Source organism: Eptatretus burgeri, chromosome 6, assembly GCF_056783735.1.
Source record: "Eptatretus burgeri isolate ZD-2024b chromosome 6, Ebu_testis_v1, whole genome shotgun sequence".
Lineage (NCBI taxonomy): Eukaryota > Metazoa > Chordata > Myxini > Myxiniformes > Myxinidae > Eptatretus > Eptatretus burgeri.
Genome location: NC_140966.1, coordinates 92,792,815 through 92,864,903, shown reverse-complemented (window position 1 = coordinate 92,864,903; position 72,089 = coordinate 92,792,815). Strand labels below are relative to the sequence as shown.

The following is a 72,089-nucleotide window of genomic DNA, read 5'->3' as shown; positions in this document are numbered from 1 at the left end:
ACACTCCCCTAAGTTAATACTTGGTGGAAGCACTTTTGACAGCAATTACAGGTATAATTCTGTTGGGATAGGTCTCTCCCAACTTTGCGCACCTTGATTGGCCAATATTTTCCCACTCTTCTGCACAAAACTGTTCAAGCTCAGTCAAGTTGCGTGGGGAGCGTTGATGGACAGCAAACTTCAAGTCATGCCACAGATTTTCGATTGGATTTAGGTCGGGGTTCTGACTGGATCACTCAAGGATATTTATCTTTTGGCTCCTTAGCCACTCCAGTGTAGCTTTGGTTGTGTGCTTCGGGTTGTTGTCATGCTGAAAGGTGAACATCCGACCCAATTTCAACTTTCTTGCAGAGGGCAGCAGGTTTTCCTCTCGGATTTTTCTGTATTTTGCTCCATCTATTTTTGCTTCTACACTGACAAGTGCCCCAGTCTCTGCTGATGAGAAACATCCCCATAACATGATGCTGCCACCACCATGCTCCACAGTAGGGATGGTGTTCTTTTGGTGATGTGATGTGTTGGGTTTGCGCCTAACGTAACGTTTTGCATTTTGGCCAAAAAGTTCCATCTCCGTTTCGTCGATTCACAAAACTTTTTGCCACATGGCTTCAGAATCTCTCAGTAGTGTTTTTTTGCATACCTCAAACGGGACTTAAGGTGGGGTTTTTTGTGTAATGGCTTCCTTATTGACACCCTACCGGACAGGTCAGACATGTGGATTGTGGAGTGCATGGGATATTGTTGTCACATGCACACAGTGACCAGTCTTTGACATAAAGGCACGTAGCTCTTTCAAAGTTGCCATTGTCCTCTGATGGCCTCTCTGATCAGTCTCCTCTTTACTTGGTCATACATTTTGGAGGGACAGCCTGATCTAGGCAGGGTCTTGGTGGTCCCATATGCTTTCCACTCCTTCAGGATTGTCTTGATTGTGCTCCAATGGATATTCAAGGCCTTTGAAATATTTTTATACCCATCCCCTGATCTGTGCCTTTCCACAACTTTATCCCAGAGGTCTTTTGAAAGCTCCTTGGTGCTCATGGTTGAGCCTTTGTTGTGAAATGCACAACCCAGCAGAAGAACCCCACAGAAACAGATGATTTTATTCTGAAATAATCATAATCACTACAATTTAACACTGGTAGAGGCCAATTAACTTGGTGTGTAATTTTGAAGGTGATTCGTTGCACCTGAGCTAATTTACAATTTATATTGTGAGGGGGGGGGGACAATTATCCAACCAAGATATTCTACTTTTGTATTTTTCATTAACTTTCTGAAATTTGTAGAATTTGTTTTTCATTTCGAAGTTGTGGGTTACGATATGTAAATAAAGGTGGAAAAAGTGTCATTTAATGCAATTTAATTGCAGTCTTGAAGGCAACAAAAGGTGAACATTTTGAAAAGGGGGATGTGGACTTTCTTGAGGCATTGTGTTTGGTGGCCCTCTTCTACTCCGAGGTATTTACATGATACTTTATCTTCTAACTTCTGTGTTGTGAAAACAAAGTGTTGGCTCAGTTAACAAATTCATACAAGGAAATCAGGGGGATATGGGGGTGGGGGGGATGTGGGGTACTATAATTTTTAATACATATTTTGTATACATAATATATAGATAACATTAAGTTGGATTACATGCACAAATTATCAGTTGCAATGAAACCTTTCCAAATCGATGTTACACGTCACATTGTAGGCTGGTGGATGTTGGGATAGCTCATTTGATTGCATGCTCACCTCTGACCTCTCCAGTCCTAAATTTGTTCTTCTCTGGAGTCGAACCTGAACAAAAATAGCCATCCTGATTCGGTGCCAGCAGGAGGCGCTGCATCATAAATCACTCGTTCTCTTGGTGTGGATGGGAAGCCAGCAGCTGTCCTGTTTGAATTTGCCATTGTGGACGTTAAAGGGAGCCAGAGTTGCTTCTGAAAAGGGTTAGCCATCGTTTGTTATTGCCCCGGCTAAATTTCTTGTCTTCAGATTAAATGGATGTAAATTAGGTTATGATGACAATGGGATTAGTCATTTGCACATTGATCATAAATAAATTTTTAAATCACACTTGATATCATTTGAGAAGTGTCTTGTGTGTTTGTTTGTTTTTTGACTTCTATGCACCCCCTAAATCACTGGATGGAATGAGTTGAAAACTGGTGGGTTGTACTTGGGGTGTGTGCAATAGTCAAGCATCACAAAAACACAACAGGGTACATTCTAAATATGAGAGTGAAGATGTAAGTTAAAGACAGTCATTCTTATCCCCATGCTTTTTGAAAAAAAAGTGTTTTCTGTGCGAGTAAAAGGATGAGATATTGTAAATGGACTCCGTCTGTCCACCTGCCTGCCTGTCCACCTGTCTGTGTCTGTCCACCTACCTGTCTGTCTGTCTGTCTGTCCCACCTGCCTGTCTGTCTGTCCACATGCCTATCTGCCTGCCAATCTATCTGTCTGTTCACCTGCCTGTCTGTGTCTGTGCTTGTCCACCTGCCTGTGTCTGTCACTGTCGGTCTGTCTGTCTGTTTGTCCACTCATCACACAATCTCCTCCTAAACGGGTGCGCCCAAATTCACAAAAAACTTGGTAATTATGATCACCACATGGCTGTAGTATCGTTTTTGGCCTGGCCTGCTGAGGCTCTGAGGTGGGGTCAAAAGATCAAATAACAAAAATACAATGATGGGCATATCTTAAAGCATTTTAAAAATTAAACTTTGGAAATGCAATTAACACTGTGGGACACATGAAATATGTGATGATTTTTTGGATTTTACCCACAGTTCATGCCCCAGGGAGTGGGGACTTCCAAGTCCTCAAGAGAGCACATTCATGCAGCAGGAGCCGGTGGTGTGTCCTGATCGGGAGGTGCAGCGGACAGTTGCTGCAAGCACGAAGAGGTATGCAGACAGCACACAAGGGCGTGGTACAAATGGAGAGATTGGGCTTTGTAAAGGGACTCTACACGGGGGTATGTGCATACCTGCATGGGTTTTTTTTTACCGGTTTTATGGGCCCGTGGACTGAACTTGCACCCAGGCCCGTAATACTTGGGGAGCAGATGTGCTGCGGTGCCACAGCCACATGGGACATGCCGTGCAGTGCAATTGAGTGTTCCGGTGAGACTCTGTGCACTTGCGCAGGTTAAAGGATGAGTACGTCGCCAGTGTGCATCTGTCCATCAACATGGGTGCTTCCATTCCAGTTCAGAAAGACCTCATAATTTATGCAAAACTTGGAAAGACCTAATTGAGGCCATACCTAACTCTGGAACCCCCCTCCCCCCACCAACACATCTCGTTTTTTCATTTTCTATTTCTAACAATTATATCACTACATCTATAAATCTCTACATCTCTACATCTCTACATCTCTGCATCTCTACATCTCGACATCTCGACATCTCGACATCTCGACGTCTCGACGTCTACATCGTCTATCGTCTACATCTCTATATATCTCTCTCTTTTTTGCTCTCTCTCTCTCTCTCTCTCTCTCTCTCTCTCTCTCTCTCTCTCTCTCTCTCTCTCTCTCTCTCTCGCTCTCTCACTCTCTCTCTCGCTCTCCCTGCTGGCTGTTGGCGGGTCGAGTGCAGTGTCATGGCGGCTGTGTTGTCTTGGTGAGCTGTGATCTGCCCTGTTTTTTTCGCCTTTCAATTCCCTTTCACCTCGTTTTTTCACCTTCTTTCCTTCGTTTCCTTATACGCATCGTTATTTGTGCCCCCACCCTCCCCTCTTCACTAGACCTCGCTATCCGGCCTTCCCTCGTGCCGCCGTCACCCCACCCCACCCCGCCCATCTCTCCTTGTTATTTCGCGGTTTGCCCTTCGGTTCATCTCTACCCCTCCCCTTCCCTCCCCACCCCCCTGTTTTCTCCTCACATACCTTTTCCCAGAGATAGAGAGAGAAAGAGCCCACACCTTCTTTGTGGATAGCTTTTAGTTGGCACCCCATCCCGGCCCTTCAACTGATCGTTTTTTTCTTCACTGTAGCTGTGTTTATCCCTTGAAAACCTGTCTCGGCTCGTATTTAATTACTGCACGAGAGCAATCACCCCTCCTCCCCCTTCCTAAATGTGACTTCGTATTCCCGTTATGCGGCATTTGAAGCATTAACACGAAAACATGGCGTCGTCTGTGTCCCGCCAGGCGACGTCAGCGTCGAGGATCTTGTTTTTGCTACAGGAAACATAGTCGGTACTGACAAAGTTCGTGCAGCCTCGCGAATGAACAAACGTGTGGTTATCTTCGTGTCTGAGACAGAACTGGTTCAAAAAATTGTATCGATCTAATTATCAACAGATGATGGACATTTCTCGCTCGTCTCCCCTCTGGACACTCTGGCCGTGAAGGTCATTATCTCAAATGCTCCTCCTTTCCTGAAGAATCAGACGCTGATCTCCGAACTATCTCGTTATGGTTCTGTGGTTTCTCAAATCACTATGTTACCTTTATGTAGCCAGGATGATCAGACGAAGCATGTGATGTCTTTTCAGAGACAAGCTTATGTGGTACTTCCTCCCTCTAACGCTGAAAGAACCTTGAACATTGTTTTAAAACTCATAATTGATAATCATGATTACCAAGTATACGTCACCACCGACATCCTGAAATGTTTCGAATGTGGTAATTTTGGACACTTGAAACGATCTTGCCCAAAGGCGACCTCGTCAAACGATGAAACAAACCTCGTCAACAAGAATACGTCTACTTTTTATTCCTCGACTGTGAAGGAAGCGAATCCCGTGTCCGGTAATAACGCCCAGTCCTCCCAGTCCTTCCAGTCCTCCCAGTCCTCCCAGGCCTCCCAGTCCGATAGTCCAAACAGCGAAACAAATGTTTGGGATGGTTTCACCATCGTTTCATCAAGAAAGCAAAAGACCTTACCTGATGGTCGTTTAACCCAGAAGAAAGCAGCATTTACAAATGAGGAATCTGTCGGTTAGGCCTGTCACATTTGCTCTACGGCGAGGATACGGCGGCCGTACGCCCTCTGAATTGACAGAAATGTGCGGCGGCCGCAGAGTTTCTGCGGTGGCCTCAGGGTGGCCCTACGCCATTTGGCTATATTTTACAGGTCGCCGTGGAATTATAACGCGGAGTTATAACTTTTTTCACTTCTACATTCGCCGAAGCAATTCGAGAAGCCGAAAAAAAAAACTGGTAAAAAATAACAATATATGAACCCACTCGTTACCGTCTGTCTGGCCGCACGTTCGCCTTAGGGCCCCCCCCCTGTGGTCCCACTGTGGTCCCCCTGTGGTCACCTTGCGTCTGCCTTGAAAATTATATGGCCGCCGCAGGAACGCCCGAAGGTCACCGTGCGACATCAAATCAAAGACCGTACGGCCCCCCACGTTTTCGGTCTCCACAATTTATAAATACGCCGTGCGGCTCCTCGAAAAAAAACAAAAAACAAATGTGACTGCTACATTGTGTGACCGTGGAAATACTGCGGCCGCCGTATAATTGATAGTGGCTGTAGATTTTGTAGACCCCACGGCTGCCGTGGCAAATGTGACTTAGGCTTAATGTTCCTGCAGTTGTGACTGACGCCACTCGACAATGCTTACCCGGAATGGACCCGGACCCCGGTACCTACGGCCAACAAGTTTACCCTATTTGCCTCTGAGGACATAGACGTTTCCCTTATAGAGACCGCTTTACCTGTTATCGCAGTAAATGAAATTGTTTCACTCGTTAAAAACTCTCCTATTGGAAAGTCCATTGACGGTGATGCACAGAACACTTAATTAGTGATGAACCTGCTGTTACTTTAGTAAATGGTAACCCTGAATCCTTGTCAGCAGGAAATAGCAAAGCAAATGTGAACCCTGTTACTGCTCCCATTTCATCACGTTGTGAAGCTGGAAACGCAGGAATTGTTAAAATTGATGTTTTACAAGACCCCCCCCCCCCCCCCGCAAAGTATTATGGACCTCCACACCATTGGACGTCGATACCACTGTCACTGTCGAGGGAAGCGATATGGCTGCATCCGCTGATGGTGTTTCCGTTTCATCAACTCCCCCGATTATTTCCATTACTTCACCATGAGGTGTTCCCACAATGGAAGAGCACATAGACGTGGTAACTAGTACAGATCCGTGTATCAATACTGACGACAGTATCAATATGCAGGACGGTACAAGCTTGTGTGACTCGGAAACTAAAACCGACGCTGACGAATCTGACCTGGAGGAAGCAAACAGGAACAGTCAGGTGGAAACGGTGGAGAAGCTGCTCAGTCAAGGTCCTACCCCCTCTGAACAAATAAGACTCTTCTTACAAAATACATACAGGAAACGCAATATAAACCTGACGGAATACTTTCCAGAGCTACCGTCCTTCCTTGAGTGCGCCCAGGATTTCGTATGTAAGCCTGACTTATTCGGTTTCCACCAGACACACTGTCACCGCTTAAAAAAATTGACCTCCAAGGCAAAAAGGGATCCTAATCAATTATCCCACTTCTGATCTTATTCTTAGAGGCTATTATTTTCCTCATGGCCATTTTCAAGATTGGAACAATAAATGTTAATGGTGGTGGGAGTCCACACCGCAAGATCCAAATTAAACAGCTCGTAGAGGTCAACGGTCTTGACATAGCTTTGTTACAAGAGACCCATGGTGTCCGATCTGTTCAGGCTCAGTGGCGACTATTTATGGGCAAGGAATGTTTCTTCAGTAACAACTCCTCGTCGAAGGCAGGCATCATGTTTGTCTTAGGGAAACATTTCCATCCATCCTGCCTTAAATTTATGAGTATTATTGATGGACACCTTGCCTCCGTGACCTTCTCTATCAATCAGGTCAAGTTCACAATTCTCAATGTGTTCGCTCCAAGCAAAAATAATGAGTGGATCTCCTTTTTTGCTAAACTGAGAAAATTCCTGCAAACACTGCATTTGCAGACTTGCCGAATTATTGGTGGCGATTTTAACTGTACTGTTCATGCTTCATGTGAACGGGCCGGAACCCCAACCATGTACCGCAAAACTTTTTGCAAACATCGTTGCGAAATATAATCTTCATGATATTTGGCGCGTACAACACCCTTCTGATCGGTCTTATACATGGTGTCGTTGTTTACACAACCACATCTCACTTGCGAGGCTTGATCGCATCTATGTAAATTCTCATTTATTACATGGAGTTTATAAATCCGATATCGTGCCTTCTGGTTTCTCCGACCATTCCCGAGCTCGAGTCTTTATTCAACTCTCTAAACCATGTCCAGGGAGCTCTCACTGGAAATTCAATAACAGTTTACTGGAAAACCTCAACTTCATTCAGGCCTTTGAATCCTTCTGGATGGCTCTCCGAGAACAGAAGTTAAGCTGTTCCGTTAACCCGTTGATATGGTGGGATTTAGTAAAAACCCAAATTAAAGGGTTCTGTCAACAGTATCGTTTTTTCTCAACAAAGGCTGACCATGAAGTAAAGAAAATATTTCAGTTAGAGATTTTACAACTCCAACGGGTCATCGGACAAAATAATAGTAACAAACAAAAAAGCTTAACTGTGAAACAACCGAGAGGAATGCACGTGGTGCCTTAGTTTGGATGAGGGTGCGACACCTGAATGAGGCAGACGTACCAACCAAGTACTTCTTTTCCTTAGAGAAACGTCTTCCCAGTAAACAGCTTTCTCAGCTGCGATTAGCAAATTCATCCATTACCTTTACACAATCAGAAATCAAACTTTTCACGAAGGAATACTTTTCGAAAATATATTCAATGGAACAAATAAATCCTGTGAGTGTTGCCTCGATCTCCGTAGGCATGCCAGTGTTGTGTGAAGATGGGCATTCCCAACTGGAAAGACCCATTACTTTGGATGAACTTGGCACTGCCCTGCATGGCCTTGCCATTGGGAAAGCACCTGGATTGGATGGACTTGCAACCAAATTTTACAAGAAGTTTTGCCACTTATTGGGTCCAGAACTCATTAACACCTTGAACGTAAGTTACCAGCTTGGAGAGCTAACTCAGAGTTGCCGACGAGCTCTTATTACCCTCATCCCAAAAAAGGGAGACATGCTGAGTATTGAAAATTGGCGTCCTATCTCCCTGTTATGTACGGACTATAAGATATTTTCAAAAGCCCTGGCATCGCGACTTACTCCTTATTTATCCTCGTTGTTGAAAGAAGACCAATGTTACTGTGTCCCAAAACGTTCCATCTATGACAACATCTCCCTTGTGAGAGACATCATTGAACTATGCAAGGAAAACCCTAAAGATTTAGGACTTCTTCTCCTTAATCAGGAGAAAGCCTTTGACCGTGTTAACCATCGGTACCTTTTCGAAGTACTTGAGCGGTTTGGACTTGGTTCAACATTCATCTCTTATATTAAGTTACTATACAATAATATTTATAGTGTGCTTGAGATAAACAATGAACTTGTTGCACCTTTGGCTGTTAACAGAGGAATTAGACAAGGTTGCCCTCTTTCTGGGTTGCTTTATGCTCTCTCCATCGAACCTCTACTGGTTTCTTTGCGCTGTAGACTAACAGGGGTTAGTTTGTCCCAGCTTGAACGGCCCATCAAGGTACTGGCATACGCCGATGACGTATGTGTATTCGTACAAGATATCAATGACATTAACGTCGTTCGTTATTGTTTATCCTTATTTGAAAAGACTTCTTCAACCAAAGTTAATTGGAACAAAACGAGCGCCCTTTGGCTCGGTCCGCTGTGCTACTTGGCACTAAGACTTCCTGCTCCACTGTCATGGGCCAATGATGGTGTGAAATACCTTGGAGTATTCTTAGGTAATAATACCATAGTAGCAAAGAATTGGGCTGATCTGCTAGAGTTTGTTGAGGGTAAACTGCAAAAATGGAAAAGTCTGATCACACAACTGTCATATCGTGGAAGGGTCTTGGTCATCAAGACACTGGTGGCCTCTACCTTATGGCACAGGTTCTTCGTGCTGCATCCTCCAGTGGTGTTGCTTCAACAGCTCCAGAAGTACTTCGTGTCCTTTTTCTGGGATGGAAAACACTGGCTGCGACCTGGGGTCCTCAGTTTACCACTGACCAATGGAGGACAAGGCATGGTTGACAAAAAGAGCCGGTTAATGGCCTTTCGACTCTCGGTTGCTCTTCACATGCTATACACCCGACCTTCTCCACCATGGGTCAACGTCGCTCGTCACCTTTTACAACAGGCTGGGAGGCTAGGCTATGACCACTCTCTTTTCCTGATGGACCTTTCCAAAATAGACACAACCCCCCTCTCTGGTTTCTATCAAAGCATGCTAAATGTGTGGCAAGCTCTGACAATAACAAGAGCTACAGATTCTTACACGAAACAGATGTTTCTGGAAGAACCTTTGTTCTACAACTCATTCTTCCATGATATGCCTGCTGATAGGTGTTTTATTCAACGCTTTACTGACAAGGGCGTTAAATCTGTCGCAGATCTTCTCAGCCCAAACGGCAGCTGGATCGGAGCTGATGCATTGGCAAGCCTGGTCGGTGTGCGATCCTCTCGAATCGTGGCACGCATATTAGGTAGTGTGCTTTGGACATACACACAGCTTGCACCTGCTTGGGAGCAGGACCAGCAAAGCAATGAACAAAATGCACATCGAATACCTTCTCTCTCTACCTTTCCTGAACTCGTATGTGCTTTTTCTCTTGCCAGCCCTCTTCCTTGTCCCCCTTTTAACGTAGGCTTCAATGGCCTTCCCAAACAAAAAGACCTTTATTTGGGTTGTGTAAAATTTCTTTCGCAACGGCAAATAACACAGTAGAGGGTTCAACAGAGAGACCTCTTACCTTGTTCTCCCTCTTATTTTCTTAACTGGAAAGGTTTTTATCACCCTCCTGTACCACCACGACATGGCGACCTCCAATGGAGACTTGTACACTGGATCCTTCCTTAAAATTACTTGTTACACCGTTTTTCAAATCTGCTTGTCGATGAATGTCCTTTTTGTAAGAAATCTGTAAACCTTTTTCACATCTATGTTGAATGCCAACGGTTGGCACCTTTATTTATTTTACTTCGGAATTGTTTTGTGAGGTTTGGTTTGATTTTTAACACTTGTGTGTTCATCTACGGATTGGATATCCCACACAAAAATTCCAATGCTGTGTTTGCCAATTTCCTGCTTGCTCAGGCAAAGATGGCAGTATATGTCAAGGAAAAGAAAACTTGATGGTGTTGGAGTGAATGATGAAGATGCTTTGTTTTTGTTCAAAAATCTTGTAATAAGTTGTGTTAAATTGGATTTTGCTTTCTTTTCAGTAACTGGAAGATAACCACAGTTCGAATCAAAATGGTGCATGAAAGAAGTTATTTGCAAAGTCCGATGGAATGTTTATCCTTTTGTGAAATGTTTTGTATATAATCCACCCGATTCATCCTTTCCTTTCTTCAGAAATTGTTTCTTGGTTTTCTAGTTTTCTTTCTTTCTCTGAAATGAAAATGTCACTCCCATTTGGGGGCTTTCTTTTCGCTCTTTGTAATAAAATATACAAAAGACACACGCACACACTTGTACAGTATTGGCTATTCCTGAAATATTATACAATTTTAAGGATTGTTGTAAATTATGTTAACTCTCAGATATAAATATATTTCTTTTTATTTTGTAAACATTAATTTAATGCTCATGGAAGATCCTTGTACACTTATTGCATCCAGGACAAAAGAGCAGGAGACCTCAGTATACCTTTACATTAATAACAAAGACATAAACTGACAATGAACAGATCAACAATGTCCAGTATGTGTGATTAAACCAGAGATCAAAGCATGTGAAACCACAGATTCAGATGGGAAATCCAAACAGGTCACCTAGAATCACGAGGAAAATATCGTACACTAAAAGGGTCAGTCAAAATAATAATATTGATAATTATCTATTAATAGATAACTATTATAATAGTAGGGTGGATATACTGGTTCTGGCTCAGTTTTCCCCATGTAAATGAATGGGGGATTTTCAGCGATTCCTATTTTTTTTCCCTAAAAATAAACCCCCTTTTTATCCCAAGGTATATTTATTTGTCTCCCCTTTTAACCTGGAGGTTGAACCTCATTGAATTGAACACTTGGGGGTTGAACAGCTCACTCATTGAACCTATAAAGATTTGTTCATTCTCAAATTCCTTCAATAGTTTAATTTTCTTTGCACAATAATCCCCATCTAAAATATTGACAAACAAAACATTTGAATCTTTATATTTTTAAGATACCCCTTTTGTGCCATTACGAAATGATAAACTTCTCTTAATGATCTCATCTGGCCACCGCCCGAGTTGAAAATCATTTTTGTGTATAAACCACGCCATAAAAAAGTTTTGTTTCAAAGGTTTTCAGTTCATGCCGTGAAAATGAGGAAGTGTTTTTTTTGACACGGTCGTGCTGTGAAAAGAAAAACAGGAACTATTCTGTGAGACAAGGTCTTGTGTTTATATTTTATCTCAGAACACGAACTGAAAACATGTTTAATCAAAACCATTTCAGGGTATTTTAAGTATGTTTTGAAAATGATTCGTACAATTTGAGAATATAATCGCCCAGTTATTTTCCAAGCTGCCTCGCCCGAAGCGTCATTTCCTGTGGCCGCACCCAATGCTTAAACAATCTCCTCATCGTTGCTTTATAAGTGATTCGCCAGACAAAGTTTCTGCCAGACGGGATTTTCATTTTTACAACTGAGACATGAGCGATCTTTCTTCCGCGAACAAAACAGCTCAACACAAAGTTGGTAAGCCTGTGTATTGGTTCCTCTTTGAACGATGAAGCAATTGATTATAAATTAAATCGTGATAATTCTGATATATATATATATATATATATATATTTTTTTTTTTTTCTTGGAAGGTCCTTGGAAGAAGAGCAGTTTACATATCACGACGAGGTGCATGAAATTAATGCTCTTATTGAAGAGGTCAATCATCTTAGAAGAGAATTGAAAAACATTTTTAAAGACTGACATGACGTCTTATCACAGCCCAGAGACATGGAGTCACTCTCTTCCGATGAACAAAACAGCTCAACACAAAGTTGGTAAGCCTGTGTATTGGTTCCTCTTTGAACGATGAAGCAATTGATTATAAATTAAATCGTGATAATGCGAAAATATATATTTTTTCCTGACAGGTCCTTGGAAGAAGTGGAGTTTACATATCACGATGAGGTGCATCAAATGAATGCTCTTATTGAAGAGGTCAATGATTTTAGAAGAGAATTGAAAAACATTTATAATGACTGGTACGAAGTCTTATCACGGCCTCTGATCTCGAATGAATTAAACCAATGGTGAGACACGTGTGTGTGTGTGTGTGTGTGTGTGTGTGTGTGTGTGTGTGTGTGTGTGTGTGTGTGTGTGTGTGTGTGTGTATATATATATATATATGTGTGTCTGTGTGTGTGTGTGTGTGTGTCGCTTTCCCTGTCTGTCTCTTTGTATCTCTCTCTGTCTGTGTTTCTACCTACCTCTCTCTGTCTGTCTCTCCATCTATACCCTTGACTTATTATTATTTTTTTTTCAGCACTATCACACAACATCAGCTGTTGAAGCAATCTTGTACAACACATGATTTTCTGGAGGTAAATGTTTTTGAATTATTATTTAGTTATTTTTTTATTAATATCACTCTCTCTTTAGAATGTCGTCTTATGTTGGTTGCATCATTAGTTTGGACGCGGTTTTGCCAGTACACTGGAATTCATTTTATTGGCCTTGAAAGGATGACAGGCTCCTGGTGTGTTAATTCAGTGGTCAACGAGGCTGGTGTGTTAATTCAGTGGTCAACGAGGCTTGAACTTAGAACCAACAACAGGTTTACTCGTATTACCATGTAATTATCTTTATAAAACCTAATTATTATCCACTTTTTGTTTCAAAACAGAATATGGTGTCTGAGTTTCGAAATCACAAGACATCTGAAGAAGATTGCTGGGAAAGATTATACATTCTCACAAATGAATATTTAATATTTTCAATTTTAATAAATTATATTTGTTTTGTTTACAATTACTTGATTTTAAATTTCAAAAAAAGGATGAAGACATGAAGGGGGGGTAGGTGCGCTCCCCCAATGACCCATCACCCCCTCATCCCATCCCTCCCCTCCCCATGTGTGTGTGTGGGGAAGGGTGGGGGTGGGATGAGGGAGGTGGTGGGTCAAAGGTGGGGGCGCTCAGGGGGATGAGGGGGTGGGGCTTGTGTGGGCGGGGCTTGTGTGGGCGGGGCTTCGGTGGGGCTTGTGTGGGTGGGGTGTGTGTGGGTGGGGCTTGTGTGGGTGGGGCTTGTGTGGGTGGGGTGAATGTGGATGAGGTTTATGTGGGCGGGGTGAATGTGGATGAGGCTTATGTGGGCAGGGTTTATGTGGGCGAGGTGAATGTGGATGAGGTTTATGTGGGTGGGGTAAATGTGGATGAGGCTTATGTGGATGAGGTTTGTGTGGATAAATGGATGGGTGGAGAGATGGGTGGATGGGTGGAGCTTGTGTGAATGGGTGGATAATTTTTTAATTAAATAAACATGTTGTGTGTGGGGAACTAATTAACTAATCACTAATTATGTGAATATGATGAATATGGGTGGAGCTTGAGAGGGGTTTGTGTGTGTGGAGCTTGTGTGGGGTGGAGTTTTTGTGTGGAGCTTGTGAGGGGTTTGTGTGTGGTGGAGTTTTTGTGTGGAGCTTGTGAGGGGTTTGTGTGTGGTGGAGTTTTTGTGTGGAGCTTGTGAGGGGTTTGTGTGTGTGGAGCTTGTGTGGAGCTTGTTGTGGTGTAGTCATGCCCACGGGGAGGGGCATGATGATGATGCATGATGGGCGTGATGATGGGAGGAGTGGCCGTGGGGGTCGGCAAGGGATATGAGGTGTGCGCGCCACCTGAGGCGTCGTAGTATGCTGGAGTTGTCCGGCTCGTGCGTGTGCATACGAATAAAGGAGAGCTGCCGGGCAGAGTACGCCCGCGCTCGTACTTGTACAACACAGCCCGGCTCGACTGTCCTTCCGCTCGTGTCTGCCTGCTAAGCATCTTCCATTTCAGTACAGTACAGTTGGCGAACGAGGATCTTCGAATCGGCGTGTGTAAGGGCGGCAAATGACCCATGCGGTTCCAAGCTACGGAGCCAAAGGTCTCGCCGGCGCGAACATGGCAGAGAATCGGTGCACGGCAAACGTACGCGTGCCCGCCTTCGTCGGAATCGACTTCGGCCACGTCGAGTAGGCAACGTTCGTTCGTTTGGTTCATTTTCCTGTTCGTTTTGTCGAGGACATGCGTTTCGGCTCGAACGCGGCGTTGGACGTCGCGCAAGCTCTGGAGAATGTCCGAGGTCTCAATGGTCGGGGCACAGCAGATGGTCTAGGGGTCATCCCGATGGGCCAGGCACGCACGGCCATGCGCACGGTCTGCGGCGCGGGTCGTGGGCGAGCGTGGCAATGCAATCACTCGGACGGCGGTCTGAGCTCTCGAGGTCGTCTACAGTGTGTGGGCCGAGGGTCATCGCCCATTGTTACGGTCATAGATGGCGGTGTGCGAGGCGATCCTTCCGTCCCGCGTCGAAACCTGCTTGCAATTGATCCGGAAATGACAAGATCAGTGGAAGGGGGGAGGGGGGGGGGAAGTGAGCGAGGCACGGATCGGGTGTCGAATTGAGTCCACTCGTGCTGGCCGCGCATCGCATTCGGCTGTGCCGTGCAAATTCACGACAGAGGAACGTCCGGCACGGCTCAGAGATCGTTTTTTTTCTGGTCTGCGAGCAGCCATCCTACGGTTGACCGACATCACATTCGACTCGGCGGTCGCGACTGCTTCATCTGTCGAGCAGGCACTCACGGATGTCCGCGCCATTGCTGGCCAAGACGTAGTGAGTAGCTCCAGCTGGAGCATGGCGGCTAATCCCCAGGGCCACGCGGTGACCGCGCAGGTGCCGCAGGGTGCTCGCGCGCCTAGCGGTGCGGGACGAGGGCGCGCACCGCAGCACGGTCGCACCGGGAGCGAAGGGGCACCGTAGCGGGACCCCAGTGACCTGGAGATCAGCCTGCAGCACGGTCGCACCGGGAGCGAAGGGGCACCGCAGCACGGTCGCACCGGAAGCGAAGGGGCACCGCAGCGGGACCCCAGTGACCTGGAGATCAGCCTGCAGCCGGGGCATGACGGTGCCGGCGAGCCGGAGCAGGAGCCGGACTCGGCGAGCCGGACCCTTTTGGGTCGGAACGGGTTCCGGTTCGTGCCTCCAGATGTGCCAGTGCTCTCTTCGAGACCTTCGTCGAGTACCGAGGGCGAGGCTCTGGCGGCGGGGGCCGCGTCGATGCAGCGGGAGCCACCGTTAGTTGCTGCCTGCGGCGATGATGTGCACTCCAGGAGCGGCGAGAGCCGTATCAGCTCTCGCGATGAGTTCCCGCGCTTCGGCAGGGTTCGTGAGGCAATACGCATCGGTGTTGTTTAGGCAGCTTCAACAGGTGGCGGTGAGCCCATGGCGTTAGAGGGAGTCGCGAGTCACAACATCAAGTCGGCAACCAAGAAATGGACTCGTGATGTGGGTTGTGGGTTGTTGTTCAGGGCATATGTGTTTTTCCTTGCTCTAGTGATGCGGTTTAACGTTGTTGAAATAAATGCCAGCAGTTCTCATGTGAAAGTGGATTTGGCGGGGATCAGTCACGGGAGTTGGTGTTATGATCAATGTGATGTGGGGGCGAATAAAGAAGGTTTATTGGCCTCCAGTTGCCCCAGGCCGCAGGTAATTGCTTTGTCATGTGCTGGGATTTTATCAAAAAAGCACGCTGTACGGAAAAATGAATTCGCAATGGTTCAAATGTTATTCCTATTGATTTATAACGAGCTTATGGTTGAAGTGGGGTTTAAATGGAATTACTACCGTCTAACTGCCGTGTGGGTCTCGGAGATCGACTCAGAGCCGGGACTCGTGCGCTGGTCGGCGTTACCCCCACCTCTGCTTTCAGCGAGGTCAGACGTGCCTGGCGCCTGGGGCGTGGCTCTCTGGGTGCGCTCAAGGCCGTTTTGGCCATGCGGTGGAATCTCAACTGATTATGGTGCGTGGGGGTTGGGGAGTGTTTGTTGCTTCCAGCCAAGGGTGCTGTTCAGCACCCCCACCAAGGTCGGTTGGGTCTGGCGGTGGCGCCGCGGGTTCCAGACAGCGGGGGTCCGGCCTCGAAAGGTTTATCTGTTTCAGGTCTGCCTGGGGGCGTTTTTGCTGCGTAGTGCTGCTGTGCTTCTCCAGTAGCTCGCTTCCACGCATTATATGATGTGATGTGCTGTTATACTTCGCTGTTTTCATTTTATTTGCATGATTATTATACCGAGGTTCTTCGTGTTGTCTATGCTTCTTATAATACTGATCATTTAATAATCATACTTTTAGGAGGGAGGAGTGTGGTGTAGTCATGCCCACGGGGAGGGGCATGATGATGATGCATGATGGGCGTGATGATGGGAGGAGTGGCCGTGGGGGTCGGCAAGGTATATGAGGTGTGCGCGCCGCCTGAGGCGTCGTAGTATGCTGGAGTCGTCCGGCTCGTGCGTGTGCATACGAATAAAGGAGAGCTGCCGGGCAGAGTACGCCCGCGCTCGTACTTGTACAACACAGCCTGGCTCGACTGTCCTTCCGCTCGTGTCTGCCTGTGAAGCATCTTCCATTTCAGTACAGTACACTTGTGAGGGGTTTGTGTGGGGTGGGGTTTATGTGGGCAGGGTTTGTGTGGGGTTTGTGTGGGGTGGGGTTTATGTGGGTGGGTTTTGTGTGGGTGGAGTCAAAAAGGGGCGGAGTCAAAAAATTTCAATTTATCTTTGTCTTTTGTAATTCCTGTGAATAAAATGAACCTAAAATCTCTTCCCCTTCCAAATCATATATCTTATAAGTCCAAGGAACCGTATCTATTACATCAACAATTTTAAAAAGCTCGTTTGTCCATCTTTTAATATAACCCTTTTCAAAATGAGATTTCCACCTATATATTCTTACGATATCACCAACTTTGAACTTAGGTTTTCTAACATTAATCTCTTTTTCAAATTTTAATTTTGAAAATGTTTCTGATGGTTTCATATTTGTTGACGTGTGAATCGTGTCATTATACTTATCCACAATATCCTGAATAAAAGATGACCATTGTTGTGAACTGAGTTGTGTGAATTTTTTATATAGTCTCTCTTTTAAGGTACGATTAAAACGTTCAACAACAACTGCCTTCCCTTCATTAAAGGTACTGTATGATGTAATACTGTTATTTTTTAGAAAATTCATAAATGTCTTGTTATAAAACTCTCTACCCTCATCAGTCCACAATTTTTTGGTTTTCTCTTACTTTTATTAAATATCTGTTGAAAGGCTAACATAAGAGTATTACCTGTTTTGTTTTTTAATGGAACAACCCATACGTATCGACTCCTCAAATCAATAACGGTTAAAGCATACTTGTACCCCTTATCATTATTGAGTTCAACCAAATCAGCAGACCAGATATAATCAACTTCCTTGGAATAAACTTTCCTTCTCTGAAACTTTGTGAATATTGGTTTATGTAATTCATCAGCTAATTGCTCTTCAGTCTGAATGACATCATTAGAGCCTATAAGTTTTTTGAATTTCCAAGTCCAAGTTTCAGTTTAGCACTGATCATCTTCTTCACAATGAACCGATCAACTTTTTCTCTCAAGGTTGGATTTTGTATCAGAGACAAATTATACAACATTTCTCTATCAGCTTCATGCTTTTCTTCCAATGTTGTGGTATTCCCATAATCAATATCGTGTCTCATGCACACTTCATCAACTCTATTGATTGGTTTACTCCAGGATTTAGGATTGTCTGCCTCATCTAATCTTTTATCCAAGTTTGTGCCTGGACCACAGAAAGAATACCCCGGAAGATGTAATTCCCCTGGTATTCCAGTAGTTGTAAATTTACTTCCTGATAAAAACTTTTGTATATTTCCTCCTCGTTTGTGTTTGGAGATAAATTGATTTTTTTTTTGAACCACACACCGAACATATACCTTTTTGTATAACCCTGTTATTTTTACTTTTAATATATGAAATATTTTTAGTATTAGTTTTCTTTTTACATTTGAGACAATAACTCATTTATTTATGTGAAAAATTCCTGCAGAGTGCAAAAACCTTTTTAGTTTCCAACATGCACATTTGAATCTTAATTTTTAAAACATAAAGAATCCTTAGAAATGCCTTCACTCTCTCCTCCATTTATTTAAGAAAAAAAAAAGGAAAAACTTGAATTAAAATGAATAGCTTGTCGATGTCAATAGTCTTGTCGAAAGTATTGCAAATAGACTTGTCAATTCTTTGTTTTCCTCCTCGGTGGGTTGAATTATTTTCTGTAATACCACCAATCTTTTTTTAATCTCACTGGTTTCCATATTTTGATATTTATTCATTCTCTCTCTTTCCTCCCTCTCCTCCCTCTCTCTTCTCTCTTTCCTCCCTCTCTCTCTTCTCTCTCTTCTCTCTTTCCTCCCTCTCTCTCTTCTCTCTTTCCTCCCTCTCTCTCTTCTCTCTTTCCTCCCTCTCTCTCTTCTCTCTCTTCTCCCTTTCATCCCTCTCTCTTCTCTCTTTCCTCCTACTCTCTCTTCTCCTTTTCCTCCTTCTCTTTCTTCTCCCTCTCCTCCTTCTCTCTCTTCTCCTTTTCCTCCTCTTCCCTCTCTTCTTCAACTCCTTCCTCATCCCTTATTATCATTGAATCGCTTACACCCCATAGAATATTATACATATATTCATCAGGATTTCTTGTTATTCCTGTATCCAAAATAATTTTTTTACAACAGGAAACCAATAAAATTTCTTTTGAATTTCTAAAAGAGCCTTACCTTTTCTTAACTTTATAATTTTTTCATTATTTAACATTCTAATTAAATCTAAAGTTGTCGGTTTATCAACATCAACATAATGCCAATCTTTTATTGAAAATACCTCATTCTTATGTTGTAGAACATATTTATTAAAATACCGAATACCCTTTTCTTGAAGGTATGCTTGGACACAGAAATGATAATTTTCTTGAAGCCTTCTTGCTGTCATTTATGTATTAGAAATATATGTTAGAATAATATTATGGCACGAAACACCTCCCCATCTTCCCATAGTTAAATCATTTTGTATTTCCTTACTTATTATATATAATCCTGTTTTTTCTGTTTTCATGAGATAAACAAGGGCAAAACCATTATTATATTTACCCTTATTAAATTCTTTTATTTGTTGTTTACTAATCGTGGCCCCACAAAACTCATTCTCGATACCAAGTGGATAATATTCTTCCTTATGAGACTGATTTAATTGTTCCAGGTCTTCGAGGTTAATTTTAAATGACCAATTATACCCTAAATCATTCATATCATACCCCCATTGTTCTATTCTCACACAAACGATACGCCCTTCTTTATAAAAATTTATTTTAATTCGAACTGTGAATTCTGTATGACTTGGAGATAATATCAACACTTCTGTATCTTTGGAATACACGGCCGTTTTATTTAAGGATATATATTGTGATAAGTCGCTTAATCTCACCAAGTCATTCGCGTCAGTCGGGCTTGGATAATTTTTTAATTTAAAAGCATTTTTCATGTTAATATTTTTGGTTATATTATATTTATGTCATTCAGCCTGTGCCTTTGTGTAATAATTTGATAAATCAATATCCAGTTCTTGAGATACACCAAAGATAGAACCATCTTTACCAACATAAGTCATTTATATTAGATTAAAAATAATATCATAAATTTTTTTATTTTTGTTAAGTTGAAATAACACATATAGACATAATTGACCACAACACTTGGAATTTAATTCTTGGACTTGAAATGTTTGATAAACACCATTCTGTAAGAATTTTATGACTTCAACAGGTGGTGGAAGACCAAAACTATCAAAATAATATTTATCTTGACTATTAAAAATACAAACCCAATGAGAACCGTTCACATTATTATCTTCTAAGTTCATAATAATATTCTTTGTATGTTTCGGCACATTTGTTAATTCATCTCTCATACAAATAACCACATTATGAATTTTTAATTTCTTACAATATTTGACAAGTTGTAAATTTGATGTTGTATTCTTTCCAAATTCTTTCAACCACTCATCAATGCTCATTTATTTATTAGAAAGATATAATCCATTACCTCTTTTCGTTAATTTTACACCTGCTTGTGCTATAGAAGAAAGCATATCTCCAACTAACAATCTCGCTTTATCAGGCAGACCTTCAAGTTTTTCAGCAAAATCTACAATTGCACCACTTCCACTAATTTGTTTCTCCAACTCTTTGTTATGTCTTTCCAATTCTTTTTGAGCCTGGAGTTGAGCCTTCCTTTCGTTGGCAGTTTTCACCGCTGTTGAAATACCACCCGTCAATGCTCCAACCGCACTTAAACCAGCAAATAAAGGAATTAGAAATGGGAGAAATCCTCCACTCGTCTCTCTTATTGAATATTTTTTCAACATTGGTTTTGTCATTTTAATTTTAAGTGAGCCAGTGTCATTCAAGATTTTAACCTGTTCTCTTGTGAGCAAAACATCAATTCTTACTGCTCCTTTTCTCTGAATTGTATTAACGTTAATCGTACAAGGCTTTTGATTTTGAACACAAGATGATAGTTTATGAAGATTGATTTGATTAACATATACCCCAGTTGGTACTTTGCCACTCATTTATTTAACAAAAAAATTATGTGAGACTAATAATCACACCATTATCTGTATTAATCTGCAATTCTGTTTCTTCCAAAAGCAAACAATATGTATCAACTTCTTCACTCTCTCCTCTTTCAATGTATAGGGAAGTATCCACTCGATTAGACTTTATAGTTTCCTTTTGAGCGCTCAGGTCAAATGCATAGATTGTATACAAACTTTTAAATGCTGTCATATCCAAAATAGGTTCCTTATTTTCATTACTTTCACACACCTTTTGGTAAGACTTGTATGCTTCAGCAAAATCATTTTTTTCCCAATTAATTTCCAATCTATCTCGTGGATAAAATGTTCCATCTAGAGAAACGCGAAGTTGTTTCACCTTAGCATTATCACTCAATGCATTATTCTTATCAGTCGCAGTATCACCATCTGGCTTTTTAAAAATGATCCACAGATATCGTGGCTTTCCTTCCAGAACACCCAAATTCCACGTGTAAGTAGTTTGGTTGAGTTTAACATGTTGACATCTTCTTTTGAGGTATGATACACTGAGTGGTTTCTTTGAGTAAAGTCTTCGATTCAACATCTCTTCTGTTTTAAGATTAGGAGTATATTCACTGATATACCAACTCATTTCCTCAATTACAAATTTATTCTGATCACCAAAAGCACTACCAACACCAAAAAGCAATCGATTTTCATTATCATTCCTTTGTAGTTGAAATCTAATTTTAAGACCATACAGAACTTTATCATGATCACAAAATCCAAATATACCTTTAAGAGGAACTGCCACAGTAAAACTATTTTCTGCTTTTGTATCATCATTATACATTCCTTTCCTTTGAGTATATCCAGGGTCTGTGTTTGTTCCCGTTGACATATCAGGAATAAAACCTTCGACAGACCCCTTTCCCATTCTATCACTGAATGTATAGAGTGTAAATTTCATCATTTCAGATACAGCAGAGACATAATCAACCGCTTCAACTTCTTGTGTTCCAATATACAAACGCACACTATCAAACATTTTCCAGAAGAAATCATTTACAAGTGTAGCGTTTGTGTTATTCCCAGCTTTAGTGAATTTAAATTTACACAACAAGAAACTTTCGGAGAGTTTCAAATAGGTTTGTTGATTATTTATTTCAAAACTTTTTGTACCATTCGTATTCCAGTCTGTTCCAGTTATTGCATTTACCTTGAAGTAATCTTCTTTTTTAGTGGAGTTTGAGATAATAATTGTATCATCCAAATCATAGATACTATCAATTGCTTCCATACTTGTATTTATTTAGGAAAAAAGATGTTAAAACTTTTGAAACCCTGATCCAAGTATTGAATTATTTTCTGTCGTTCTTGGGGGGACAACTGAGTTTTACCTTTCTTAATTTCTTTTATTGCTTGTAATTTATGAGATTCCTTCTGGGCATCTTTTATGCTCTTTATAACACCTGCTACATTTCCCACAGCAGAAGCAGTTGAACCAATTAGATCTTTATGTTTTAGAATAGTTGAATCAATACCCATGAGAGTATCAATTATCCCATCTCCTCTAAATTGATGTCCAACACCCCTTTGTCTCTTAGGTTTATAGTATCCTCTACCAAGATACATACCTTCACCCTTGTAGTATGGGGAAAGGAACATCCCATCCCCTGTAATTATTTTATATTTTCCCAACTCGTGTTTCCTCACAATAACCATCGTATTTATTTATTGGAAAACTTCACGTAGGTGAATTCTGATGGATATACCTTCTCCATTAAAAGAAATCATACGATTATCTTGGTCGTTTATCCTAAAATTTACTCTGTGTATGGTTTTTCCTGACACAGGGAGATAAACCAAATTTTTGGGTTCCATATTGAATTTATAACCAATTGGGGTTGAGCATGCACTGAATGAAAATATTGCATTTGTTTTTTTTCCATCATTATAAGCACCATCAATCAAATCACAGTGAATTAACACCGAATTTATCCCTGAGGATATTTGAATGACATTATCACTGTAAAACGTCCCATTAGTTTCAATCTTTTTGAGGAGAAACCCAATAACTCTCTATATGAATTATCAATTGTGAAATCAACCTTGTAGTTATTTTTAACTTTAATCGTTGATTTTGAAGTATGTTTTTGAATGTCTATAACAATATTTTTTGGTTCATCACACTGTTCTTTCATAAGACGAGCAATTTCGGAAGATATTTGAGAAATCTCATATGCTCCGGGTGAGACTGTTATCGTTTTGTATCCACTTCCGGGATTACAACTAAACTTGTCATTTTTCTCGGTTATATTAAATAAGGTATTATAAGTTTCCATGGACAATAAAGATGCCTCATATTCTTTTGTTGGGCCAAGTTGTAGTGGGTATGTGAATGAAGATGTGTGGTCGCTTGTTGTGAAATTAAAACTCAGGATTGTGCTTCTCATCTTATTTAATATGAGATAAAATGTCTTTATATTGAGATTTATTAATTATTTTCATGTTCATCAACTGGTCTAAAATGGCTGATGCTTCATTAAATCAATTGTTATTTCCAGCCTTCTTACTACCTAACAACAATAACAGTCTATTAACTAATTGCGATGGGTCATTTGGAAGAAAACTAACACCTGAACCAAGGATACTTAAAGCCTGAATAATGTGTTTCTCCTTCTCATTCTTCCTACTTTTACCAGAAAGAATAACCTTATAATTTAGAGTGTTCAGCAGATCAATATATACTCTATCATCATTATTTTCCATATCCAATGGTTTATCAATATACTTTGATTCATCCCTCACAGTTGAACCTTGTCTTCCATCTTTTGTGAGAAGAAACATTAATCTCGGAGTTAGTTTAACAGGGGGTTGAGCAGAACCCAAGAACCTTAATTCATCATGAAATATCAATACCTTTTCTTGAAGAAGATGAAATATTGCTGGTTGTTCTGTTGGAATGAGTCCTGATTTGGTTTTTGAATCCGCTGAATATTCATTGTTTTGAAGAGCATTCACAATATAATCAGGGGGTTGATTAATCTCTTCCAGTTGTTGAAATAAACCTTCATCATCATATACATTTAATTCTCCTAAATGCTATAATTCTTCCTCCGTCATTTGATCAAAATCTTTTAACATTTGAAGTTTTTTTAGGAGTATATTCTACTGTGGGAACTGTGGAAACATCTTTCATTTTTTCTTGGGAAGTTTTTAAAAGTGGTTTAAAAAATTTCTCTTGTTTTCTTTCAAATGCTTCTTCGCCCGTTAGTTTCTGTCTGCGTTTCTTCTTTATGTCTTCCTGCTGTTTTACAACTTTTGAAACCAACTCTTGATGTTCTTTAAATCTTCTTGCTCTATCTTTTGCATCCATTTATTTATTGTAAAATATCATTTAATGAATTGTAAAGATCAACAGGGAAATTTTCCTTTTCTTCATCATTCAAGTAGATGTGTTCAAATAAATCCTTTTCTTTAAATATTTCATCAAATTCTTTATTAACATTAATGCGAGTTGTAATTTCTTCTTCACTAATACTTGCATCTCTGCTTTTCATACATTTGCGTTGAGTTCCTTCATCAACATCAAAACCGAATGATAAAATCTTCACTCCGCTCAGATGTTTAATAATTTGTCTCGTTCCTTCTGGATTAGTTTCTAATATCCCAAGACCACCAGATTTTAGTTTCCTTAACTCACTCTTACAATGTCAATATTTTGTTGTACCTAGAGAAACCTCCTCAAATATTTGACCTTCATTCCTCAATCGCATATGTTCCTCCACTGAAATATAGTGATAATCTTCACCTTTTACTTCTCCAGGTCTTATTGCTCTAGTTGTTGTTGATACAATGCGTATCACGGGGTGTTTTTAAAGTAAATTTACAATATTCTCATTTGTACTACACAAGAACCTTGATTTATGAAAGTTTTTTCCAGAAGCAGATTTACCCACAAGATTTACAATAATAGTTGTCATTTATATATGTAATTGTTTATAAAACAAAAAATATATCCCTTAATATCTCATCTTGTTTAACAACAATATATTTATATTTTTCAGTCATGTGCTTCATGTAATCCTCAAATTTCTTTTTACTACATAATGTAGAACAATTATCTCTCCAAAAATTATTGATATCTATTGAATTTAACTTGAATAAAATAAAAGTATTAGCATTGTTTCTGATGGAACGACGAGGAAGTTGAAAGTACGATTGACTAAGATAAATACAATTACAAGAAGAATGTCTCCCTCTTGTGTAGTAGCTGTCCATTACCGTTTGGTTTCTCTCATTAACACAATCATCAAAGATAACGAGGTTCTTTTTTGATTTATCCAAATCTTGGGGAGACGGTATATCATCCGTATTATCATTAAGAATACAAGTTATCGGATTTGATTTCTTTTTACATCTCTGTGTATCACAAAATAGTTGAATTATATCTTCAATGTTATAATAATTTAGGTTTTTTTGACGTTTAAATAAACCAATTATATCTTCTTTTTGAAGACCAGCATTAAAACCTTGTGAGAGTAGTTGATACTCTGGTTGAAAACTCGACTTTGTGAAAATTATTAAATTATCATAATCTAAAAAGTTGTGAGTGAGGAGCATCTTTAAAAGTAAGCAGGTTTTTCCACATCCACTTGAACCAACTATGAGACATCTTAATGAATTTGGGAGATTTTTATGGTTGTTAAATTTTATCTTATTTTCCCAAATGGGTAAAAAATCATTCATTTATATATTTGGAAAACAGGTTATTTAATTTATTATTAGCTTTTTTAAAAACTATATTTTATCCGAAGTTCAGGTTTAATTTCAAGATAATCCATTATTTTATTTATACAATATCTTGTGTTGATATTTCCCTGAAAATTACATCCATGAATAATATATAACAACAATCCTTTGAATATTTCTCTTATACGTTCAGTTTCTTCCCTTGTAAGGAAAGGTGTGTTATCACCCTCATACTTTACATTCATTTCTCTAATCAATCTTGTAAAGTAATTCATTTTTGGTGTAAATCTAAAAGAATTCTTTTCCTTTTTATATTTTTTATTATCATTAATTAGAAGATAATCACAGAATATACATTGTTTATAGGCTTTTGACTCTGTGTTTAATCCCCGTCTTAAACACGCAGGACAATTCTCAAATTTGTCATGTGGAGAATCAGGAAAGTCTAGCATATTTATAAAGTAAAACTTTACTTAAACTGAAATTCATCTATACTTTCAGTTGTATATTGACTCATATTTAATAATATTACCATCGACATTGACATACTTTTTTTCATTATCAGATTCAACGACAACATTTTTTATATTCAAGGTAATTTTAAAATGATCGTTAACTACTATTGAACGAAATGTCATTTCACCTGATATATTAACATCCTTTATTTCATCAGGATTTACATCTATAGGGTTGTTGAAAAAAAATTCAAATTTCTCCTTGCATATTACAGATGGTCTTATCTTTTCTTTCTAAAGCTTCATCCATAAGGTTTTTGTTTTTTGATACTTTTTCTTGTTTCATTGCTTTTTCTAGTTTTGAATATATTACCAGAAGGAGAGGAGAAACTTTTGTTAGCGATACTTTAATTGATGTTCTACCAGGTATACTAAAAGCCCTTCCACTGAAGGAAATTGAAGAACTCATATTATTTACCATAATTGTTTTTATCCAATAGTTATATTTATCTTTGTTCAATTTTACATCTTTGACAGATTTCTCAGTATCTTTAACAAATGAAGAGATTGATTGAAACTTGTCTTTTGTGTCTTGAAACATTGTATTTATTAAGTGAAAAAGTTGGAGGATAAAATGGTTTTAAGCACAGATTCACCTGTAAAATAAACGAAATTTTCATCAAGAAAATTTTAGTTTAAGCAAAGATTTATTATATAAATATGGTGAATACAACATACTGCGATGTTTGTAATCACAAATATAAACATTATAGAAAACACCTCCGAACCAACAAACACACATTTAATCTATTTCATAAAATATCTCCTCTTGAGTTGGAAAGAAAACATTGTGATATCTGTTCAAAGGATGTTTTGAAGAGAAGTTATAATAAACATCTTCAATCACAAAAACACAAGAAAAATGAGTTTAAAGTAAAGGGAGACTATTATATTGAAAACACTGATGGGGCATTTAAAGGGCATATAAAAATAAGGATTTTTCAATTTGGAGAACCCGGTCCATCATCAATAGCTGAATCAATTGAAATAGTGAAACCCGATGTTGAAAAATTTATTAAAAAGACATTAAAAGAAATGAAAACTTTAAAGTTTTATATGGGAGTGAAAATGAATATGAAAAGACAAGATGAAGAAAATACTCCTTATATGAGAACAGATCTTCATTTTATAACATCATTTGAAGATTTTTTGAATCGTGGGGTTTATGAAGACCTATCAAGACAAGAGGAGGATGTTGATAATACAGTGGTAGGAAGTGGATCCAATATTATAAAAATCATTTTTTTAGATATACACATTCTCAAATTAAACCCTCTTAAAGCTTCTTCTTATATTGAATTACCAAAAGAAATAAAACTAAAGAAGGCAGTTGTTAATATTAAGAACAATGATAATAAATGTTTTCTCTGGTCTGTTCTTGCTCACTTTCATCCACCAAAATGTAATTCAGAAAGAGTAAAACAATATATGAAATATGAGAATACCTTGGACATTAAAGATTTTAAATTCCCAATGCCACTAACAGATATTCCTAAATTTGAGAAAAAGAATAATCTTTCTATTAATGTATATGGATTAACGGATACAAACAAAGTTCAAATATTAAAAATTTCAAACAACTATAAAAATGAAGAAACACACATTGATCTTTTATATTTTAGTGTTGGAAAGAATTCACATTACACATACATCAATAATTTATCAAGATTAATCTCTTCTCAGGTATTCAGAACAGCAAACAAAATATATCCTTGTAAGCGATGTCTTAATTCATTTCATACAAAAGAACGATTAGAACAACATTCAAAATATTGTAGTAATCATAAATCAGCTGTAATTACAATGCCTAAACCTAGTGAAAAGATTTCTTTTGAAGATTATAATAAATCTATCATGCACCCATTTGTGATATATGCTGATTTTGAGTGTATCCTTAAAAAGATTAATGCTGCTTCTCCTAATCCAAAATAATCATACACAAATAAATATCAAAAACATATTCCTTGTGGTTTCTGTTATTATATCAAATCACCTGTTGGAGAAAAGTATAACAAACTTGAACATTATCATGGAAAAAAAGCTTCACAAGAGTTTGTAAAACGATTAGAAAAGGATTGTATAAGACTCACTAAATTAATGAAAGAAACAAATGAACTGATGAAATTAACCAAAGAAGAAAAATTAGAATTTATAAAGAACAATATCTGTCATATTTGTGAGGGGGAAATTAAGGAGTCTAAAGTTAGGGATCATTGTCATCTTACTGGTAAATATAGAGGTCCCGCTCATTCCTGTTGTAATCTTCATTATAAATTAACTTCTTTTATTCCAGTCTTTCTTCACAACAGCGCCAATTATGATACACATCTATTTATAAATGAACTTTCCAAAACACCAGGGAATATTTCTGCCATAACAAACACAAGTCAAAAGTATATTTCATTTACAAAAATGATATTCACAAAACCTTTAACTCGTATTAGGTTTCTAGATTCTTACAAGTTTATGGGAACACCACTAGCCTACCTCGCATCAAATCTAAGCTCCATGGACTCTTTTCCAAATCTTAATTCATTCTTTCCAAAAGAGGAAATTCTCACTAAAGAGGAAATTCAGATTAAAGAGAGAATTCAAAGTAAAGAGGAAACTAATTAATGAAGAAATTCTAACTGAAGATGAAATTCTAATTATAAAGAAAATTCGAACAATGAATGAAATTCTAACTAAAGAGGAAATTCAGATTAAAGATGAAATTCTGATTAAAGAAGGAATTCTTATGAGAGAGGAAATTCAAACAAGGAATGAAATTCAAAGTAAAGAGAAAATTCTTACAAGTAAGGGAATTTATCCTTATGATTATATGGATTCATTTATGAGATTTAAAGAAACACAACTTCCTTCAAAATAAAGTTTCTATAATAACCTTTATGAAGAAGAGATAAGTGATAAGGAATATAAACACGCACAAGAAATATGGAAAATATTTAAGATAAAGAACCTTGGAGAATATCATGATTTATATCTAAAAACAGATGTTTTATTGATAGCTGATGTGTTTGAAGCTTTTAGATCACTCTGTCATAATAAAAATTGTTATGGATTAGATCCTGCCCACTATTTCACAGCTCCTGGTTTAGCTTGGAGTGCAATGTTGAAACAAGATATAGATTTAACCAGTGATGTTGATATGCTTTTGATGATTGAGAAGTCCAAGAGAGGTGGAATATCACAAGTATGCTCAAAAAGATATGCTAAAGCAAATAATAAATATCTTCCAAATTATGATTGTGAAAAAGATAGTAATTATTTGATGTATTTTGATGCTAATAATTTGTATGGATGGGCAATGTCTCAATCTCTGCCTTATGGTAAATTAGAGTGGGTGGAAGAAAAGGATTATGAAAAGGCTTTGATGAATATTGTTATTTCTTCTCAAGAGGAATTGAATGACGAAGAAGAAGGTTATTATTTTGAAGTTTATTTGAAGTACCCGAGTGATCTTCATAATAAGCATAAAGACCTTCCTTTTGCATGTGAGAAAGAAACCCCAAAGAAAGTATGGTTCAGTGATTATCATAAAAGTTTTAATATTAAAGGCAAATCAACAGAAAAGTTATTAACAACATTCTATGATAAAGAGGGATATGTTTTGCATCAGAGAAGCTTAAAACAGTTTTTGAGAGAAGGATTGAGAGTAGCTAAAATTCATAGCGTTTTAAAATTTAAACAAAGTCCTTGGGTGAAAAAGTATATTCAATTCAATACAGATATGAGAGCAAATACAAAAGTAAAATTTGAAGGGGACTTTTATAAATTAATGAATAATGCTGTATTTGGAAAGACTATCGAAAATGTTAGAAACAGGCAAAACATTAGATTCACAATATCTTGGAAAGAAACTTCGAGATTGAGAAATAAACCAAGTTTTGAGAGAGAAGAGGTTTTTTCAGAGAACTTTTCTGCAATTCATATGAAAAAGGAAAGTATTGTAATGGATAAACCAATTTATATTCCAACAGCAGTTCTTGATTTATCAAAGATATTGATGTATGATTATTTGTATAATGACTTAAAGAAAGAGTATGGTGAAAATGTTTCATTGTTGTATATGGACACTGATAGTTTTATCCTAGATATAAAAACTGATGATGTTTATGAAGATATGAAGAAAAATATTGGAGTATATGATACAAGTAATTTCAGCAAGAAGAGTCAGTTATTTTCCAAAAAGAATGAAAAGGTTATTGGTAAGTTTAAGGATGAGTTGGGTGGAAAAGTAATGAGTGAGTTTATTGGATTGAGAGCAAAGGCATATGCTTATAAGTATGGTGATCAGATTGATAAGAGGTTAAAGGGAATAAAGAAATATGTAATAAAGAAATCAATAACTTTTAGAAATTATTATAATTGTTTGATGAATAAGAAAGAAAAATATAGGAAAATGAATGCAATAAGAAGTTATAAACATAACATATATGGTGAAGAAGTAAATAAAAAGGCATTAGGAGCCTTTGATGATAAGAGATTTATTTTAGATAATGGAATAGATTGTGTTCCATATGGATATTGTATGATAGAGTGAATAGAATAGATTGTGTTTTAACGATGGGAAGATGGGTTAGGGTTTTTTAAGGGCTACCGCCGCATTTTTTTGCAATATATAAATGGTCAAACCAAGTATTAATCAAACTAAAGAGTGGAGAAAATCTCAGTCTTGGTATATAAATGGAAAACATAATGAATGTGAAAAATATCAAATAAGTCTTATTGAAAAAATAACTAAAAGAAAGGTAAATAAAACAAATAAGCGAATCAATTTAAAAACTAGTAAGTTAGAGGATGTAAAGAAAAAAATGAATATCCTTGAATGGACTGAAAACTTTGATGGTTATCAATTGAACAATGAAAAAACAATTTACTATAATCTCAAAATGATATGTGGCTCAGGAGGTGGTCAAACAAGAGCATTAAGAGAAGTTTATCATTTCGTAATGGCACAAAAGGGGTATCTTAAAAAATATAGATTCAAATGTTTTGTTTTTCAATATTTTAGATGGGGATTATTGTGCAAAGAAAATTAAACTATTGAAGGAATTTGAGAATGAACAAATCTTTATAGGTTCAATGAGTGAGCTGTTCAACCCCCAGGTGTTTAATTCAATGAGGTTCAACCTCCAGGTTAAAAGGGGAGACAAATAAATATAACTTGGGATAAAAAGGGGGTTTATTTTTAGGAAAAAAAATAGGAATCGCTGAAAATCCCCCATTCATTTACATGGGGAAAAGTGAGCCAGAACCAGTATATCCACCCTACTGATAATAATAATAAAAAAATTTTAAGCAGAAAAATGCTCTGATATTCAGCAAAATATGTTCTGCACTTTACATTTAGATTGATTCAACCACACAGCTTTTCCTTTTTGTCTTCAAGCTCCTGAAAGAAGAAAATAAAAGTTATTAGTAGATAATCTTAGCCAACACAATTTCTTTTCTTGACACACTCATCCCATCCAGATTGAAAATGAACCCGGTTAATGAATGCATGGGTTGTTAAATCAGTTCAAACGTTTCTTCTCACATTATTATCCTGAAAACTTGAACAAACAAGAAATCAAAATACGGCACCCGACGAGGAATTAAATGTAATATTTTGAAAAGGCAGTGGGGAAGTTACTTGGCATAAAAATACTGTTGAAAAGTACATGTCAAGCACGACAGAGACTTACTGATTTCACATCTTGGGTCATAATCTCTGAGTGGGGACTGAAGTGGGGGGGGGACATGCGAAACTATATTTAATGTCATTATAATTGTCGAATCAATTTAAAAGGGTAATTATTTTTGGTGACAAAATAAGGGAGGGGAGAGTGCAAATCTCATGCACCCTTATCGCGATCCATCCACAAAATGTACATCCTGTTACGTTCATGAGGGGATGGGGTGGAGGGGGTGATTAGTGACTGAAATAAGGCTTTCCTGCACAAGATTAATGTTTAGAGTGAAGTTGTCTGATGGATAACATGCAGGAGGGGACAGGCTTGGTCTGATATTTATGGTTAGAGTCATGCCTGGTATTTCCCCTTGTATGGAGTGGGACAAGGTCGGAGATAGATCTGCTGTGTGAAGTGGTGGCTCCACATGCGCTTGAAATGACCAGGCCGCTGCATTTGGGTTTGCGATTGGCTCGAGAATGGTCTCGGGTACCATGCCTGTAACCCGGGCCCCCCTTGGTGCAGATTATGCATGTCCAGAGGCCCCCTCCTCCCTCAGCAGAAATGGTAATAGCAGGTCTGATTGGCTGTCATAACTGCCATGGGCTGCCATGATTGGGTGGCACACTGGAGGTGGTGGGTCATTTGTAGGAGGCAGGAGGCCCTGGGGGGATTGCAAACAAGATGGTGGCTTCTCTGCCTTCAACATCCAGACTTGCATCCCTCGATTCTTTCAGCCCTCTGTTCATCTTATAGTCAAACCAGGATAGCCTGGTGTTGGCTTAGTGGTTAGGGTGGTGGCTTGGGATCTGAGGGTCCTGAGTTCAAGCCCCGTTGGCCGCTAAATTAAAATACACCAGCAGGTTGACTCAGCCTGTCATCCTTCCGAGGTCGGCAAAATGAGCACCAGTGTACTGGTAAGTGGGACACTGCATCAGCGGCATAGCCTCATCCAGAGAGAGAGAGAGAGAGAGAGAGAGAGAGAGAGAGAGAGAGAGAGAGAGAGAGAGAGAGAGAGAGAGAGAGACAGACAAACCAGGAAGCACAGCTTCTTCCAGTAACCAATTCTTTAAATTATTCACCTGAAACATTTCAGGCTTTACACTATCTCCCATTCTTGGACCCCCCCCCCCCCAATTCTCATGCTTCAGGAAGGGATTTCCTTGAGTCACTGTAATCTCACTCCTTCCTCCAATACCCCAAGGAGAGAGCTCACCATTACATATCTTCTCTCATGCTAAGAAATGAACTTGTATATTCTCATTAATCCATGCCCCATTTCCTACTTTATCTGATAGGAACACACAAAGGTAGCACATTCACTTTTGAGCTGTCTCATCTGGGTTCAATTATTAATCCAACGCTTAACTATCAGACTGGTAATTCACAGGCAGGATGTTGCATTAAAATGTGAAGTCTGTCAAATGGGATTGGAGTGTGTGACACAGAAGAAGGCATAGCATCTGGTGAGCAGGATGTACCCTATCAGGAAGGAGAGAAATTGGTGGCCATTTATATAGCCGAGAACGTGGGACCAGTTTAATAAAGCATGTTTTGTTTGGCACAGCGAGGGCTGAATAGGGTAAACCACAACAAGGCTGGGAAACAAAATGAAACAGCCATAATAAAGGGAATATTTGACACAGTGGATAATTTGTGCATAGTAAGTAATGGTGAGTCACAGGGCTGGTAATCTATCTGGCAGGTAATTTAAACAACCTTCACATTCATGGTTATTGGATGTTGCACTTTTTACACAGTGTGGCATGGTGAATGCCATAGATTCACAATGTATGCTTATTCAGTTATTTGGATGTCTGAATTTAATTTAATGACTTTTGATCAAACCAAATGTTACTTGATGTAATGTCTCTTCTCTGTTTTTGCATATGGCAGCTTGGCTGCCAGGTAGCTATCATTTATTGGAAGCACAGCTGTTCCACTGATGCTGTGCCCATACACCCGTACACTGCTACTCATTTTGCCAACCTCTGAAGGATGACAGGCTGAATCAACCCCACCTGGTGTTTATTCAGCAACGGGACTTGAACTCAGGACGCTGAGATCATAAGCCAGCCACCCTAACCACTAAGCCAACACCAAGCCTGATGTAATGACTCATCAAATTATGTCTGGAAGAATCAATGTTATTGTTCAAAGTTAGACTTCTACTAGTATTTCATGAAATACTATGAAATACTTCTACTAATTTAGATTGATTTAATGATTAAAAGCAATTTGAATTAAAATGCTGAACCTGGTGGAGCATTGTGGATGCATGCATCAGACTGTTTTCCGACGCCGTATTAGAATTCCAGGAATGCAGGGGTTGGCGCTCGTCTGTCTTCGATGTCTAGAGAGACGAGCTATATGTATGAACCCTGATAGCTATGTGCATTTGAAAGCTGGGTAAATTATCATCCTGGTGAGTGGCTGGAATATTTAATGCTCAGTACATTTGATAAATTGATTTGGTAAATTCAGATTCCTCAGTTAAAGAAATCAGATCAAATGTTCAAACTTGTGTGATTATGAGATTGTCACTCATGTACTTCAATATTGTTTTTATGGGCAACCTTTTCACTGCTTTATCTTCTCCTCTCAGTTTTTATAAGCATCAACAATGTGTTCCCTTCTATTTAATTGAACCAACCATGACAATAGTTTATCAAATGTCAGCCAAAATTAATTAGACATAAATGTACTTCACATAAATTATGAGGACATTTGTACACAGTGGACTACCAACATGATATATGACATTTAAACTTGGAATATCAACTTCAGGGGATACATTGTGGGCTCAGGAATGCCAACACCTCAACTTGGCAGAATAGAGACAATGTAAAGTCATTCGATATTTGACATGTAAAGATATTTCACAATTGGTGTGTTCTACCTGAAAAAGGCAAGACAAGCGAGGAAAGAAATAACGGTGAGGGTAGAAAAGATGATCGTCAGGAGAACCGTGATATCTTTAGAGCCGTTGACTGCACCATCTGTCAAAATGAAGAGACAGAAAATGTTTTTTATTTGATTAAAGCAGAACAGCTGTTTGTTTCATTGCTTCATAAAATGCTTGCTAACTCTTGCAATCCTTCCCCCTCATTCAATTCTCCTCCTTTGCTGTTTTTCTCTCATTCTACCCTTTTCCACAATAGCGAGCTACCTACCTACTTTCTGCTCCTTCCCATTTGCTTCACATGAGGCCATAGTATTTATAAAATTATATGCTCAGCACAAGTTGATTAATATTAAGACGAGAAAACTATCCTGTCAACTTTTATCAACAAGCTCAAATGAGCTAAGATCCTCGTCCTCTTAATGATGACATCATAAAAACGAATATAATGTCATTGTGATGTATCAGGTTTGCGATAAATTATCTGCTAATGCCCGGCTTGATTCCCGCAAACAAAATTCAAACAGCTTGCTTAGTTTCGGAGATAATGGTATAGGCGATTGCCATTAGCGGTGATATTATGACATCAATTATTTTTTCTCGGAGGAATTTCCAAAATCGGACATGGTTACTGCCTGCAGGTGGGCTTTCTGCATATACATGGCAAGTTTCACGAAAATCCCATGAAAACTCTGGGTTGTGAAACAAAAAGTCAAAAATAGGAATGACGTCATAAAAATTGATATGACGTCATAGTGATGTATCATATGTGCGGTAATTAATCTCTGCTAATGCCCTGTTCGATTCCCGCAAACAGAATTCAAAAAGCTTGCCTAGTTTCAGAGATAATTTTTTCGGCGATTTCCATTAGCGGAGATATTTTGACGTCATAACTTTTTTTCTCGGAGGAATTTTCAAAATCGGAGATGGTTACTGTCTGCGCAGGGTATTTTTAGATCCTCATGGAGGATCTCTAAGTCTTACTCACGTTGTTGTTCTTCATCTTCTTCTTGTGGACTTTTTTGTTTCACAGCCTCCAGTTTTCATCGAAACTTCCTGAAACTTGGCGTATATATGTAAAAATACCTCATGATAGCGCCTCATTCGAATGTAAGTTGGATGATTAGACTTTTCCAAGGATATAAAACAGGATCACACAGCCCAAAGGAAAACACTATCCAACTAGAGAGTTCATAAAACACACTACCCAGTGATGTCTTGAGAAACAAGCACATGGATGGGGTCTACAAGTGGAAAATTTGATTGGCGATGATGACACAAAACGTTGTAATATTTTGTCCAAGTAATGCTGACTGGAAGAGTTTTGAAAGTGCTAAAAAGTTAATTTGTGTTCTATAGTGTTCAAGTATATAATTCAATTAAAATAAAACAAAGATTTTGAAGGTGGTAGAAATTTTTTTGGAAGTTCACTACCGTTGATGCAATGCTTTATACACCTTATTTAATGCATTACATTAGTTCTTTCTGCCTGTTGTTTATGTCCTTTATGATGTTCCTAAAACAGTAAGTTTCCTGTTTGGAATGATTTTCACTTTTGTTTGACTGCCAGACAGGCTGACAGAGTAAAAAAAAAAAACCCATCATCACACTCCTCTCTGCGCATGCATGATCGAGACAAATTCAGAGCCAAAGTACTGCTAAACTATAGGTTTGTTTGCCGATTCATGTACCGAGTTGTGTTCAAAATATAACATTCAATTGAAATCAAGTTGTTCCTCGATCATAAACTGATGCTTGTTGATAAACAGACACAGGCCTGTCCCCTGAGGGGTGGGTAAGAGGTGGGGAGGTGTAGGGGAGTGGGGAGGGTAGCACCCCCTCTCAAAATCACAAAGTTCCACATTTTTTCGAAACATTATTTTTAGTCAGGTGAATTCACAAGAAAACAACAACAAACTAGAGGGGGAGCACTCGGTAGAGTGCAAAACCTCTGCCGCCAATACTGCTGGGTCACTTAAGTGAACCTGATATCCTATTCATTGTAGGTCAAAACGGATCAGACTACTGAACCACGATTGAATAAACTAAACTAGATGGACGTGCATGTAGAAATGGCAAAAAAAAAAAAAAAAAAATCGAAATTTTTTTGAAAAAAAAAGTTGCAAAATTTGTTTTTTTTTCTCTAACAATTTTTTTTGGGGGGTTGGAAATCACTTAAAACGTAGAAATGCAAAAAAAAAAAAATTCAAATATTTTTCTAATAAAATCGAATTTTTTTTGAAAAAAAGTTGCAAATTTTTTTTTTTTTTTTGTTGGAAACCACTTAAAACATGTAGAAATGCAAAAACAAAAATTAAATTTTTTTCAAAATGGCCGCCATAGTGGCCATATTGGACTTTGGACCAAGTCCAAAATCTAATGGCATGATCCTTGGACCAGACCTAATCCCCCCACCAAGTTTCGTCGAAATCCGTCCAGGAGTTTTTTCCGTAATACTGTTCACAAACAAAGAAACAAACAGACAGCGGTGAAAACAGTAACCTCCGTCCATCTTCGATGGCGGAGGTTAAAGAAAAAATGAAACGTGAACGTAGGCCTTTCTTAATTATGTCTGACTTGTAACTTGCACAATCCACATATTCTTGTTATAACCTGATTATGTCTCTTTCTTGGTTACTGAATTTTATTGAACGCTTGTGTTAATGCGCCGTTAATGTAAAAGCCAATCCCATTCAAGGTTTTATGCTGCGGGAATGCATGATATCTGATGATTTTAGTCTAAAGCACGCGGGGGAATGAATCACAATGACGCAAGAGGAAGAAATATCATTGCACCTGGGAAAGAAACAGGCCAACCAGTTAATTCAGTGTTCAGCAACCTATGGCTCGTGGGCCATATCTGGCTTTTAATCCTACGATCTCAATGTGGCTCACAGAGCTTCAAGGTTTGTTGGTGCAAATGCACTTGGAAAGATAAAATAAACAGGAAACATCATTCAAAATATGATGATATTTGTTTATGAAACTTATTTACAAATGACCACGGGTTGAAATTCTATAGTGTATATTGATTTAATTTAGATCCATCTACCTGTCCTGCACAAACAGGCCCGTGGCACGGAGGCAGATATTATTACTTCCGCCACGAAAGGTGGAAGGTTATGTTTTCACCTTTTCTTGCTGTCTGTCTGTTTGTTTACCATTTCATGATGATGCCATTCCAAAAATGGCCTCAAAACACCGAAATGATAACCACTTGTGCTCTGTATTTTTGACACTTTCACTTTCCGCAGTAAAGCAATGCAGCGTGCATCCCATCCCACAAAGGAAATGATGGTGCAGCACCATTATGCTCCCAGCGGTTCAACTTTTTGAAGGTATGTAGCCCCCCCCCCCACCAACCCCATCAAAAATCCTGCATACAGGCTTGAGATAGAAGTGAAGCAATTGCTTCACCCCAACTTTCACTTCGCATGCATGGGATAACAAAGCTAGAGTGCCATCCGTTCAATCACAGAAGATTGAACTTGCTTGACAATCACAAGTTGCTTTCTGCTACTTCCTCCTCATAAATTATGCTTTCCAGCTTTTTTCCTCTCTCACTCTTTGTGGCTTCTCTCCCCATTCATTCCTTCCTTCAAGCTTTAACCTTCTCACTCACTCAGTCATTCTAGCTTTATCCACTCATTCAATTACTCCAAAGAGCTCCTTTTCCCTTTACTTGTTAACTCAACACTTCTCACTCATTCCTTCTTGCACGTTGCTTCTATCTTCTTACCCATCAGTCATTAATTTATTCCCACTCTTTCCTCTTTGCTCTCTTCTTCCCCCTTGTTCATTATTTCTTCTCTTTCCCTTCTTCACTCCTGGTTTCACCAACTTACTCCGTTCCTCATTCTTTCTTCTCCTGCTTTATCCCCCTTGCTTGCTTCTTTCCATTCCTTCCCTCTCACTCACTCTTTCCTACTCTTTCCCCTTTGTTTTCTCACCAGCTCCTTCATTATTGCTTGCCCCTTCCAAGCTTCCAATCACAAGCTTGTTCCCCCAAGCTCTCTCATAGGCACAATCCTCACGTCACTTTTGTAGTCTGACCTGCACTGTTTGTCTTATTGTGTGAAGTTAACTTGGGAAAATGGCTTAAAGGCTCAGAACAACTGAAGGATCCATGGCTGTTGGAGCACTGGCTTCCATTTTTGCAAGCAGTCATATTCTGCAGACATTCTTCAATATCTGCACATAAAAGCAAAATAGATAGTGAGCATCTTAGTGAGCAAGGAAAGCATTAGAAATCTCACTGACTTTGACAAAATATATCTGCCTCACTGTCGAAAATGAGGAAAATCACAATAAAATAATGTTTTCTTAATAATAATGAATCAGTGCCTCATAATCAAAACAAGCATTCAATTTATTATCTGATCACAAAAATAACATCATTCATTTGTATACATGTTGAAAAGTCATAAATGGGTTCCTGCTTCATTTATATAATGACAATAAAATTATAAAAACCAGATGCTCAGCAGAAGCTAATTAATATTTAAATCAGTAAACTATATTCTGTTTACTTTTATGATAAACATTGAAGCATGGCCAAATCTACATGATGCTAATCACAAGGACATGTTGCACGATCGATTTATTGTTATGAGCCACACAGTGAAGGAGAGGAGGGGAAGGTGGAAGGGGTGATGCATTCTGTGGGATGTTATGTATTTTTAAAGTTTACATTTTGGTTTGTTAATTAATTTGAAAACAGCTTGATTATGTTACCCTTGTGTGGAAATCCTGTGTTTATATTAAAATATTGTCGACCTGGCTTCACCTGTTTTAGCTGTTATATTTGTGGCACATGGTAAAGACATCTGCACAATCTTGTCCACGGCATAGTATTTTATGAAAGGTCAGGGTAATTAAATAATAGGAAAATTAAAATTAAAAATAGTTTAAATCTATAATTAATTTTGTGATAAAAGGAATGATTGTTTTTGTTTTTTGTCACTTTGCTCTCAGAAACTTCGCTATTTTACACACTGAGCAGTTAAAGTCGAAAACTTGATGGAATGTCGAAAATGAGCCGCCACAACAACAATCCTAACAATCACAGATAATTTGTGAGAAGTATTAATATGACTAAAGGAAAGTTCCCACAAAGGAATGCAAATTTTAGTGATTCATTTGAAATTAACCAGTAAACAGGAAAGCGGTATGATGCCTGGCATGTCTGTTTTATGAGCACCCCATTACACATTCATTGAAAGTAAACTATCTCATGAACCTACAATATCCATTTTATTATGAACGTGGGGGGGGGGTGGTTGGGATCCAACAGTGGAGGAAATTTATTGGTAAAGTTAGTGAGAATTGAAAAGATGACAGAATGTTAAGAGTTTGAATCGAGATGGTCATGAGTTTCTCCCAAAATAGACTGAAAATAAAAGGAAGAATGCACAGACACAGGGAGAGGACTGTAGAGGTGAGAGAAATGGAATGAAGGGAATCATTGTGACTGAGAATTATGGGGTTTGAAAGGCAAACAATTAAGAGGTAATTAGAACATGTGCTTCGAGCTCAGTATGGCTGGGGAGGGTAAAAGGGCTGCACTGCAAGACTAGATAAAATCTGATAAAGAATATGGAAGCTGCAACTCATCTATGATAGAAAAGTAGATCGGACTCATAACAGGCGATGCCAATGCTGTTTATTGGTTTTTGCACCCACTGCTTCCAGGCATGTGGCACTTAACCACCATATTTCAATCAATTTGCTGACAAGTTCTCTTATGATGCCATCACAATTGGCCAATTCTGTGAGATATTATACCTCTCTGGGACTATGGAATGGAAAGCTGGTTTACAGTTCTGCAATTAAACCTGCCTCATGATGGCACCTCAATGGAATGCAAGTTGGATGATTCGACTTTTCCAAGGATATAAAACAGGATCCGAGCACCAAGAGTAAAACACTTTCCAACAAAGCTACAGTGCCAAGATTGAACTGACTCGACAATCGTTAATAAAGCCTCCCCAATAGAACAGGGGGAGGCTTATCAGCTGTGACAGGGTTTGTTTCTACAATTAGTGCCCCCAATTTTTAATGGGACCCCAGATTTTGTTAGACTTCTAGGAGAACAAAACCACCAATTTTTAAATTTTTTTTTATGTCTTCCTGCTCTCCCAATTTCCAAGCTATATCTCGGAGAGAGCTGTGAAGCCTGGTGTTGGCGCAGTGGTTAGGGCAGTGGCTTGGGACCCAAAAGGTCCTGAGTTCAAGCCCCGTTGGGACACTGAATTAATATGTGTATATATATATATATATATATATATATATATATATATATATATATATATATATATATATATATATATATATATATATATATATATATATATATATATATATACCAAGTTGAAAACACCAGGGGGTTGACTCAGCCTGCTATCCTTCCGAGGTCGGCGAAATGAGTACCAGTTGTACTGGGCCCGGTGTATGCCCCGGTAAGAATAGGTGTACCATATCCCTGTGTGTCGTAAGAGGCGACCAGGGTTGCGTCAGGAAGGGCATCTGGCGTAAAAACCTATGCCAAATCATTATGCGGACAACAAAAACGAATTAGACGGTTGATCCGCAGTGGCGACCCCTAACGGGAGCTAGCCGAAAGAAGAAGAAGAAGATCTCAGAGAGCGCTGTATCTCAGATCAGGCTGTATTTCCTAGCTGGCTGGGACTTTCAGAATGCAATTTTTCATCAATAATATGAATAGGTGTTCAGGGTTGACCTTTTTTTAACCTTGACTTAATTTAAGGTCATGACCCAATTAAAGACTTTCAATATTTTTGACCATAACTTGACGAAGGTTTGTCTGATCAGAGCAAAATTTCACTCTCTCGTTCGGCTCGAGGAGGGCACATGTATATTTAATATATGTATGTCATACCCCTCTGAGTTAGAGGTTAAGGTCAAATGGCATTCTGAATAAAATAACGCATTCAAGATCAAATGGCGGTCTGAAAAAAATAAAGGTATTTTTTTGTTGTCGCTCAAATTCGCCAATGTGAAATCTCAAAACTGCTTGGTCTTCCAAGATGTTCTTGCATCACAATAGTGGACCTAAATTGAACTTGTGCATTTTATATTTGATTAATCTTCTTCACCTACTTTTGTGGATTGTGACCTAATTACCAAAAAACACCTTTTTGATCATAACTTGAAGAACTTTCCTCCGATTTTCATGATGATGAGTTTTCTGGATAGAGTGTAGATGGGGACACATTTTCTTGATTGACACTATCCTCAAATGTTGAAGGTCAAGGTCATGTGGTGGTCCAAAAGAGATATGACCATCTTTGGTTCACAGGCCAAGAGTAAGTCATGGGCAATCACCAAGGGTAAGCTGGGGGAGGCTTACCCTTGGTGATTGCTTTGTTATCACAGATATCCAGTTCCTTTCTGCTCCTTCCTCTTCACTTACACTTTCCAGCTTTTTTTTTCTCTCTCACTCCTTACATCTTCTCACTGTCACTCATTCCTTGCTTCAAACTTTAACCTTCTCACTTTCTCAGTCATTCTACCTTTATCCAAACACTCAATCACAAATTTTTCCTTGTTAACTCACCTCTTCCCACAAGTTTCCTCCAGTTCCTTACCCATCAGTCATTAATTTATTCCCACTCCATCCTCTTTGCTCTCTTCTTCAACTCCCCTCCTGATTTCAGCTCCCTACTCCATCATTCTTTCTTCTCCTGCTTTATCACCCTTGAGTGCTTCTTTCCTGCGAACTCACTCTTTCTTACTTTTCTGTCCGTGTTTGCTTTTCAGCTCCTTCATTTGTGGTCACCCCTTCCTCCCCAACCGCAAGCTTGTTCCCCCTAGCTCTCTCACAAGCAGAATCAACCCGTCACTTTCCAGTCTGACCTGTGCTGTTTGTAGTTTTGTGTGACGTTAACTTGGGAGAATGGCTTAAATGGTCCGAACAACTGAAGGATCCAGAGCTGTTGGAGCAGCGGCTTCCTTTTTTGCATGCAGTCTTATTCTGTGTACATTCTGCAACATCTGCACATAAAAACAAAAGAAATAGTGAGCATCTTAGTGAGCAAGTAAAACATCAAAATTCTGGCTGACTTTGACAAGATATATCTGCCTCACTGTTAAAAGTGATAAAAATCACAATAAAAAGAATATTTTCTTTGTAATAATAAATCATTGCTTCATAATTGAACCAAACTAAAAGTATTCCATTTATTACCTGATCACAAAAACAACATAATTCATTTTTATGCATGTTGAAAAGTCATAAATGGGTTCCTGCTTCATTTATATCATCACAAAAATAAATATACAGCTGCTCAGCAGAAGCTGATTGATACGTAAACCAGTAAACAATATTCTGTTTATTTTTTTTTAATTAAAATCACTAAAGCATAGACAAATCTACATGATGCTAATCACAAGGACATGTTGCACGATTTATTGTTATGAGCTATGGAGGGAAGGAGAGGAGGGAAGGTGGAAGGAGTGATGTATTCTGTGAGATGTTATGTATTTTTTAAGTTTACAATTTCGTTTGTTAATTTCTTTGAAAGCAGCTCGATTATGTAACCCGTTTGTGGAAATCTTGTGTTTCTATTGAAATACTGTCTGCCTGGCTTCACCTATTTTGGCTGTCATATTTGTGGCAAATGGCAAACGCATCTGGGCAATCTTGTGCACGGCATAGTGTTTGAGGAAAGGTAATTAAATAATCAGAAAATAAAAAATAAAAAGAGTTGAAATCTAAGTGAAATGAAATCTAAGTCACGGGTGATCACCAAGGGTAACCCGGGGGAGGCTCACCGTTGGCGATTGCTTTGTGATCACAGATATCTAGTTCCTTTCTGCTCCTTCCTCTTCACTTACACTTTCCAGCTTTTTTTGTTCTCTCTCACACCTTACAGCTTCTCACTGTCACTCATTCCTGGCTTTAAACTTTAACCTTCTCACTTACTCAGTTATTCTACATTTATTCAATCACTCTTTTCCTTGTTAACTCACTCTTTCCCACAAGTTCCTTCCAGTTCCTTACGCATGAGTCATTAATTTATTCCCCCTCCATCCTCTTTGCTCGCTTCTTCAACTTCCCTCCTGCTGAAGAAATCTCTGAACCTTCTGTACAATTAGAATGTTTATTCAACAAACAAACACTTTAATATGTGCATGGGAGATATTGGACATACAAGACTCATTCCAGATATCTCAGATACATTGAGAATCCCAAGTTCTTATATAATGTTAAGCAAGACAGTTTTTAAAATCATTTTCAAGCGCTGGCGCCAGCTTGTCTGGTCTTGGTATTCCCAGGTGGAGCTCATCTTCAACCTTCGTTCAGCTGCCAGCTTGATTTTGTTGTAGAATTATAGCATATATCTCAAACCTATATGTGTACATTATCTCTGGGCAAGGAATGACGCACAAAATGATAGAATGATGTTAAACACAACTCTTTTTGGTATTATGATAGATTTCTATAGTATGTAGGTCAAAAGTCAGTCTGCTTCTAACAGACTGGGAAAATATACAATCTTGAAGCATTTTAGAGCTTCGTGAATACATCTGGATTTTCCTTAGAACCACATTCCAGTTGTACGGAAATCATATTCCCAATCCAGCTTGCTGGTGCTTCATTTTATCATGTTATAAAATCTTTGAACAGATATTTAAATAATAGGAAATACTGTCTTAGTGGGAGGTCAATATGCTCATCATCACAGCCTTACTTGTCAGATGATCCTTCCATACAGAGAAAAGATATAATTATATTAATAGATACACATAAAGTCATATCATATTGAGTACATTTTCTATTTCAGGTTGAATCCTTTTATTTTAATATCAAGTTTTAATCATCAACATTTTATTATTTGTTTTATCACCCTCAACCCCATTATGCTAGTTTTCGGAGAAATTGCATCTACACTCCTGATTTCACCGACATACTCCTTATTCATTCTTTCTTCTCCTGATTTATCACCCTTGAGTGCTTCTTTCCATTATTTTCCACTAATTTAATCTTACCTACTCCTGTCCATGTTTGCTCTTCAGCTCCTTCATTTATGTTCACCCATTCCTCCCCAACCACAAGCCTGTTCCCCCAAGCTCTCTCACAAGCAGAATCAACCCGTCACTTTGCAGTCTGACCTTTGCTGTTTGCAGTATTGTGTGAAGTTAATTTGGGAGAATGGCTTAAAGGCTCAGAACAACTGAAGGATCCATGGCTGTTGGAGCACTGGCTTCCATTTTTGCAAGCAGTCATATTCTCCAGACATTCATCAATATCTGAAAATAAAAACAAAAGAGATACATAGTGAGCATTGTAGTGAGCAAGTAAAGCATCAGAAGTCTGGCTGACTTTGATGAGATATCTCTGCCTCACTGTTGAAAATGATGAGAATCACAATAAAATGATGTTTTCTTCATAATAATGAATCAGTGCCTGATTATCGTTCCAAATTAAAAGTATTAAATGTATTATCTGATTACAAAAATAACATTATTGATTTTTATGTATGTTGAAAAATCATGAAGGGGCTGTTATTGGCGTCCATGACCTGCTTTTTCTGGATTGTGACCAAATGAACGAAAAACACTTTTTTCATCATCTCTTGAATAATTTTCGCCAATTTTTAAGATGTTCAGTTTTCTGGATAGATTGTAGATTGGTACACATTTTCTTGATTTACATTCTATCCATAAATGTTGAAGGTCAAGGTCATATGACGGTCCGAAAGAAATATTGCCATCATTCGATCGCGGCACATTTGATAATGTTAATGAGGTCTGCAGGATCCGTTCCTGCTTCATTGACATTACGCCAAAAAAAAACTGAACATGGAGTCTGTAAACTAGTCTGTTTACTTTTATTAAAATCACTGAAGCATGGAAAAATTATAATCAAATAGATGTGTTCCAAGATTTGTTGATATGAGCGATGGAGGGAAGGAGAGGAGGGGTAGGTGGAAGGAGTGATTCATTCTGTGGGATGTTATGTATTTTTTTAAGTTCACATTTTGGTTTGTTCATCCTTCGTAAATAATTCTGGACTGGTGTTTGTGTGTGTGTGTTTGTTTGTTTGTCACGCTGCTCCTCCTGCAGTTCTGGGCAGATTACATCCAGACTTTCTACATAGGATCAGCATGACCCCAATTCATGTATCGGGGTGTTTTTATCTTTGCCGGTGGTTTTGAGGGGAAAAAGGGGGGGAGGGGGGATACAAATTCGCTTCGTAAACGTGTATCATGTCACGCCACCTCTAGGTGGGGGAGGGTAGTACAAGCCTCCACCATTTACATCATAGTATTCCTGTCCCCACGTTTGAGGTGTTTTGAATTATAAGCAGTCGGTTTGTTTTGGTTTCCTGCGCGTAACCCGGGTTTTTTCCCCCATATACAGAGCTGTCAGTTGCCTATACACCTCCCAAATAAAGGCAAGCATCAGAAGAACGTGATGCATGCTTGGAACAAGATCGCCCAGAGGGAAGGTACTCTGCTTGTTTATACGAAAGCAACTGGATGATATTTCTTTAGTGTGGAAATGTTGTGTTTCTATCCAAGTCTTGTCTGCCTGGCTTCATGTGTTTTTCTGTCTTTCTCTTTACTTTCTGATCTGATTCGAGACATTATATGGAATAAAACATGAGAGTTAGAACATCAATTGGGAAGGAATGGGGTGGGAGAGGGCTAGCAGTAAAAGAAAGGAATTGGAGGAAGAGCTCACAAAGATTTCTGTGCATGAGGTCTTTGAAGAGCCTGGTATTGGGTCTCTGACTATGGTGTGTTTGTGTGTGTGTGTTGTTTAAAAAAAAAAATTGAGAAAAATAAGAAAAGGGAGAGAATAAATGTAAAATGGAAAAGTTTGAAGTTGGAAGTTGGAGAGGAATGGGGAGAGGATGGAAAGAGTAAGGGGCAGTGGGTAGAATGGGAATTTATACCCCAGAAAGAAAAGCAGTGAAGTTACCAATGCAGAAAGTCTCATTTTCAATGGGATGAAGCAATCCAGGCTGCGTTCTTTTATAGCCAGGTAAGCAGGAACAATGGTAGGAGCCAAGGGTATTGGAGCAATGGCCTCCATCACCACACACTGTAGGTTTCTCCACGCACTCATCCAAGTCTGCTCACCACACCATTGCAACACATTAGGATATTTAATGATAAATTTGGTGTTGTTCCAATTGGTGTATCAGTTATGTAAGCCTCACCAACACAGATGGTACCATCATTAGGTTGGAATGTCGTTTTCATATTGGTTGACACATATCCTCGAAGGCAGGTGCAGTAATAACCACCAAATGTGTTGGTGCAATTGGCCTGCAGTCCGCAGAGAAACTCCGGAGGAAGCTGACATTCATTTTCATCTGTGGTCAGAGATATTATATAATACATCAGGGGTTTGTTGCCTATGGTGAGTCCTGATTCTTAATGTTACCTGTATCCTATTAATGTTATTTCAGAAGCTATACCCAAGACGTTTTTGGTGAATTGATATTTTATCTCTACAATTTAGTAAAATTCAGTGACGTGCTAACTCCTGTGTCTATAGCGAGGTGTTAGTCTGATAGTGATCATGCTCTTCCCAAAGTCATAGACAATGAGAGCTCAGAAATTGCTGATGGATCAGCACGGCTTGAATCACTGGAAGGACTCACCGACACAGAGTGTTACACCATTTCCAATAAAGCCTCTTTTGCACACGCACGTTCGGGTTGGATCTTTGCACTCGGCATGTTTATGGCACTCAGCACATTGGTCTGTAGAATCCTCACAAGAACATGCTGTTTTTGGGAAAGATCAAGGCAAGTAAATAATCAGAAAAGAGAAAAAGTGAGAAAGTTTAAGACTACAATTTTGCAAATGTAAAAGTATTCAATGTCTTTTTATCAATTTGCTGTCAGAATCTCGGAATTTAACACACTGAACTGTCACACACTATCAACTTTAGAATGTCGAACGTGTGCGAGCGAATTAAGCATTTATCTTTACTATCACAGACAATTGACAAGAAGCATGCATGAACCCCAAGTCACCAACCCCCCTCCCAAACCACAAGTCCTCAACCTCACCCTTACAAGCCCCAAGTACTCAACCCCCTCCCCACCCCAAGCCTTCAAACCCCATCGCCACCCCTCATCACAACTCCTCAGCCCCCACCGCAACTCTTCAACCTTCGCAACACCTGCTCTCTGTCCTCCGCTACCCCCTTGGCATTCGCAAATCGATCAGTACACAATTCTTTATGACCTCATCAAAACAGCAGGATATTGAATTCTTTACCCTCCCATAACATGCCATCACCAACTTCACAGAAACTGTGAGCAAAACAGCAACAACCTGGCTCTGACGCATCATGGCCCATCAAAGTCACCTGCCCTCCTCACAATCCCACGAGATATGTGGACACCCCTTGGAATTGCAGCTCTCAAGTGGCTACCAGCAACCGAATTGTGCCAATAAATGACCGTTAACCAATTCTCTTCTTCCTGATATGTATGTATATATATATATATATATATATATATATATATATATATATATATATATATATATATATATATATATATATATATATATATATATACTGTTACGGTTGTGGAAATTCGCAAACCACCATTCAAGTCTCATAGGTGAGATATCTCTGTAAGTACATGTGTAGTTAGCCCCAAACCCGTTGTTTAGAGGGAATAAATGTGAATCATTCGGGCTGCGATGCTTTGAGATAGCCGTTTTTCTGTTCTATCTTTATTTTGAACCAACCATGCTCCAACCGTCAGACAACAACAACAACGCCAACAGCCACGACCTTTACCTTCACAACTCGCTCCCACATCATCGCATCATGCCATTCCCAAACGCACCATGACCATCAGACCACCACCATAAACCCTCCACCACCCTCACCTCCCTCCTTCTACCGCCATTCCCGCACCACCTGTGAGCACCGAGCGTCGGGCTGTCCTGGGCTCGTTCAAGATACGCGCCGAGCCGCGAGTGCAAAATGCGGCCTTTCCGAGGAGAATTTGGATCAGGAATGCTACACGCCCACTTCTGATCCGTCCAATCAGCAAGCGCGGGGCGGCTTGGTCCCACCTCCAGGCGCGTCTGTGTGGAATCAAGATATGCAAATTCTAGGATCAGGGGAGATTCACGCCCCTTTTCCTCCATCCAATGGGCGAGCGTGGCTCCACCCCCGAGCTCATCCTGATCCGGAAATTTGCATATGGGTTCTCCTGCCAGCCGATAAAACGCCGAGCAGAAAAGCAGAGTTGAGTGGCAGAAAAGCGAAGAGAGTTTTGGGGCAGAGAGAAAGAAGAGTTGTTGCGCAAGAGTTGTTGTTGCGAGGCAGTCAAGTCGGGTTGGAACGCAGAGTGGAGTCGGGAGGCGAGGGCGTCCAGATGGTTTTCTGCAGTCGGCTGAGGAGAATTGGGGGAAGAGTCTGAGGAGCTCAGGTCCGAGGCAAGGAAGACGGCGGCCGGCGACGAGGTCGCGGTGGAATCGCTCGTCACGGGACCCAAGCAAGCCAGCTATACTCTTTCCCCCACAGCATCAACAATTCCCCCTTTCCCCCGCGCTGAGATAGTGCGAAAAGGGGGCCCCGTTCCCACCCCACTCCAAGCGGTGCCAACGAAACCCCGCGAAGGAGCACGAGGTCGGGGCACCGCCGCGCTGTCACATTTGCGGCTCATCACGAAGACGCGGGTAGGACCCACCCGGTCTCGTGGACCTGACCGCTCCTTCAGGTCCCGCGCACGCAAATATTGGCCCACAGGCCCCGTCTGCCCCCTTGTCTTTGAGGGTGGTCTTTTCTTTTGCTTTTGTGTAAATGTGTTGTTGGCGCCGTCTGGTGAAGTAAAACTGTTTAAGTGTTGCCGTGTGTCGGTCGTAGTCGGTAGTATCTCTGCGTCATTGTTTCTTTTGTAGCTTTTGATATATGTGCATTCTGTTTGGCTGTATATGTGTGCTCTCCGTGTGCCGCGGAATAAATGTGCATTATGTTGAACTGTTTTCCCGTTTCGCTTCGTCTTTTCTTTAATTGAATCTCCATCTTGCTTCACGTAACGGGTTCGTCGTGGGCTTAAGAAGCCCGATAATTAATCGGAACCGTCGAGGCCGACGATAACACCACTCGGTTATCCCGATAGTACGGAACGGATCGCTTAAGCGGCCCGTGTCCGGAGTCGACCTGCGGCGAGGTGCAATCGCCCGGTCTACCATCCGCGTGGGTACTTAGGTAGGTCGAGTTTGGCGAACAACCCTTTCCCCCCTGGGTGGCCGATTGGCACGATCGCGGTGAGGCCGAAAGGCCCACCCGTGACTAGCTCCCGGCGTTAGTCCGAGAGGGTCATGACATAATTGTCCGTCCGGTGGGCGACGTGCCGCGATTCGAGTCACGTGGCCGTTCGCACGCCGGTGGGCACGAATTCACAATAATATATATATATATATATATATATATATATATATATATATATATATATATATATATATATATATATATATGTATGTATATATATATATGTATGTATGTATATATATATATATATATGTATGTATATATATATATATGTATGTATATATATATGTATATATGTATATATGTATATATATATATACATATATATATATATATATATATATATACATATATATATATATATATACATATATATATATATATATATATATATATATATATATATATATATATATATATATATATGTATGTATACTCTCAGGGTCAAAGGTTTGAGAACACCCCCATTTTTCAGTTTCTACTGAAATTTAAGCAGTTCAAGTCCAGTGAATAACCTGAAATGGTACAAAGCTAAGCGGTAAACTGCCAGAGGTTAAAAAACAAAAAGTTTAGGTTACCAAAAACTGAAAAATAATGTAAATTTCAAAGTTGTTAAAAAAGGTCCTTTTCAGTGAACAAGTAATGGGTTCGCAACCGCAGCTGTTCTGCAGCAATGGAAGTAGAGAAAGCCTTGAAAATTGATGCAAACAAAGTTGGGACAGGGGTCCCAACTTTAGATGATTATTTACAAATTCTGTGTCTGTATAAAAGCAGTGTTGGTACAGACTGTGTTGCGACACCCTCTGAAGCATTATTTGGACAATACTACATTGCGGGAAGTAGTCTATTGCTGTCATAATGGCGAGAAAAAGACAATTAACAAACGAAAACTAACAGACCATTATAACCCTTAAAAGTGGAGGTCTTTCCTTCAGAGAAATTGTAAATGAAGCCAAGGTGTCAGTAAGTACAGTTTCTCACACCATCAAAAGGCACTTGGAAACTGGAGGAAACTCTGACAGGAAGAGGTCTGGCAGATCCAATGCCACAACACAATCAGAAGACAAGTTTCTGAAAGTCAACAGCTTGCATGATAGGCAGCTCACAGGACAGCAGCTTCAAGCATAGATTAACACTGGTCGAAGTAAGGAAGTCTCAGTTTCAACTGTGAAGAAAAGACTTCGAGCTGCAGGTTTGACAAGTTGAGTGGCAGAAAAAAATCCCTTGCTAAGATGGCAAAATAAGAAAAAGAGACATGCCTCTGCCCTGAAGCACCGCCAGTGGACTATTGAAAACTGGAAAAAGGTCTTTTGGACCGATGAATAAAAATTTGAAATCTTCGGTTCATCACACAGGTTTTTGTACGCCGTCGAGTAGGTGAAAGGATGGTTCCTCAGTGTGTGACAGCAACTGTCAAACATGGAGGAGGATGTGTGATGATCTGGAGTTCTTTTGCTGGATCCAGAGTCGGTGACTTGCACAGAATGACTGGCACCCTGAACCAAAATGGTGACCACAGCATTTTGCAGCACCATGCAATACCCTCTGCTCTATGCCTAGTTGGTCAGGGGTTCATCCTACAGCAAGATAACGACCCAAAACATACCTCCAGGCTATGTCAGAACTACCTTAGAAGAAAAGAACAAGACGGTAGACTTCAAATCATGGAATGGCCAGCACAGTCTCCAGACTTAAACCCCATCGAGCTGGTTTGGAATGAACTGGACAGAAGGGTGAAAAGCAAAGCAACCATCAAGTGCAACACATTTGTGGGAACTTCTGCAACAGTGTTGGGAAGAACTTTCCAAACAATATTTGATTTCCATTGAAGAAAGAATGCCACAAGCATGTTCGGCTGTTATATTTGCAAAAGTTGGTGACTTTGATGAGTCAAAAATTTAGATTAAATTTTGTTTAAAAAAACAATTCCATGATTTCTTTTTTTTAATCTGCAATTGTTTATTAGTTCTTTGCTTTAATTTCAGAGTACATTGAAACATGAAACTGCTTAAATCTCACTAAAAACTGGGAAAATGGGGGTGTTCTAAAACTTTTGACCGGGAGATTATGTATATATATATATATATATATATATATATATATATATATATATATATATATATATATATATATATATATATATATTTATATATATATATATATATATATCTTCTTCTTCTTTCAGCTGTTAGGTTTCAGCCGTTATGATCTACATACTGATTTGGCATAGGTTTTATGCCGGATGCCCTTCCTGACGCAACCCTGGTCGCCTCTTACGACACAGGGATAAGGATTGGGTTTCGCCATGATTCCGGGCTGCCCTACACCCTCTCATAGTGTGGCCCAGCGCAGAGCTCCCGTCCTCAAACGATCCTCCAACCCAAGCCTCTGAGTATCCGGATTGCAGGTGAACGCCACTATGCCTGGTATATATATATATATATATATATATATATATATATATATATATATATATATATATATATATATATATATATATATATATATATATATATATATAAATATATATATATATGTATGTACAAGCAGGGATACCCATGCTCCGCACAGGAATCCCGTGGATGAGGGCGGGTCTGAAGGAGTATATGTCACAGTTAAATGTAAAATTGTAGAGGCTGCCACCAGTATTGTTTTTTTTCATCTCCACTATAATATTATATTTTCCCCGCCATGTTTTATATGCAGAAGACTCGAGTTCAAAAATGTTAAGATTTATTGCCGCATCAGATAAAAAACCATAATGCCTCAACAATGTGAGGCTGGTTTCATGTCATCATTTGCGACTTAATTTATACGTTGGGCATAACCCATCCTGGCCCAGCGTATTTGATTTATTTACATCTGTTATCCTGATAAAAAATTATGTTATATTATGTATACGAAGTTACAACGTACCTACGCCCATAACCATTCTATAAAATATCTACATAGCCCATAACCATTTAATTATAAAATATTATACACATATGCCATACGCCATCACCATTCTATTTATATTTGTAAAATGTATATATATATATATATATATATATATATATATATATATATATATATATATATATATATATATATATATATATATATATATACAAACCACCACCACCATTTTTTTATTTTTCACCAGCAACATGTATTTCCTTCATCGCACATCCTATTCCCGTTTATGAAATAACTGAAGTAGCTCAACAATTTTAGTGGAGTGCTCGAGGATAAACAATATTTGATGTCTTCCCCTCTGGGGCCAATATGTATAAAGCCTCCGATGATCCCACTCTGGAGCATCCCACATATAGCTGACCATGGGAAAAGCAAGGAGTGGATAATTCCAGCCCTGCTACTTTCAATGACTGTCCTTGTGCCTTATTGATAGACATCGCAAAGCACAGGCATACAGGAAATTGTAGTCTCTTAAATTCAATCGTTGAATTTGATGGAATGAGTGGAATTCGTGGAATGAATACATTTTCTCCTTTTGCACATCCTGTCATGATAGTGGCCTCAATTGCATGTGGTAGTAGTCTTTTCACAATCAGTTTAGTTCCGTTGCAAAGTTTTGGCGCATCTACATTGCGTAATAACATAATAGGGCATCCAACTTTTAATGACAGATTGTACGGAGGCAATCCTGGTAATTCCAATGAGTTTAGAAATTCTGTGGGATAATGTATGGCTTGCCCAGTATCCAGTGTGGTGTCATTAGACTTGTGACTCTGTTGTTCGCCTGGAACTACTTGTAATAACTGATGGTTTATTACAAGGACTGTTTCATTAAGTGGAGCCAGGATTGTTCGTTCACAGAGCCACTGTATGTTTTTGTAATTAGTCGCTAAATTGGGATACACATGAGCCTCTAATTCTTCCATAGATGAAACTATTGTACCACAGTCATCGGGAATAGATATTACATCATTTGTGTTCGGGATTTCACCATTTCCAAGTTTGAGAAGTAATTGTGCGAAATTGCCAGCATCCAAATCACCATATAATTTGACCTTCATATTTGTTGTTAGATGGATAGTTTGTACGAATGTCCAGAGGTATGAAGATTTTATACTGGCTTTCGTTTCATCAGCTGGAGTGCCACGGGGAACTACAGGTGAAGTTTGTCTGAAATCGCCAGAAATAACTAGCGCAACTCAACCTATAGGCAGGTCTACTCCTCTTAAATCTCGCATAGTTCTATCTCATGCTTCGAATGCATCCTAAGACGACATCGTACGTTCATCGCAAACTATGAGATCGCAATTCTTCAGCACTTTTGCTGCTTCCGTTTGTTTGCCAATGCCACAAACCGGATATTCCATTGTAGCTAAGTCGAGAGGCAATTTGAAAGCAGAATGCGCTGTGCGGCCACCTGAAAGTAGTGTTGCGGCTATACCGGATGAGCAACGGCTAATGCGATCTTTTTCTGGCTCCTCATCTTAGCAAGCAAAAGGTTGAGGACAAATGTTTTGCCAGTACCACCCGGGACATCCAAGAAAAATATCACACCACTTCCCTCTTGAACCGCTTCAGAAATCAGTTGATATGCATTACTCTGATCCTGTACCAGAAGCGGCTCATTGTCAGAAACAAACTTTGCGAGGGTATCTGTGTTGTAGTTTGTTTCACGGAACCATTCTCTACTGATGGTTGTGCTTTCAGACCTATTAGAAGAGGGAAGTCCCCACTTAGTTAAATCTTTCCCGCTCATGTATAATACCAAATCTTCAATGTATATCAGAGCCTCATTGAACATATCTGGTGTGTACTGGATACGGTATAATATACATACCGTAATTTTTGCATAGCCCTATACACTATAAATCTTACGACTTACGACCAAATCGACTTACGATTGGTCGGTCGGAACTGATCGTGGTCGCAAGTCGACGACTACCTGTATGTACAATAAAATATGACTTGTGTTAATCATGCATTAAAAGAGGCGTTTGTTGATGTGAATAGGGCCTATGATAAGTGTGTCGAATGCATAAATCATAATTCGGAAACGGGAATTTGGAATTAACTGTAGCACTATTTTTTCATTCTATTGCAAATGGCATTGGCCCCATGTCAATCAGCTGAACTTGAAAAATTAACGTTACGAAAAGTGTGTCGAATGCATAAGTCATAATTCGGAAACCGGGAAGTTGGAAGTCATTGTCTTCAATTGACTGTAGTATTAATTTCTCATTCTCTATCAAATTCCTTTGGTCCCATATCAATCGGCCGAACTTGAAAAATTAACGTTACGCAATCAGGTGATGACGTCATAATTCGGAAACCGGGAAGTCGGAAGTCATTGTCTTCAATTGACTGTAGCATTATTTTTTCATTCTATTGCAAATGGCGTTGGCCCCATGTCAATCGGCTGAACTTGAAAAATTAACGTTACGCAATCAGGTGATGACGTCATAATTTGGAAACCGGAAGTCGGAAGTACAATTATTTTACATCGGGACACTCCCGGGTACATGTTCTGTCAGCATGTGAAGTTTGGTGAGGATCAGTCCAGTACTTTTCGCGTGCATAGGTCACAGAGAAACACACATACACAGACACACTTTCAACTTTATATATGTATGTATATATGTATATATATATATATATATATATATATATATATATATATATATATATATATATATATATATATATATATATATATATATATATATATATATATATATATATATATATATATATATTGTTGCGGCCACGGGTACCAGGACACCAACTTGTTACTCAGGGCGATTAATCCCCAGTTGTCCTCGGAACAGCTGGACCTAGGGCAACCGCTCACAATTAACGTTGTGGTATGGTGGGTTGCTTTCGACGTGCTCGGTTACCATGACGACCCGTGCGCTCTCAAAAAGGCGGGCATTGGCACTTGCGAAAGAAATACATGCATAAACGTTGCAGAGGAAAAATAAGGGCACCAGAGCTCGCGAAAGAAATATGTGTAAACATGTCTTTCATAAAGAAAAAAGCTTCCCATAAGAGAGGGGATCTATTCTTTACCCTTCTCAATGCATCACATTTAAAATCCCATTAGACATGAGGATGGGGCTAATCTGAACACGCATTTGAGGAAATAACTGTCTGAGCACCTGGATGTGTGGATTCATTCATCAGAGTGGATTCTGAAATCCATAACACTATATATATATATATATATATATATATATATATATATATATATATATATATATATATATATATATATATATATATATATATATATATATATATATATATATACATGTATACACATATATACACACACATCATACATCATACTCATACATCATTGAAGTAAGTATGAGTATGCACAAAAAAATCTTTGATTTTGCAAGTAACCAGAAAAAGACGTCGTGCAGAAAACAATACTTGCAAAATCCACCTCCCTCTCTAAAGGTTGTCAGGGATACATCAAATTGTCCTTTTCATTCAGATTAAAATTGACAATCTTCATCAAAGCTCAGTTCAATCGGATGAAAATTAATCATTTTACAGATTGAAAGTGATGATTTTAGATATTTGACCTTGAGTTGACCATTGACCTTTTGACCTCAAAAATAGTTGGTTTCCCAATTCAGTGATGGACTATGCAAATCCTGTTCAACTTTCAAGTTAATGGGATGTAAATTGACGATTTTAGAAGTTTGACTTTGAGTTCATCTCCTTTTGATCCCAAAACTAGTTGTTTTCCCAATTCAGTAATGCACATTGCAATTGCTGTTTAATTTTCAAGTCAATCACATGAAAATTGACGATTTTTCAGATAAATAGGGATGATCTTTAAAGTCTTGTCAAGTCAGGCCAGATCAGATCTGTGACTTGCTACAGGTATCATGTAAACCTGTACTAACCCGTTCCATGGTCGGGTTGTTGGTGACTAATCCATTTCCCCCACCAGGTTTTCTAGTGAGGAAGGTGTTTGGATGTTGACACCCAGCAGGATTAAAAACAAAACCTGTCAAAGGGTGGAGGAGCATCTTGTGAGCCAATGGCCATCCGTATCTAGTGCCCAACTGTGTCTGCGGATGTCCTCCTGCAGTTGGGTGACTTATTATTAGGAGGTTGGTGGAAGGATTTGCACTCCGACCACCGTAAAACCCTTCATTCCGCAAAACATTCCAGAAGCACATAAAAGTCTGAAAACTCACTCCGTGGGAGTACCTCCTGTGCAGCTTCCCTTCGTAGGGCAGCTCACCGGATGAAGGGATTGGGGAAAAGCCTTCGGGACCCCCGATCTTTGATGATAGGAGTTAAACCACAGGGTAACATTCCCGGGTCAGATAGCGGGAGAGTGTGCCGGAGTGGTGCTGAGGTGTCTTCCACCAGACGGCATCTCCTTGGTTTAACCTGAGGCGTTCCTTCAGGTGGGTGCCTGGAATGCCCTATCCCTAAGAGAGGATGATCACCTGTCTCTGTTATCATCTGAGCTCAAGCATTTGGACATCGGTATTGCAGCTCTCTCTGAGGTTCAGAGACCGGATAGTGGCGACATCATAGTGGGTGGTTACACAAACTATTGGTCTGGTCGCTCTGATGGTTACCATTCTCAAGGAGTTTCTGTCGCTGTGTCCAATAAGCTGACCCCAATGATAATTGAGGTAACACCGGTGAACGAGCGTATTATGAGACTTAGGATTCGTCACTTCTTGGGTGTCATTTCCCTGGTCTCTGTTTATGCTCCGATTGAGGAGAGTGATCTCACCGTGAAGGATGCATTCTATGCGACTCTTGAGTCTGTGGTTGATCAGTGCCCCAGACGAGGTACACTTGTAGCCTTGGGGGATTTCACTGCATCGACTGGAACTGATAGGGATGCTTATGAGATGTGTGTTGGTCCCCATGGTTCTGGAACTGTGAACCAGAATTGCACTAAGTTCCTTGACTTTGCAAGAAGAAATGGAATTAGCTGGCCGGTTCATGGTTTCAGCGCCCACAAGCTCATCGCTGGACTTGGTATTCCAATGCTGGCAGTGTGGCAACGGAGATTGACCATGTCCTCGTTGATGGTCGCTGGAGGATGATCCAGAACTGCAGGGTCTACTGGAGTGCTCAGTTCCACAGTACTGACCACCGGCTTGTTGTAGCAACTCTTAAGTTGCACCTTAAATCCAGGAGAATGGTACCATTCCAGCCTCGGCTGGATGTCGGCAAGCTCAAGGATGAGAGGGTCGCTGAGGAGTTTGCGAACAAGTTGAGTGGAGATTTGGGGAGTCTGGGTGCTTTGGGAGATCCTGAAAAATTGTGGAGCGCCTTCACAACTACTGTCCTTGGTGTTGCCAGTGGATGTCTTGGAACTCACCAGAGTGCGAAAAAGAAGTTCGTCTCTCAAGGGACACTGGACACCATTGTCCAGAGTCCCAGGGCCAGGCTGAATGGCAGAGCTGAGCTGTTCAGGGAGCTGAGGCATAAAACTGGACATGCACTAAGGGTGGACAAGGAGGCCTTTGTGCGAGGAATCTGAGGGGGTAAAGAATCACCTGTGGTCAAGTGATTCTCATCCTGCTTACAGGGAAATTCACGTATTGTGTTCATCCAAGCCCATCCCTCGGTGTATTGCAGTTGGAGCAGAGGGTGGTAGGCTCTTGACAGAAGAGTCCAAAGAGAAGGCACGCTGGGCCAGTTACTTTGAGCGGTTGTTCCAGGCTGATCCCCCAGCTGTCGAGTTAGATGTCAGGGGTGTTACACTCACTTGTGCTGACCCTCCAATCAACTGTGGTCCACCTCCGTTTGTGGAAACACAGGCTGTGGTGAACCGGTTGAAATGGGGTAAAGCTCCAGGGATCTGTGGCATCCATGCTGAACTTCTCAAGGCTGGTGGAAATGCTGCACTCATGTCATTGCATGCAGTTCTGTTCTCTGCCTGGAACACAGGCATCATCCCAACTGACTGGAAGAGGGGTGTTGTTATCACTCTCTGGAAAGGGAAGGGTGATCTCCAAGACTGCAACAACTACCAAGGGGTGACGCTGCCCTCAGTGCCGGGCAAGGTCTTTGCTCGGATAATTCTTGATAGGGTTCGCCACCATCTGCTTGAGCACGAGCGTCCAGAGCAGTCAGGTTTTACACCAAAGAGGCCAATGATTGACTGTATCCTTGCTCTTCGGCTCCTCACCAAACGCAAACAAGAGTTTCGGCAGGAGCTACTTCCAGCCGACGTTGATCTCTGTAAAGTGTTTGATTCAGTGAATTGGGATGCCCTGTGGAGGATTCTTGGTCTTCGTGGGGTGCCACTAAAACTGATCGATCTGATGTCTGAATTCTACTCTGGTACTGGAGTGCTGTGAGATGTGGTGGTCCCATCTCTGACTTATTTACAGCTGTTACTGGAGTTCATCATGGGTGTGTACTGGCCCTCACACTTCAGCACTTGCATGGACTGGATTCTGGGAAGGATGTCGGAGAGATCAAGATGTGGTGTATCATTTGGGAATGTCAAGATCTCTGACCTTGATTTCGTAGACGATGCAGTCATCTTTGCGGCGACTCTAGATATCCTTTTGGGGGCCCTTGATGTGCTGAATGAGGTTTCAGAGCCGCTGGTATTATCGGTTTCCTGTGTCAAATCTAAGATCCAGGCTTTCAATAACATCTTGGATGCTGCCATCCTGACTGTGCCTGCTTGTGGTAAGGATGTTGAGGTAGTGGAGAGATTCACTTACCTTGGCAGAGATATGTCTCTGCTGGCTGTGAGTCAACTGTCAATAGACGTCTGGGTCGGGCCTGGAAAGTCATGGATTCACTTGATCATGGGGTGTGGCGCTGCCGGTACCTGTGCGGGAAGATGAAAGTCAGAGTCTTCAGGTCCTTCTTGCTTCCAGTCTTGCTCAATGGATGTGAGACTTGGACTCTGACCAGGGGTCTGAGAAGGAGACTTAATTCCTTTGGTCTCAGGTCTCTTCGGAGAATCCTTGGCTATCGCTTGTCGGACTTTATGTCCAATAAGTAGTTGCTGAGAGAGATTCAAATGAGATTTGTTGCCTGCCTCATCCGTGAACGTCAGCTCCGGCTGTTTGGACATGTGGCTCATTTTCCTGATGCAGATCCTGCTCACCAGATTCTCTCAGCGAGGCAGTCTCGTGAGTGGAGGAGGCCAATGGGCCGACCACGTGCCACGTGGTTGCAGTAGGTTGATCGGCATCTCAATGAGATGGGGATGGGCCAGTCATCTGCCTGGGGGATGGCCAGACAGAGGCCCCTGGAGTGGAGTGGAAAGTGGACGCAGTGACGTGCTGCTCTGGGGCATGCTCCCATACCTGACATGACCTTAGAAGTTTGACCTTGAGTTGATCTTTGACCTTTTGACCTTAAAAATAAAATAGTTTGTTTCCCAATTCAGTGACACAATATGCAAATCGTCTTCAAATTTCAAGACAATCGGATGAAAAATAACGATTTTAGAAATTTGACCTCAAGATGACCTTTGACATCAAAATCAATCGGCTTTGCAGTTGAAAGACTACCTCTACAACTTGGTTAAGTTTTGTGAAGATCCGTTTTAATATGTGACCTGTAGGTGATTGACAGACAGACAAATAGACAGACAGACATACAGACAGAACAACAAAATCGACTGACCAATATTCTAGAAAAATCTTCGATTTTTTTCAAACGGACCGAGAGGTGTGAAAACATAACCTCCTTCGCCTTCGGTGACAGAGGTAATTAGTGATCGATATGCATGGGCTGCAAGATAAGTCAAAACAAATAAGAAGCAAAATACCCAAAATCGTAATTGATCTGCCGTGAAAGGAAGAGAAGCTGCTGTTTTGGGCCTTATCCTTCATCGAAGCAAAATAGAAAGACAATAGGGCAGGGTTAGTTAAAAAAACACAGACTTCCACAAATGATGTCATCACTGAAATGCTGCAGATGGGGGAATGCTGATTGGGCGGAGTTGTGTGCATCACACTTATTGCTCAAAGTGAAATGTCATGAGTGACATGTTGGTGGAGAGGAAGAGGAAGTAATAAGAAAGGAAAGAAGAGAAAGAAAGAAAGGACAGAAGAGAAAGAAAGAAAGGAAAGATGAGAAGAAAGGCAAAGTCATGACTTTTATGTTCATCTTTTCAGCAATTTGCTGAAAATTCACTGAAAGCAAACTATTGTTGAGGTTCTGCAAAGCCGGCACTCCTCCGAGGCAATGGCATCCAACATAGAGTGATCCTGAGATAGTTATCTCGTTAGTGTTCATTTAATTATTCCTTCCATGTGTATAGTGGGTAAATGGGACAATATGCATTGCATAGGACTTTCAGTTAGGCCTTCAATCCATTATTATTTCATCAGTTTACTTCCTATTATTTCACACATCGAGCACGCACACATGCACGCCGATAAGGTTACTCGAGGAGCATCATGAGGTGCAGCAATCCAGCTCATTTGCATACTTGCACCATTTCCTTATTCAAACGGCGCACCATAAACCAACCGACGCCTCATCTCCGAACTTCACTACACTCACCACAATGCTACAACGCTCACCATGGACACTGCAAATGCCTTCTAAAAATCTCCACAACAACCTCCGTTCAGTCTTCTTGCGACAATCACCTCATCCGCTTCAGTCTCCTCACTACAATCACCTCAACCACTCCCAATGCTTCCATGCCTTCACCACAAATGCCAGTGCTTCCTCTACCTCACAACAACTGCTGCAAACCTGCCCCAACCACAGTTAACTCCCTGGACACTCACCACAGTCTCTGAGGAACCAGAGAAATGAAGGCTATTGTGAGCCAGGGTGTTTTGTCGTGTAACTTGAAGAGGAAGTATGTGCTGGGTCTCATACAATGATGTCCGGGTGGCCCTGGTATTCTGCTAAATAACGCTTGAATGGATTTTAGCGCACGTTCAGGGATGGAGAGTGCTCATGAAAACCCTTGGCCAATGTTAATTGTGGAGCTGTGTCACGTGGCCAGGCTGGGGCAAACCTCTGACCATTATCAGCTCTGGAGCCTGGCAGGGAGTGGCTCTGGTGCATGGTGATGGCTATGCTCCAATGGGGAAGCTCGGAAATGCTAGCAGCGTCTTTTGATCTGCTTTCTGTCCCCTCCTTCACCCCATGGACTGTAAATAGGGCAAATCAGGACCAATCACTCTTTTTCGTCCAGCCTCAAAGCAGAATCTCTTTGAAGCCTTTACGGAGCTGAGCGTAATCCGAGCTGAAGGGGCAGTACAACTGAGTGAGGCCAGTGGGGCGGAGAAAGCAGTTACCAAGATGTGCCAGGGTCGTTGCCGGGTCATCCCTGGTTCATCGGCGCTCGGCTTTGACTGTGTTCCACAGCCAATATTCATTTCCACTTACAGACTTTATCATATGTCCCAGTTAAGCAAGCTTTCTCTGACGCATCTTTTCTCCATCTGTGCCTCATCCGCTAAAAGAGCATTACAGATTTGCACATTTTACACCTTCCTCTTGCATCACGCTGCATTGCATTTTTGCACATCACAAACACCCTAGTTTTCTTTCCTCCCACCCCTTCCTAAGAGATTGGGTTGTGTAGGTCCGTGGACTACGCCAGGTACAACGAGGTTGCCTACACCTCAACTGCTTCTACTCTTTCTGGGAAACCTCCAATTTCCTCGGGTGTGTGTGTGTGTGTGTGTGTGTGTGTGTGTGTGTGTGTGTGTGTGTGTGTGTGTGTGTGTGTGTGTGTGTGTGTGTGTGATGGCACCTGTAACATGTGTAACATAAGTAAGATTGTTGAAGTTAGTATTGGGGTAACTCTGCACTGTCTCTTTCATGAATAATTTTCTTTTCTTTTGCTCCACCCACAAAGTCCTTACTTTCTGCTGCTGTACATTTTATTAATAAACGCATTACTATGCCACATAATTTTCCTTACATTGCTGTCATAAATGGCTTGTTATAAATGTACCCAGCTCATTTCATCTTTTCCTCCATTGGTTCAAGGCCCTGTCACACCTTGACATTTTAGCCAGCATATGCCGACGTATAAAAAATTTGGCAAATATGCTGGCACACGTCGAATACGTTATGGGTAAGTTTTGTATACGTTAAGAGCACGCTGGCATACGTCATAGTACGCCGAGCTCATCAACAAATTTTAAGCATGCTCAAAATTTTTCGACGTATGCCAGCGTATGACTCACACGTTCCGCATACGCTGGCCATAAGTTGTAGGCACGTTATGCGATCGTTGACACACGTCACTTGTAAGTTACTCACAAGTCGAAACACGTCGAGGTAATGTTTAGCGTACCCGAAACTTATTTCTAACCTATGTGTAACGTATCTCCAACGCATAATGACGTATGTAGACGTATTTGACGTCTTCCGGACGACCACAGAACTTACTGAACGTGTTTCTACCTTACAGCTACCGTATAATGGCGTATTGGCAGCGTTTTAGGGGAATTGGTAGATACAAATGGGCTTCACAGGAGGAACCCGTCAGTGTTACAGACTCCATGTTTTTCTTTTTTTTGCATCGGCATGACGGTGATGTTGACACTTCGATTTCTAGTGCGGTTATGATTTAAGTCGTTGAGTCGCAGCCTTTTAATAGCCACCGCCACGTGATCGTCAGCGATACGCTGCCGCACGCGATGCATAAGTTAGACTATCGTTGGGCATAAGTTGTGAACGCCGACAACACGCTCAGAATTCGTTGGTATGAGTTATCAAAACGTTCTGTGTACATTACTAATACGTTATGCATACGTCCAACTCGTTATGAATACGCTGAAAACTGAAAAAACATCAATAGTTCTGTGTACGCCAGCGTTTTACATACATTTTTATACGTTGCCATACACTGGGTAAAACGTCATTTTATACGAAACTTGGCAGCTCCATTCGGCTGCACCTGATATGGTAAGTTTAACGCAAATACGCATTGAGGGCACGTGACCCTAATTGATCGGTCGTCCACAGGTAAGGTATCATGCAAAGTCGTGTAACCCTGCCAGGATTGGCCGTGCCAATTGGTGTTCACGGTTGCCAAGCAACCTGCCAATGCACGGATTTATCTGTGCCTGGTGCCCTCAGGACCTATCATTTGAGAGTGACTTGAGTGCTTCCTCTCGTGGCGAGCCTTGGACCCCGAGTCCACAACACTATCTTATGAACCGAATATATCCATTTTATAATGATAAATGAGTCGTAGGTGTTGGGGGGGGGGTGATGTGTCAGAAATAAATGGATAAGTTTAGTGAGGGAAGAAAATATACCGTATAACAGTATGAGAAGTGTTAAACTTTAGATGATCATGAGATTCCACTTTGAAGGACTGTAAGGGAAGTAAAGATTACAAAGATCCAGGGAGAAGAAATTCAAGGTGAATGAAAATACGAGAAGAAAGGAATAGTCATGACTGGAAATCATGAGGTTTGTAAGGCTAACAAGGAGGAGTTGCATAGATGTTCCTCTCGATATGAATGGGGAGAGTAAAATGGTTGAATTGTCAACAAGATTGTGGAAGAAAAATATAATCTGCATTCTGGTCAAGAGATTTAACAATCCAGTCACAAATTAAAAGTTCGATGTGAGAAATAAAATGAAATATTGATGTCCACTTGACTACAAATAGGACAGCTGTCCTAATGTCATACAATTTAATATTTCTTGATTATGCAAACTCTTTTGATGGCGCTTCATTAGAATGCACGTTGGATGATATAACTTTTCATGGACATGATTCAGGATCAGACAACCCAGAGGAAAACTGGCCAAAAATGCTCTCCTGACATCAGTGCATTCCCGTGATATATTGTGGAGCCGGGTATCGGCTGCGAGCACGACCGCGAGGTGGAGCAATAGGGTCGACAGTACCAAACACCCGGAATCTAGATCGTACCTTTCGGAAAACTCCGAGGGTACGGGTCCCTTACCGGACCGTGAATCGTCAATAATTCCACCACGTGGTACAGGGTTATTTGCCAATCTTCAAAATACCTAGAGATCCCCGTGGCGAGTTACCGAGTATTCACACCCTCGACGGCACCCGTACGAGTCAAGCCGATAGCGTGCCCGACCCGTGCGCAACCCGAGCGGATGGTTTTCGAAGTCCCGTCGGTCCAAATGTACATTTACAGCGGCAACAGCCTTTGTAATTCACCAACACGTGCCATGTTAAGCCAATGGAAGAAACACAGCAACGAACTGATACATTTAACAAATGTATTTATTTTAATGGGGGAAAGGGGGGGGGGCATGCAAGAAGCAGAATTATCTGACTATAGACATGCAAGTATGTACAGCAAAGAGCACTTACACAATTCCTACTTACAGACGGGCCCAACGACAGACACACACACACACACACACACACACACACACACACACACACACACACACACACACACACACACACACACACACACACACACACATTCCCAGAAGGACATGGACCTGTCCACCTCGTGTAGTTTGGCTGACACGAGCAGACTAACCAGGCACCAGCAAGACGCGAGCATAATTCAAAGCTCCCTACCGCATTCGTCCTGGGAACCAAAACTCTCCTCTGTATCCCAAACTGCTGAGAAGGCAGGAGGTTTCTCTGCCACTTCTCCAAGTCTGAGTTGAACGTCAAAGCGAGGGCTGATAACGCCACACTCATTCAACCTGCCCGTCAAATTGACCACAACCCTGCCTGCTCGATGGTCATCAACTATCTCAAAAGCTCCCTCCCCTCGATCCGATCGTGCTGCAACCTTATTCACCCTTCTCCCGGGGGGACACCTCCGCCCTCCCCCCTCTCCCTCACTGGACGGTTTTGGCACGCAGAATCGCTCATCATCCTGTCATTGGCCAAAACGAGCGGCAAGTCTGTCGATTGGCAAACGTCACGCGGACCGCCTTTCTCACCGTCGCGGGGTCTGATTGGCTGAGCGGAGGCCACCTCACTCGTAGCATGCTGATTGGTCATGGGCCGCCGCGAGGCTCCTCCTTGAACTCTACCTACTACGGGTGCCATGGCGTCGGCCAGAGCGAGGTGAAGGTGAGGGTGATCTGGCGTTGTTGTAGTTGATGTTGGTGGTGTAAAAATAAAAGAAAAACCTGACTATCAAAACAACTTCGCAGCGCATATACATTCAATTACCCATTAAACAAGGGATGGGGAGCTATCTATCCACATTTACTTATCGAAATAACTGAGCTATAGGACCTGTATCTTGAGTGCTCATGGCTTCCAGATTCGTAACAATATAACAGGCAGGGCCGGCGCTACCATAAGGCCAACGAGGCAGCCACCGAGGCCGCAGACCTCCGAAGGGCGCATTACTGACATTTAAGGGTCACAGTTTTATGCAAATTATTGTTTTAAGAAAACACATAATAAAAGTAAAATATAATATTTCATTGTTCATAATAGTTTATAGTTCATTGTTAGTTCATAACCAGTTTATTGTTTTCAACACTAACAATACTGTTTATTTATTTATCTATCTGTTCTTTCATTCTCAGCTTGGTGACAAAATTTGCAAAGGAAAAGGCATGCAAAGTGAGATTTTGATGTGTCTGAAATTGAAACTTTTATGAGACATTTTTAACTCTGTCTGCTTTTTGTTACTTACGAAATCTAAAGATTTCATTAGTATATTGATGACTTTTGTCATCTGTTTGTGTGTGTGTTTGTTTGTTTGTTTGTTTGTAGGCACGATAACTCGAGAACGGGAGAAGCTACCAATGTCAAATTACACCACGTGATTCAGGACGGCGATGGCTAGTGCTGATTAGATTTTGTCAAAATCGGTCAAAGGTCAAGGTCACAGTAAGGTCAAACATTCGATTTTTGATGGTTTGGTGCAGAATCATCGTAGAAACTTCTGGTTTGCATCGTTACCTTCTCTCGAGACGGCTTTTATTAGACAAGGTCAGAGGTCAAGTTGACGATTTCGTAAGTACCAGTCCATGACTGCTTGTTTGTTTCTGTCTGACTGCAAGCAAAATATTGTGTTAAAATAAATTTAGTAGTTTCAAGTTTTGTGCTTTTTATTTTTTCTACAAAACTTGTTTTTAAAAATCGAAGTTGGCAATTTTTTGGGGGGGGATGCAAGTGGCTGGCCTTGTCTCGGGCGCAAAATAGTCTGGCACTGGCCCTGATAACAGGATATATTGCACTATGACTAGCACCACTCAATTTCTCACTCTAGGCCTGCCATCACGACTTATCCACTCTATTTCTTCGATGATCAACTGAAATTAGTTTGCTCTCATTGCAATGCCTCGTAAAATATTACTTTTCAAACCCAAATGAAATCATAAATATAGGCTTGAAGTCCCTTTTGAAAAAGTTCATATGTGGGTGCAGCTATGAGTGGTGATCAAAATGTTCTCAGGAGGAGATACAATTCACTCTGCCATAGAATATTACATTTTCTTACAGCTTTTTGGATTGTCATTCGAAAAATACTCTCAGTCCACTGACATTTTAAATTCTGCTTTACTTATTACTTTATCAAGGATTGATAAAATATGTTAATTAAATATTACAGATAAAACCTGAAAATTTAAACCACAGGAGCAAACATTTTGCAACTTGAAAGTAACATCATCCATTGCTTATTTTGAGAAACAAAACCTGGCTAACTTCTACAAAAAATTCACAATCTCTAACATGTAGTGCTATCTCTATCACAAATCAAAATAACAAAACTGGAAGGGCACTCGGTAGAGCACGTACCTCTGCCAGGGTGATTAGTTTACATTTTGTATCCCACTGAGAGGTCAGATCTGGATTCGGACCTGAACCAAAATCTAATTGGCTTGTTCTTGTCACCTAACGACTCATCCACCAAGTTTAGTCCGAATCTGTCCACAATTTTTTGAGATATCATGCTATATATCGGTTTTGGCCCTATGTCTCAATGGTGACGAATCACTTAAAAATTCTAGTCGTGGATCCGGATCTGGATCTTCAACAAAATCTAATCAGTTCGTTCTTGTCACACACCGAACCTGTCCACCAAACTTCGTCCGAATCCATCCACCACTTTCTGAGATATCTTGTTCACAAATAAACAAACAACAAACAGACAGAAAGACGGACAGTGGTGAAAACACAACCTCCATTCACCTTGGGTGGCGGAGGTAATGATCATTGACTTCACTTAACTAGTCTATGCAAACCCACTGCAGGGATCCATTCATCCTATTACATAAAGTAAAGCAGTTGTATGTATGTGTGTATGTATGTTTGAAAATCATACTAAAAAAAACAGGGTTTGGCCGATTTCCATCAAATTTTGCATACATGCTGGGAGTACCCATGGTCAGGTCACAGGTGCAAAATACAACCCCCTCCCCATGAGGGTTGGGAGATGACTTGCAATTTTTACATAATGGTTGGAACCACTGATCCCTGCCTGAGGGAGGGGGGTATTGGCACAATATTTCGCTCCCGGTGGGAGTGGGTATTATTGATTTCTCAAACATAATGCTCCCAAGATAAACATCTTGCTGATCCTTGGCTCTTCATCAGTCCTTGAAAAACCTTAACCTCAAATAGTGAAACTTTGGGATCATCAGCATGACAGTCAGTGAACCAAGATATTTGCAGACAATTAATCATGAGTATCCTTATTTTTTGTGTTTTATAATCATACTAAAATATTCAATTTGGTGTATTTCCGTCTGTCTGACCATGATACATTCGGTCGTTAATTATTCAATCTGAGCCAAACGTGATAGGAGGACTAAGGGTCACATGATGGGGGTTGTAGTGATTTAATTTGCCCCCTTCCCCAAGGGAGTTTTCTACCTTTGGTGAAATCCACGTTATGGTGTTTTTTTTTATTGTGGCGTTTTTCCAAGGCCACGTCTAATAACAAAAGTAATAACAACACGAATGATAAATGACAATAGCATAATATTAATGTTATTACAAAGCAATATTAATATTAATAATATCCCCCTCCCCAATGGGGTTATAGCTTATAAATGAAATATAATACCCCCCCCCCGTCCCCCTTGGACAAACGCTAGGTTACCATGTATAAATAACTTATAATGGCGTTTCGTGGGGCACCCCTACCAGAAATAAAAAAAATATCATAAACCACAAACATGTATGATTACCTTTTGAAACAGCCACCTGCTGTTTAACTCGACTGAAAGGGAGGTAAAACGACGTTCTTGAGGCATCATATACAGTACTTATCAAGTCCCCCACAGACTAATGGTCCTGAGCCTAGATCTACTGTAATATATACACCATGGAGAGGATAATAACCCTCCCCTTCCTGCCACTCCTGTCGGGAGCGGACGTATCAGTCATACAAAAACAAGGATAGTCATGATTACTTGTCGGAATAAAGCACTTTTATGACCGGCAGGGCAGGTTGTCTCAGGGCAAAACAACTATTCCCTAGCTTATATCACAATGTACATGAGCTAGGATATACCGGTAGATATTTAAAATCTCCCCTGCAAACACAGAGATAGGTAGGCTTGAAGTCTCTTTTGAAAGACTTCATTTGTGGTGCAGCTACGAGAGGTGATCAAAATGTTATCAGAACGAGATACTATAGTCCAAGAAATGCCAACGTGTTTTATTTTTCATTATGAAGTTTCAGCTCTTCCATGAGCCTCCAAGTCTGCAAAAGAAATAAAGTACAGGTACAGAAAATACAAATCATATATATATATATATATATATATATATATATATATATATATATATATATATATATATATATATATATATATATATATATATATTTCCTTAAGAAATATATACACTTGTACTGTATAGCAAGTATTGTTTTTCTAACGTTGGTATTTCCTGGACCTTTTATTATCTTGTTGCAACACCAAGCGAACTGTACCGTTCAATCTATACACGTCTGTTATTTCCCCATATACTTGTTAGCCTTTATCTAACAACTCAAATACATGAATCGAAAAACTTCTCAATGGATTCAACTGTAGAAAGTTTTGACTCAAAACAAGCACTGGAGATGTCACAGTAAACGATACGCACCGATTATAAGAAAAGCCAGCAGTTTCCAACGCACTCCAGCCATTGCATGTGGGATGGAAAGGTTTTCTGTGCCGTTTGTACCCATCAGCTCCTCCTCTCAGGCATGTATCATCGTTATTTAAGCCTCTCCCATTCTCCAATGTGGACGCTGCACATTCCCCTGCTATGAAAACATCTGCTCAACATTTTCCTTTCGTAACTCCTATGCATTCTTCTTAATCCACTCATAGGATAACTCCAGGACTCTGGACTCTGATCAGCATCTCTCCAGCTAAATGCTCGCCTCCTCATTCCAAATGTCAAAGTTATTCAAAGAAAAAAGCCCAAAAAATATATTTCATTGATCTCACTTTTTTTGTTGGGAGGGCTATGAATTTACAAAATTATAACTGAGAAAAAGAAGAGAAGGCAGGATGGTACATGGTAGAAAGAAAGACAAGAATAAGGGTTGAGAGTGTGGTAAGAGTGGAGAGATGAAGCAATGGTAGTTTCGAAGACGTATGAAGAAAGGGAGAGGAGGGAAAGGAAGAGGAATGTACTGAGCATGATGGGAAGGGGGAGGGATGGCTGGAGAAGGGAGTAATAAATATATGTTAACTGAGATTATCATTCATAACTGGCACAGATGACAGATATGAATGAAAAAGTGTCAGTTTTATATATGTCAGTTGTAGCTGAGATGATTTGATGGAATTCATTTATTGGTCAATCAGTTTCATGAGTTTTGAGTGGTGGGCCGATGAGCGGAGCTGAGCGGAGCGGAGCATCTGCTATAACCCTTGTTTCCTCTAGCTGTGATGCGGGTGGAATGGAGTCTCTGAGAAGTGTCTCGAACAACTCTATGTAGGTTTTACTGTTATTAAACGTTAATCATACATTTTGGGAGAGATATTCACACGTAGTTTTGAAATGCTTCTGCTCAACCAAAAACGACACTTGTTATATTTGGTCACTGAACCTTCTCAACCACTCTTTCAGCCCACCTCTTTTGGCATTTTGTCATCCAAGCTCGTTTTTATTCATGGAGGTTGTTTTTTTTTCCTCAATCACACAGGTTGTAATTTATCTTTTCTCTCTCTCTCTCTCTCTCTCTCTCTCTCTCTCTCTCTCTCTCTCTCTCTCTCTCTCTCTCTCTCTCTCTCTCTCTCTCTCTCTCTCTCTCTCTCTCTCTCTCTCTCTCTCTCTCTCTCTCTCTCATACACACACACACACACACACACACACACACACACACACACACACACACACACACACACACAATAATGTTCATCTTCGAATTTTTTGGGGAGCCATCACACAATTTCAAACAAAAGCCTCTGGATTTAAACTTGGAGAAAACTGGAATGGTCTGTACATTAATCAGTTATACCCCAGAAATTCTCATTTTATCAATTATAAATCATAGTAGTTTGGCTTTTTTGTAGTTTATCAATAGGTGTGTGGCCTTACAAATAAATAGAGAAACAATATGGATAATTGTTCAGTTAAACAGTGGCAACGCTGCAGGAGTCCAATGTTAAACTAGACCAGCACTCATTCGAGTGCAAACATGCACCAGGCTGAACAATTTCCATTTTGTATCCGACTGGCAAGCAGCTCTGCATCTGGACCATTCGTCCTTGTCACACACCAAAATCTTATCGGCTTGTTTTTATCAAATACCCAACTCATCCATCAAGTTTTGTCATAATCCGTCGAGAACTTTTTTTGAGATATCGTGATATATATATATATATATATATATATATATATATATATATATATATATATATATATATATATATATATATATATATATATATATATATATATATATTGGCCCCAGCACCCAAGCACTTAAAAAAATTATCGTATCTGAATTCAGATTAAGATCTTCACCAAAATCGAATCAATTCGTCCTTGTCACACATCCAACCTGTCCACCAAGTTTAGTCCAAATCCATCCGCAACATTTTGAGATATCCTGCTCACAGACAGACAAACAGACAGACAGACAGATAGGGGTGAAAACATAACCTCCTTTGGTGGTGGAGGTTATGAGGTAAAGAGTACAGTTCATATTGTAGAAAAAAAATGGAGAAAGCAACATAGCCTTAGGAATTCAGTCGATTGAACATTTATGTCAGACAGATTTTAATCCTGATTATTCCTTTGTTAATCGTTATCAAAACCTATGTTAAAGGTCCACAGAATTAGAAAATCATGTTTGGTTTAATGAATAGATACGGCTTCCCTTAATACTTAATCGTTGTTCTATATATATATATATATATATATATATATATATATATATATATATATATATATATATATATATATATATATATATATATATATATATATATATATATATATATATTGTTGCGG

The 72,089-nt window shown here is 40.0% G+C and overlaps 1 protein-coding gene across 4 annotated transcripts; it reads right to left on the bottom strand.

Annotated features, from left to right (window-relative positions):
• Positions 1–26,896: 26,896 nt before the first annotated feature.
• Positions 26,897–69,939, bottom strand: LOC147025343 (adhesion G protein-coupled receptor E5-like). Of its 4 annotated transcripts, XM_085886235.1 has the most exons (10): positions 69,723–69,939; positions 47,112–47,237; positions 46,665–46,820; positions 46,424–46,576; positions 44,609–44,746; positions 42,350–42,487; positions 38,528–38,665; positions 34,472–34,571; positions 31,588–31,624; positions 26,897–31,295 (listed from the first exon to the last, which is right to left on the bottom strand). In XM_085886235.1, exons 1-10 carry the CDS (start codon positions 69,805–69,807, stop codon positions 31,260–31,262), a joined length of 1,107 nt encoding a protein of 368 aa, XP_085742361.1. In that variant the 5' UTR covers positions 69,808–69,939; the 3' UTR covers positions 26,897–31,259. The 4 variants fall into 4 exon arrangements, with proteins under 4 accessions (XP_085742361.1, XP_085742362.1, XP_085742363.1 ...); XM_085886236.1 differs by lacking the exon at positions 31,588–31,624; XM_085886237.1 differs by lacking the exon at positions 38,528–38,665.
• Positions 69,940–72,089: the final 2,150 nt, after the last annotated feature.

Coding starts and splice junctions, on each gene's coding strand:
- LOC147025343 (XM_085886235.1), bottom strand. CDS start 69,807: ATGGGTACAAACGGCACAGAAAACCTTTCCATCCCACATGCAATGGCT. Junction 38,666..42,349: donor CAAAACTACAAACAGCACAG/GTCAGACTGGAA, acceptor TTTTATGTGCAG/ATATTGAAGAATGTCTGCAG. Junction 31,296..31,587: donor TGACCCAAGATGTGAAATCA/GTAAGTCTCTGT, acceptor TTCTTCTTTCAG/GAGCTTGAAGACAAAAAGGA.